The sequence below is a fragment of the Leopardus geoffroyi genome, chromosome C3 (assembly GCF_018350155.1).
Source record: "Leopardus geoffroyi isolate Oge1 chromosome C3, O.geoffroyi_Oge1_pat1.0, whole genome shotgun sequence".
Taxonomy (NCBI): domain Eukaryota; kingdom Metazoa; phylum Chordata; class Mammalia; order Carnivora; family Felidae; genus Leopardus; species Leopardus geoffroyi.
Genome location: NC_059338.1, coordinates 88,584,718 through 88,656,806, shown reverse-complemented (window position 1 = coordinate 88,656,806; position 72,089 = coordinate 88,584,718).

Below are 72,089 nucleotides of genomic sequence, written 5' to 3'. Positions count from 1 at the left end.
GACGCTTGCCCTACTCCTTGATGTCTCCTTGTCCTCCCTAAGATAATGTGACAGCGTTACCTTACACAAAGTGCTCTGTTAAAAATGCTGAGGTAAAGCCCAGGTGTAGACAGGACACAATTATAAAGCAGATGTCATTTAGGTTGGCTACTATCATTTTACTTTCAGGAATTTCCCCCTTAGTGATTTCTCTTGTCTGAAAACACTCAGGATTTCCTGATGCCCTCACGCTGTCACCTTCCCCTCCTGTGCCTCCCACCCGCATACACAGAGCCCTGGAACCACACTGATGCTGAAGTACAAGTGAAGGCTAAAGCGTATTTCTTCTTCTAGAGTCGTCTGCAATTCTCAGGTGGAGAATGCAAACAAAAGACACGATTTTTGATCGGTAAAAGTTCAGAGAAACACCGGAGAATGTGGGGGTGTCAAAAAGCATCCCCTGCCAGTTATCTTCCCTCACAAAGAGCCACAAGATAAAAATAAATATCTGGGAGGAGCACACTGTCCCCGAGGCAGATTTCCAAAATCATGTCCTGGTTTTCTAGGTCTCTGGATCATTCTGCCACAGCAGTAGTCTGTGCAAAGGACTACACGGTAATCCAATCTACGGGTTCAGAGTAAACCAGGTTAGTGTCCCCAGGTGGGTATAATCCAAAGTCCAGATGCTCCCCTCAGAGCAACTCTATGGTAACAGTGAAACAAACAGGTGCAGGGCAGGTGTGGTGGGATAAAGACGGCCTCAGCTAGGGAGCCGTATGGAGGTATTAAAAGATACAAATGAAAATAACAACTCACATCATGGCAGTCTTTTCTACGTTCCTTATGAGGCCATTTTACTTAGGACTAAAAGCAAAGTAAATCCATCAACACTTTCTGATTGAGCATTGTACCCAACTTCAGAAAATCCTTTGTTAGTTTTTCAGTTGGCTACTCAACTTAGATTATCTTTCCTCACTTCCATGTTCCCCCAAACGCATTCGCCTCCACAGCATCTACTCCACCCCTTGTGTGCTCAGGGGGATCAGGATTAGGATAGGATTAATTCACTCCTACCTTCAGGGGTGAGTCCTGGTCAACATGACTTTGAATATGTCCACTCCTTCCTTCTGTAATGATTGCCTCAGAGATAAGTATCTGACTCAGGCTTATTTCAGTTTCTGTCTAGGCTTAGGATCTAAGTAGGTCTAGTTGTCCCTTTACTTTTGTTTATTGGTTGATGGTAGAGAATCATCCTCTTTTTCTGGGCAGTGTGCAGATATAAGGCCTGGGATGGCTATAGCCATTTTGCTACAATAAAAAGTGTCAACTTGGAAACAAAGTCTACTTTTATATAAGAAGGATAGCAAAGAAGAGGTAATTACAGAACAGTGGAACTAGAGCCTTGATCAAACCATACCTGCAGCTATAATTGGTCTTTTTATTAAAAAAAAAAAAACCAATGGATCCTCTTTATTGTTTAAATCTATTTAAGTCAGATCCTTTTACTTCTTACTACAAAAATCATGCTAAATGATAAGCCATATATCATAATATATTGATAATTCCACCACAAAGGTCCATATGTATTGTTTTCTTTTTCCTTTAAGATAAATCTTACATACAGTAAAACATACTGGTTTTGAGTATACATTTGGACAATGTGTATACACCCATGTAAATAACATTTAAATCAAGATTGACATAGATTGAAAGAATGGCTGCAAACTCCTGAAATTCCAAGATGGCCATGTGAGTAGACCTGAGCTATCCCCCAGGATGATAAGAGGACACCTGGAGGGAAACCAAGGTAACGCAGCTTGGAACTGGCCAACAACCAGACACACGGATGGGGGGCCCTCCTATATGATGCAGGTTATTAGAAGTATGTATGAGAGATGTAGATCGGCTGAGCTCATCCAGAGGACAAAAACTATGCAGCTGACCAACAAAATCGTGAGCTAAATAAAGTGAGGTTTGCTTTAAGCTACGAGGTGTTGCAGTGGTTTGTTACACAGTGAAAATAAATTGATAGAAAAATACAGAACATTTCCCTCACCTTGAAAAGTTTCCTCATACCCCTCTTCTGTCAGGTCTTACCTCGTCATAAGCCACTCTTCTGATTTCTGTCACTGCACTTCATATCTGTCTTAGACTTCATGTACATAAATTCACATACATTTCTTTCGGTCTGACTTCTCTCGCTCAACATAATGTTTTTGAAATCTACATTTTTGTGTATCTGTTCCTTTCATTGCTGAGTAATGCATCATTGTGTGGCTAAATGATAATAATGTTTATCCATTCTCCTAGAGATAAACTTTTGGGTTGTTTTCACTTATTCAATTCTATGTGTCTCTCAATCCAGCAAAGATTGTGGTTTGTCTTTTTGTTTATTTTTATTTTTATTTATTAGTTTTTTTTAACGTTTATTTTTGAGAGAGACAGACAGAACATGAGTACGGGGAGGGGCAGAGCGAGAAGGACACAGAATCCAAAGCAGGCTCCAGGCTCTGAGCTGTCAGCACAGAGCCTGACGCAGGGCTGGAACCCACAAACCATGAGACCATGACCTGAGCCAAAGTCGGACACTCAACCGACTGAGCCATCCAGGCGCCCCTTTGTTTGTTTGTTTGTTGCCTGCTTGGTCAAAAGCTACTACAGCTCACTATCAGAATCTCTTTCTGGATTTATTTTAGCAACTCCCTAGCAACAGGTTTCTTTGTAGGGACATTACCCTTTAAACCAGAGCAGTAAACCACACAAATAACAAGTGGTTTCATTATCTAACTCTTAGTCAGACTTTCAGCCGATTTTTCTTCCAACACTATAATCTGAAGACTAGGAAGATAACCCTGATGACAAAGCAAGCTAGAGGGAGAAGGGGCATTGAGATCTTTTTTGTATGTTGTGTGATGTGTTAATGCTGAAAAATCTCTATTTTACTGGGTCATCATTCCTACTTCTCTCCCCTATGCCACTCTCAAGTTACTGTCCCCAGAGAGCTTTGTAATTCAAGCCTCTGTTGCTGTTTCGAACCAAAAAATATTTTTCTTTTTGTTGTGAGCAGGTAGTAGTTAATTTCTAAAACATGTATTGTTCAGATTCTTGACCTTGCTACCTCTTCAAAATGCTTTAGTCTAGAAAGAACACTTTACGTGTAAAAACACTAGCCTGGTGCCTAGCCCTTGGTTGGTACTTGGTCAATATTACTTTGCTTTCTTTTTTCCTTCTGCGAAATGCAAAGGCAGAGTTCAGGACCAGGGGACATGCACATAGGACATGCATGCAGTGCGAATCGAGATATTTCTCACTATGCTCAGGTTGAAGAAGTAACGCGCAGAGCTGACAAAACAGGTGGTCAGTTCTACAAAAGGGAGGTGAATCGAGCTTATTTACTGCACAACAAAAGGCTTGGATTTACAACCCACAAGCAATGTGACTCATTTTCTTTGCCTGTGAATCCCAGTTCTGAGGAACATATTTGAATGCCAGTTTGATGAAAGGCTTCTATGTGGATGGCAAGAAAACAAGAACATACAGGCAATCAGATTTCTTGGGGGGATGATAACAGATATGAATGTTGAGTTTTGGGGTTATTACACTCTGTCATTTTTTGAGGGACTAAAACATTTCCTACCCTTATGTCCACAAATTCTTCATTGATAGGAAAGGAAATTCTATCTTAGTGTTTGATTTTTCATCAATCTAGAAAATAGACATCATTTCTCCACTGCTGAAAACAAAAGAAATTTTCAGGATTTATTCTACTAGATTTTTTTTTTTTTACGTTTATTTATTTTTGGGACAGAGAGAAACAGAGCATGAACGGGGGAGGGGCAGAGAGAGAGGGAGACACAGAATCGGAAACAGGCTCCAGGCTCTGAGCCATCAGCCCAGAGCCCGACGCGGGGCTCGAACTCACAGACCGCGAGATCGTGACCTGGCTGAAGTCGGACGCTTAACCGACTGCGCCACCCAGGCGCCCCTCTACTAGATTTTAAATGTGTATAAATACAGAAAGGATTTGGTGGGTTGACCAGTAGTGTCCCCAGATGTCTGTGTCTAGTGATACCCTGCCATGTATTTGCCTGCAGAATGGCCACACGACCTGGTTAACCCACAAATGAGGGCATGGGGCCTGGGAAGACTCACTTGGGACCACTCTGTCAGGCCTTTGATTTGAATGGGAATAATTCTTTGTGTTTTGTTTTGTTTTGTTTTGTTTTGTTTGTTGTTGTTGTTGTATGTGTGTAAGAGTCCTTGTGCAACTTGACAAATGGGGATTTGAAATGAAAAGTGGAAAGAAGTATAGAAATAAGACATCTCTCTGATTGGCTGTGTCATGCCATCAATGAGATGAATGCCCAAAGACGCACATTTTCAGGAAAGCCTCCATCTTGCAGAGCTGCTTCTGTCTTGTTGGCTGCTAAGACCTACATGATTTTTTTGTATGCCTAGGAACTTTTTTCTCTGTGTAAAATCAAATATGCTGAGGTGTATTTATGTCATAGAAGAGTGATCTAAAGAAACATGGTATCTTTTTGCCAATTAATTTAAGAACTTGTTCTACACTAAAACGGTAGACATGTTCTTAATTAATATCTTCTTAGTAGAGCTGCTAGATTAAATATTTCCTTCTATTAGTCATATGGCTGAAGCCTCCATGTACTGAAAGCTCATGACTGGCAGGTTCTTCCCTAGATGTCTATACATTTCTATGCCTATCAAATGAACCGAATGCTTACCAACTGTCAAGCATGGTGGTTCCCAAACTAGTTTATGCCAACCCTTTATAGTCATTATGTAATTTAATTAAACATCAATAAAACCAATTAAATATGAGTGCAAAAGAAGAGATTGTTCCTAAGAAAAATAAGCTCTGTGCTTTGCAAGGCATGAATATTCTGCATCATTAAGAAAATGCTGCAGCATATCGAGGGGCAAGACAACTGTGAAAAAGGAGGGGGGAGAAACTGTAATGGTCTATAATGTCTCTGCATTTAGGTTGCTTTACAATGTCTTCCCTCAGATTCTGATCCCACTTGAAGAAAGCAAATGTGGAAATCTCAGATGCATTTTGGTGTGGTTTTCATAAGAGAGGTGATGCAGATTTCAAATCAGTGGACATGTATTCAAAGAAATGTCTCGGCCTTACATCAGAAGTTTGGCTAAAAAAATATAGTTTTAAAAAGTTACTTTTATTTATTTTTGATTAAAAAAAAATGTTTATTTTTGAGAGAGAGTGCAAGAGTGGGAGGGGAAGAGAGAGAAAAAGACCAAGGATCCAAAATGGGATCCGTGCTGACAGCAGAGAGCCTAATGCGGGGCTTGAACTCACAAACCGGGAGATCATGTCCTGAGTAGAAGTCGGAGGCTTAACCAACTGAGCCACCCAGGTACCCCTAAAAAGTTTTTTTTGGATTAAATATTCATGTATCTTCTGTATTGTTTTTCTCTTTAACTGGTTTTATTTCAAAATATTTAATATTTTATTTTTTATTTTTTAAAATGTTTATTTGTTTTTGAGAGAGAGACAGAGAAACAGGGAGCGTGAGTGGGGGAGGGGCAGAGAGAGAGGGAGACAGAATCTGAAGGAAGCTCCAGACTCTGAGCTGTCAGCACAGAGCCTGACATGGGGCTTGAACCCACAAACATGAGATCATGATCTGAGCTGAAGTTGGACGCTTAATGGACTGAGCCACCCAGGTGCCCCCCAAATATTTTATTTTTAAGTAAACTCTACACCCAAGACGGGGCTCAAACTCACAACCCCGAGATCAAGAGTGCACCACTGACTTGAGCCGGCCAGGCACCCCTCTAACTGACTTAATTAATTGGCTTATGCATTTTAAGGAGTCTTCTATCATGTAGTACTCCTAACTTCTATCCTAACAACAATGCTGTGAGGAACGCACAATACAATACAATAACAATCTCTTTGCTCATAAATTTAATTAAAATTTGTCTTCAGTCCCACCTTCTGTAATCTATTAAAAACTCAAAGGTGTTCATGTTATTTCTTATAATTAATAGCTTTTGTTGGCAGTTTCTGTTTGGGGCCCTGAACCCACAGGAATCTGGTGTGATAACCACTCTTCATTCATTATCCTGGAGAAGTTGAGAGGAGTAAATACAATATGGATGCAAAGACATTAGCACAGCGCCTGACACTCATTCAAGGGTAGTAGTTGATGCTATTAACATTTTTATTATTTTTAATCATGACAATGACTGTGCAAACTGGTATCTTTCCCAGTTTACTTGTTAAAAGCTGGGATTCAGAAACGTTAAATCTTATTATTATTATTATTATTATTATTATTATTATTATTATTTTTCTCTAGGTTGCACAAAAGTAAGTAGGAAGACCAGGATTTTGATGCAGATCGTTAAATCCAAGCTCTTCCAAGTCTGAAGTTGCTGCTGTGTATCTGTGATGCACTGAAAGAAACCGAGGTTTCCTTGAGCACTGACAGAAGGGCCAGGTAGGGGGGAAAATGTGTTTCTAGTCTTCTTTCTAACATTAATAAGATTCGTGTTTTCCCATTCCAGCTTCAATGGATTAGTTATTGCATTAGTTATTTTCTAGCCACCATGCCTCTGCTGGTGTTGTTTCTTTTTTTCTTTTGTTCAACACCTCCTCCTCCTCAAAACAATCCCTTTTCCATTGTGGAAATCCTATCCATTCTTTGTGGGTAATGTAACTTATCCAAATCTTCTTATTAAAAAAACCCTCCACATTTGATCATTTTTGATACTAAGGATAGCCGTGATAATACACATTTATTTTTATTTTTATTTAAAAAAAATTTTTTTAACGTTTATTTATTTTTGAGACAGAGAGAGACAGAGCATGAACAGGGGAGGAGCAGAGAGAGAGGGAGACACAGAATCGGAAGCAGGCTCCAGGCTCTGAGCTGTCAGCACAGAGCCCGACGCGGGGCTCGAACTCACGGACCGTGAGATCATGACTTGAGCCGAAGTCGGACGCTTAACCGACCAAGCCACCCAGGTGCCCCAATACACATTTATTAACATTTCTCCTGTACTAGGCAATGTGTTAAGTGGAATATTTGATGCACAGGGTACCCCATGAGGTCGGCATACAGATGAGTGTATTAAGGATTAGGCATGTTAAATAAAGCCCAAGGTCATCCAGTTATTAAATAACAGCTTTGGTCTGCATGTTCATGTCCCCTCCAAATTCATATGTTGACAACTTAATGTCCAATGGGATGGTACTAGGAAGTGGGGCTTTGGGGATGTGATTAGAACATGAGGGCAGAGCCCTAACGAGATTAGTGTTTTTATGAAACAACTTCCTCTGCCGTGTGAAGATACAGCAAGAAGTTGGGAGTCTGCCACAGGAGAGAAGAGGGCTTTCACCAGATTCCGACCATGCTGGCACCCTAATCTTGGACTTTCCAGCCTCCAGAACTGGGAGAAATAAATTTCTGGTTTTAATAAGCCACTTAATCTGCATAGTTTTGTTATAGCAGACAGAAGTGACTATGACAGTAAGATAGTGGGGTTGAACCCAGGAGTCTGTCTTTGGAGTCCACATTCTTACCTACCACAGGCCAATGGGTGAATCGATACACTCAGTGCATGCAACATTTATTTGTAGGAAGCTTGGGGAGATTTATATTTCCCTAGGGTTGCTATATATATTAAAGCTAGGGTAAGGGTTTTACCTTGAGCTTTCCATGAAGCAGAAGAAATAATTTTTGAGCCATCAGACTCATAGAGGTTGGATTACAAAACTAAGATGTATTCAGCATGAAAACAGAAACATGAAAATGATAATGAAATTGTTACTCAACTTTGAAAGAAAATGCCCTTGGTCAGAACATAGCCTAGACTTCAGGGACAGAAGAAAGTCAAAGGAAATCGACAGTGAAATTAATCTCAATGAAATTTCCCTCCCTTCCTCCCTTATGCCCCACCCCCACCCCCATCCCAAATTTGCCATATACACATATACAGGTACACTTCTCAAATACTTAAATCACAGAAAACTATTTTTGCTGCTTCGGTCTTTACCAGTTAGTATTTCCCTTTGGTCTATCTGATTTCTTGTTTTAAAAATAATGGATTAAATACATGTAAAGAAATTTCTATAAATCAGTTGCTGACAAGTCCAAGATAAAGGAAAATGCATACAGTATGAATTAGAAATTTCAGTGCTATTTAGTTGTTCAGAAGATATTTGTGAAATCTTTCTACTCTTTATTTTCTACACTGTATGAGTAGACACTTAACCACAAACACAGAAACTCAGAGAATTGTTTAATAATGCCTAATAAAAATGCCTGCCAATCTCTATTGAGTAACTGATGGATGGATATTTAACAGCTTGAAGTGTTAACATATTTTGGCATCCAATATTTTATCTGGCACAAATATGAATTCTTTGTTACTGCTACTAATTCTCTTCTTTCCCATTCAGCAGTCATAAAATAAGGTATAGTTATTATTTTAATATTTAGTATTAGATATTTAATAAAAAAGTTCATAGAACTATATAAATATTAAATTTGAATAAGAAATGTGTGCCAGACAAACTCAAGAATGAAATGTAAGTATCAATTGCAAACCCAAATATCCTGAGTGTGTAGTATAATGCCCGGCACGTGCTAGATGCTCAATAATCATGTCACTCAAAATCAGAAGGACTATTACAAAGAGTAACAATAAACTATATTCGAAAAAGTCCATGGTAAGCTCTCACACTGAATATTTTGTCAAAGTGTGTGATATTGTATGGATTTGAATCACCATTCTCTTACATTGTTAAATTGTGCAATAATTGAGTCTCATTGGGAAATTGCTCTGGGCCTCACATCATCTTCACTATAAAGTGGAGATTGTCATAATACTTCTTCATAGAGTTGTTAGGATATGTTCCAATGGCTGGCGCATAGGCAACAATATATAGATACTAACCTATTTAATTTTATAATGTTTCTACCTTCCTGTTTGATATCAGTTTTTTTGAACATTAAACTTTTTGAAAACTCTAGGTAAACTACGCTTTTAAGGATATCTACTCCATGCATTGAATTATTTGAGGCTGCTTAGCTCCAAATAATAACTGAAGCTTAGCTGAACTTTCGTGTTCTTATGCTTGCATTATCTATCTACCTATCTATCTATCTACCATCCATTATCATCATCTATCATCTATTTTTAAATGGTTATTCATTTATTTTGAGAGAGAGCGAGAGCACATGCATGCACGTGCAAGTGGAGGGAGTGGCAGAGGGAGAGAGAGGGAGAAAATCCCAAGCAGATTCCACGCTGTCAGCACAGAACCGGAGGTGGAGCTCGATCCCACGAACCGTGAGATGGTGCCCTGAACTGAAATCGAGAGTTGGACACCCAACCGACTGACCCACCCGGGCACCTCTAAGTTTGCGTTTTTAAAGTACATTTGTCTGTCTTCACCTGTAGTTTTCTTTTTTTATTTCCTTCTCAGCACCAATTATTCATTTCTTCTTTTGTGACACCATGAAGTTTTTAAAGAAGCCAATTCTTTTGCAACCTCTATCTGTACATATCAAGTAAGGATCCATCCTGCCTGACTCCAAACTTCCTTTCCCTTTGGCCACCGTGTTTGTTTCGTATCTGTGCCCAGGGCCAACTAGAATTAAGAACAATCGTCTGTGCTATTTGGGGGAGAGGGGCTTGTAGGAGCAAAGTGTGTACTTTTTCTTTCTGCTTTTATTGAAATTGAAAAAAAATGTGATTCCAGAGGTGTTGGAGGTACGTGGAAGCAGAAGATGGATGGGAGAAACTGAGTCCTGGTCTCATATTTGAGCCCCCAGAGTCCCTATGACTCAGGTCCACAAGTAGGTGAGTCATAAACCAATAGGTTCTCTTCGCTTAAGGGAATTTAATAAATTTTTCTGTCACTTGGAACCAAGAGAAAGTAAAGTGATAATCTACCTATAATTAGTTTACCATTATTCTTTCTTATTTTATCAGTGTCCTGGTGTCTCCCTAACAGTCCTCGAAACACCCCACTAATTTGCTATTATTAATCAGCTCTAGGCTTAGAAATGAAATAATCTATTTGTTAATATTTTATCCTAACATAAATCAATATGCTCTGAGAAGTCTTGACAGAGTTTTGCAGCATGTATATTTAATTTCTTAGAAACATTCTTTTTTTTTTTTTTTTTTTTCAGAATCTTGGCTTTATTTTTGGATAGTTCATGCTGCTTGATCATAACATACTGCTGTAGAACGTCTGTAGCTCTGTAGAGCCTAGCATCAAATCTCTCAGACTTATCCCTGAAGAGTGCTATATATTCGAGAAAGTTACCTGCTATTTCTATCGGTTTCTTATTTTGCAGAGTGGAGATAGTAATACCTCACTTGGTTGAAATGAGGAGTACAGGGAAAGCACTTAGAACAGGGCATGGCATATGGTGGCTGCTTGATAAATTTGCTACAAACTTTTAAGTTAATTTCTAAGTTGATGGGATACTTCCAGCTATTCAAATGATGATTATTGACCCAGGCATTCTGTACATAGATTTTTTTTTCCTTACTAAATGTTTATTTTAGGTTATTTCACTTTCTTTGTTTACTTCACAGCAGAGAGGGTCAGAAAGAGGAAAAGTGTAAATAAATATTACTCTTTGTTGCCTAGTTTGGTATTAGACATGCATGTCAAAAAAGGCTAAAGCCTTTTGTTTCGATGAGGCTTAAGAGTTTGGATTTTCAGTAGTATATTCCTTTGTTCTTGTGCTTCCTCTGTGTTTAAAACTTTATTCTCCTGCAAATACCAAAGATGATCATTTTACTGGACATTTAAATTTTCTAGAATGATAGTGACTGAGATAACTCCTGATTTCATATCCATTTAGACATTACCTATAATTTCAGAGAAGTTATTATATATTTCTCAGCATTCTAATCGTTTAAATATGCCTCAAATGCATAAGCTTTCCTTGTCAATCTTCCTGCTTTTCAGTCTTTCCAATTCAGTCCTGCCTTCCCCACATGGAAGACGGCTAAGAAATCTGCTCAGATTTCCTTTCTTCAACCTCCCTGCTGCCAGTTTCCCTACTCGCCTCTATCCCAGAGGAAGCCAAGAGACTGCTCAAATTTCCTTTTTGGGGGATGTGTCCCACCTGGCTTCTTCCTCTCCTGTTGGGCAACAGGTGGTTATTTTTGTACCGTCAGCGCTCCCTACCCTTGGCTGTCGGAATTCATTCCCAGTGGAAATGTAGACATTTGAGTTTCTTCCAGACTTCAATGGGTAAATTGCCAATTTCCATTTTATGAAAATAATTTTCTTTTGATGGAATAATCTTTTTCCTAAACCATTTCATTAAGCCAAAAAAACTGGATTTTAGTCATACTTAAAGGCTGAATTAGTGATTGATCTGTTTGCTGCCTCTTTTAAGAATTTCTTTCAAAAGGTCTCCACACATGTGGATTATATCAAATTAACCAATGAGCAATGGAATCAGAATTCTGGCAACCCCATTTTTTAGCCACGTTGCATCATGGATTTCAGTGTCCTTCTCTTTACCACTATTTCTGAGTTTGAAAAAATCTAATAAACAGAATATCGAAGGCTAGAAAACAGGATTATATACTTAAAAAATATTCACCCCAGGCAACAGTGAACCTTAGTTAGGTATGGGAGCCACTGGACAAAAATCAGCATCTTAGCAATGGAAAACAACAATGTTTAAGATGTGATACTAAGGAAGGGAGTAAGAAAGGAATGCCTTTTTTTCCCCAAAAAAGAGAAAATGAAGGCTAAGGGACCATATGATCAAAATGACAAATGACCAAAATACCAGGTATGAATTTTTGCCGGCAGTCTTAGGAATGTGAGAAATGACACATGTTTTTTAAAGATTGATCAAACTGGATTTTACTTTGAGCTCTTATCTTGTCAGTCTGCCCAAAACATCAGTTTCTGTTATTGGGAATTATTTCCTGCCTCTTCCTCAAGAGTTATACAAAGCCTCATATGATCTGATACAGAGTAGAATATTCTGGATGGCCCCTCCATTCTTGGTCCTTGTGGGTCATCAGTAACGGGTTCTCCATTCTAGTCCTCATAGTGACTGTGCATCAGAAAGCACTCTGGCTCCCTCTGCACTTTTGAGCATTGGATTCTCGGCTTTGCCTGGAAGTTCCATGCCTAATGTGCACCAAGCCCCTCTCTGAGGGTATGTCTCCTTATCAAGCTCTAAGCCTCAGCCAGAGAACAGGCCTTGGAGCGGCTGCCCAGCTTCTGCCAACGACTCTCCTTCCACAATTTCAGGTAATCTCCCTGTCCTTATTCTCTGACCATTCATCCTTCCACCCATTCATCTGCCATCCTTGGACATTTCTTACCTTCATGATGTGGTATGAAATCTGTGTACAAATAAGATTAAAACGGCTTTCGTCTGCCTTTTCATTGTTAAGGAAAAGGAAACAAAGGACAGAGCAGTGTAATGGAAAGAACATCGGCTTGAGAGCTATACACAATGGGGCTTAAAATTGGAAATGGCCACTCACAAGCAAGGGTATGTCTGAGTATAATTCTCTCATTTCTAAAGTTAGAACACTAATACTCACCTGCTCTAGAGGTAATGTTGTGACAGAGGTAATGTATGTAATACACCTGGCCTAGAACAATTGCTCTCTCATTATTAGGTTACTAATGGTTGACATGAAGCTGGGTGGACCATTATGAACAAGAAATAAGCTTATATGAGTCTTTAGATGATACTCTCAACCAACAGAGCTCCATGCTTTTGAGTGTATGAATCTAATTCCCCCACCTCATGAGATATCATTTTTCTATTCTTTTATTCAACAAATGTCTATTACTTAAGATAAACCATATCCTTTGCTATATTCTAGATTTTAATAATATAAGCTAATACAACCCATCACAGACTTTACATTGAGGTGTGTGTGTGTGTGGCAGGGGACAGCAGCCAGTAACAATGAAGTATGTTGACTGCTAAGACAGATGTTGTAGAGGGAACCTTGTGTGCACAGGGACAGCAGTCCAAGCCTGAGTGATGGAGAGATGTGATATCTAGACCAAGAGATCACCACCTTCTACCTTATGAATTAATAGACTATTTTTTACTTAGCTTTCTTTCAAGGGGCAAAATGTCTCACAGTTACTTGGGTCACACTTCAGAATGAATAATTGCCTTTGTCAAAATTGTATCCTTTGATTAATTTACATTTAGTTGTTCAGGTAGAAAAGAAAAGAAAAAAGAAAAGAAAAGAAAAAGGCTCTGATATCCACATTGATAGTGTCTCATAGCCTTCCTTCTCTTAACTTGCCTATTAAAAAGATTAAAGAAGTGATTTTTTTTCTTGCTTACAAAATACCCAGATTATAATATACTCAGTTTAAACTGGGTATATTTTCTTCAAACAAAAGCCTTACTGGGGTATTACATATTTAAAAACAAAAAAACCCCAGATGTGTTCCTGTTAATCAGGAGCTTCTCAGATTTTCTCCACCCTCGTCCTACTATTCTTACCTAACACTCCAGAAATCCCCAGACAGAGCCCTAGTTTAGCCAGGATAAAGTATGACAGGTCTAGGGAGACATCAGGCTTTCTGCAAGGGAATTATGGTGAAGAAGTGATTCAGAATTTGCCATACCTGAAATTCAGGAAGATGGTCAGGATGACGTTTGAAATGATTTCTAATAGTAAGAGTTTACAGATAAATGATGCTTTACTGAGATATGAACACCTTTTATTCAGATCAATTTTTCTTGTATTTCAGTGATGTTTCCTAGGTCATGGAGACTGAAAACATGCCAATGCCACTGGAAAATGATATAAAATGCTTCCCAACGAAAGGGTACGATGGCATGGTCTCACCAATCTTATTCTTGGGGAAGAACATGTTAACTGCCTTTCTTCTTGCCGTTCTTTCAAGATTTGAAGTTTCTCGTTTCATATTTAGGGATTTGAAAAGGTCAGTATTCAGTAAGAGGGGAAAGATTTGGCCATATTTTATGGAACTCGCGGGTGAGAGAGAGAGCAAGCAAGCAAGTTTCCAAGTGGTTGCACGGGTGAGCTATTATTGTGTGGTGCACACTCTTACAGCTGGTAGTAATCACCCCTCAACATCATACAGTTATTTTCCGGTATCAAATGCGAACACATGTGAGCCTTTCCCTTCAAGGGTACTTTTTATTCATGTTCTTGAATATAGGTTATCACTGTGATCCCAACCCACTTTTATTAGAGTCTGTTTTCAATCAAATGAAAGGTCTTTACCGGAGCCTATTTCTTGTGGGTAAGAAAGTGAACCCATTGAAAAATTAATAACAGAAACTTCTTTGATAATTCACTTAGTTTTCCTTCATTTTGAAAACATGGCTTTGGTAATGTACGTTTAGAGGCTGTTTATTCATAAGTGCCCTACATACCTGTTCATAGCAATGCAGCTCAGAAAAAGCAGTTCTCTTGGAAAAGACTATCATCTATCTTATATTAAAATGATCTCAATTAGCTCAAAGGTAAAGGGTAATTTGGGCTCACTTCCATTTATTTTCAGGACATTCACAAGCAATTCTTTAGGATATACTTCAGTACGATGTCAAAATGGTCCTCGAGAGACATATTTACTTCCTCACCTCTGGAATCTGTGACTATCCACTTTGTATGGAAAGAAGAGCAAATATTCCCTTTTGTAGCAAAAGATGTGATTAAGTTAAGGATCTTCGAGAAGAAGCACATAGGTAGGATTATCTGGCAAACGATCAAGGCCATCACTCCTGTCTTTATAAGAAAGAAGTGGAGGGATATTAGATAAAGATCCACAGAGGAGAAAGTGATCTCAAGACGCAGCGGACAGAGATGCATCCCCAAGCCAAGGAAAGCTAACAGGCAGCAGAAGCTGAAGGGGCAAGGAAAGGATTCTCTCCCAGGGCTTCTGGAGGGAGGGGAGTCCTACCAAACTCCTGATTTCAGGCTTCTGGCCTTCACAGTTGTGAGAGAATGAATTTCTTCTGTTCTAAAACACCAAGTTTGTGCTCATCGTTATATCAGTCACAGGGAAGAAATATAGTTACTTAAAAAAAAAAAAAAAAAAGAAAAAAGAAATGAAGCTACCCAAGGGAAGTTTTATGTGAAATGCAAAAGCACCTTCTAGCCTCTAAGAATTGTTGATTGGTCTTTATTTTTAGGGCTTTCTCTAGGTTAAATTCACCCTTAATCCATTTTGGTCCCCAATCCCATGTTGCATTATTCTTGAAGCATTTCTTCCAGTTATGGCCATAAATGAGGTATAGGTCTGAGTTACTTGGATGAATCTGAGCCTGTGGCTCAAATTCAAAATTTCTCTGGTCATCGGAGTTCCTGGATATTCTCTTTCTCTATTTCCATTCATCATATATATGTTTATGCTTCAGAAATAATATTAAGCCTTGCAAGAAACATGATTAATTAATAAATTAGGCATGTCCCTTGCCTTTGTGGAGTGTGCAGACCAGTGAAAGAGAAAAATAAAAAGAAAATTTGCAATCCAGTGAGAAAATGTTTATCCACTGTATATGAAGCTGTGTTATTCTGATCAAGTTTTATAATAGTAATTATTTTACAGAATTCTTTCAAAAGTTTAATGCAAAGAGGGTATTGACTGGAATCCATGCATATAACCCTCGTGTGTGTGTGTGTGTGTGTGTGTGTGTGTGTGTGTATGTGTGTGTATACATATAGACACAAACATGTAGCTTGGATTCTTAATATAATTTTTTTTTGTTCTTTCACTGAAAAGAAGAAAAAGAAACTTGGTTACAGGACTATAAATTCACATTTCTAGTGCTCCGGCATTAAAAGTGCTAGCAATTGTACAATTTGAAGGCAAAAATTAAAATTCCATTCCCTCATGCCAAACTTGTCAAGTCTTTCCAGAGTAACATAGCAAGTGCTAAGGGACGCCTTAGAATTTACTTCTTGCTTTAAGTAAGTTTCATTACCAGCATCCTTTCTTTGTAACACTATTCGTAGTGTAGAATGTTTAGAAAGAACTTTAATTTACTGTTTCATTACGAGGCTGTCAACAGACATGTACTAGCCATTTGTTAAGCGTTGGAAAATAAAGCAAAATCAGGTGCAAAGCCTGACAAAGGAAGCCTGATGAAGAAGATGGATATTAAAACAGACTCCTTTCTTTGTAGAGCATCTTATGAAATCACATGAACCATAAGAAATAGCGAATATTGAATTATTTTTGACCTACAAAAACTGTGATTTCATATTGTTCAGTACAATAATTAGTGGAGACTTGGCAGCTCACAGGTGAATTCATTTGGACTTAGTGTAGTGTGCCAAATCTGGTAAGTTTATTTGGGCCAGTTTTCAGTTTGTTTCAATCATACTCACCAGAAACGAGTGGTTCTCTTTTTTTCTCAGAGGTACATAGAGACTACACTGGATTTTTGCAAACACCTCTAAGAAATATTCAACTTCTATTAGCCTGCAGTTTTAGCAAAAGAAGACATCCTTCTCACTTAATTAAGTTCCCTAATACTCTAGATCAGTATTTCTAATACTCTATACCAGATAGTATATATTTTAGATTTACAGGTCATATTTTCTCTGTAGTGATTACTCAACTCTGCCGTTATAGCACAAATAAACCATAGACGACATGTGAGTGAGCATGGTGGGTTCCAATAAAACTATTTATTCACACTGAAATTTGAATGAAAATATTTTGGTATTTTATATTTTGATAATTTTTTCAATTGTTAAAAAATGTAAAATCCACCCATTAGTTAATGCACCATATAACAGCACACAGAGAGTCAAAATTAGCCTGTGGTTGTTTTGTTCCTGCTGCCTCAGGAAGCACAGGTGCCAAAATGTTTAGGAAAACTCTTCGTAATATTCTTTGGGGTCCGTGAAGCATTAGGCTCAATGGAAGAGTCGAGAGAATATTTCAAGTTTAAACTTCCCAGAATCCTACAACTTTAAATGCCTATTTGGGAAGGCTGCCACAATATCAGAATACCAATATTCTAATATTCAGCAGGTTCTGTTCTTAGAAAGAAGATGCCCTTTATTCTCCAGGAGATATTCTCAGCAGTGCTGCACACTAACTTACTGGAGAAAAAGGTAACCAAATCAGAGAAGAAACTAAACCAAGGGAAATTTCATTTCCTCTCTAGCAGAGAAATACCAGGCAGGGTCAGGTTTTTCACCTCCATTCATCAACACCTGTTCCAGATGAAGGTAGTGCTTTGAGGGTCAAATAGAACAGAGCACTGGGCATCCCCATTGATATCCAAAGACTTCCCCATGAGCTGGTTTCCTCGTTTTGGAAATCCGAAAAGAGATTAACTTGCTTCTTTCTTTTCCTCTGTCGTTTTAACTATTAATATCTACTGAACGATCTTTCATTTTGCCAGCTATAATCACAAACAGCCACAAGGTTGGACAGTTTATGCCTCTAACTTACAAAGGTTTCATTGAGTGATTGATTTCATGTCTGAAAAAAAAAGAAAAAGAAAAAGAGATCCCACAAGGTGTAAGTAATTGGGTGTGAGCAATCCCTGTTCTTCAGGAAAACGAGTACTTCATTCTGAACTGGAGATTGGCCAACCAAACAGTGATTTGAGGACATTTTTTCATCCTCTCCTTCCGTAGCTAACTGCTCTTTCCACACTAGATAACTGAAGTTCTCCCATGCATCCCTGTCTGAAAATTGAGCCGTCTGCAAATCTATGCTGCTTTATAAGGGCTGGTTGGGAAGAGAAGGGAATAGGGTTATTTTATCCTACTTCAAACAGAATAAGGTGATTTCAGCAAACAAGGAACTCTAATGCACAGTTGAATCTTTTTTCTTTAATGTGGAAAAAGCCCAGGTATAAATTATTGGTTTGAAAATAGTTAAAAATTGTAAAATCCATTCTTAGTTAATGGGCCATAAAAATAAGCAGAAGGCCATAATTAGCCTGTGGACTATAGTTTACTGACCCCTGCTCTATTCCATGTAGAGTCATTTGCTTTTCGCTGAAGTGGAGGGTTGTAGATTTCTATATAATATGGACGTCAGAGCTACAGTGCCTGGTTTGATTCAAAAAAGGTTTCTTCTTCTCCCTGTGTGCCTCAGTTTCCTCATCTGTAGAATGGGGTATTAATAGCAGGCTATTCTGAAAACAAATGAATGCACATTTCTTTGCATGGCTTCCCTCATTTCTTATTACTGTCCCAAATATCAATGTGTGTATTACCTGAATTCTACCCACTGAGTACATTCTGCTGGGATGCATATTAGCCCTTGGAAAATCAGCTTCTGCTTAACTCTTACTGCTTTTTTACTCAAATCCTATAGTCTAAATCACAGAGATGATTAACTTTGATCTCAAAAGGCTACAATCTCCCATTTCTGTGCCTTTATACATATAGAATTCCATCCGCTTGGAAACCCACTTCTCTCTCTTCGACTTGCCTGAAAACCAAATTCCTAGATGCTTAGATAGCTTCTCTTTGAGGAAGGCATCCCAGCCTTCACTCTTTGCTCCCCATTCATCAGATTCCCCAAGTCTGATGTCTCTGGGCTGTGTGCTGACTTCTTCTTGAGCACTTATGTTGTGTTGCCTGTTTATCTGCTCTCAAGGTTTCCATGCTGCTACCTCTTCACAGCAAAGGGCTGTTTTTCCTTAGCTTGAATCCCTTAGCTTAATGTTAGGTCAGCAGTAAGAAGTGAACCTTTTTAACATAATTGACCAGTAAAAAAAAAAATTAAAAATGACAGATCAAATTAGAATTGTAGAGAAAGCTTGGAGAGACTTTCTTTTTCTCGCTTAGTCTTAATACACTTAATCGAGGGCAAAAGAAACGCCCCAGCCAGGAGGAGACTGGCAGTTTACCATGTGCTGGCTGTACAACCTGTTCAGGATTCCTGTACTTAGATTCTTGCCTCACTACATTTGGTCCTGTTCTTGCCCTGATGATTGCATTCAGTTATGTCACATGCCTGGGTTTATGTCACAAGATACTCAAGAGGAGCCGAGGAAATGTAGGCATAAGATAGCTTCTGGGTACAACTGCTTCTTGGGATGCCTCGATCATTTTATCGGGAGACAGCCAAGAGACAGCAAGAGTTACAAATGAGGTGATACGAATATAACATTAAACCAGCAAACACACACTTGTTCCTGTAACACCGCCAGGTCAAATTTGTAACTGGTGTGACCTGCATGAAAGCAGGAACATCTGTGCGTTAGAATGAAGCGTAACTGGACCAAGAGCTATAACACTGGGTTCTTGTCTTGATGTGCCCATTTCCCGGCTGTTTCAGCTGCGCAACGTCATCCTTTTATACCCAGGTTTTGCATTTGTACAGGAGAGTTGGTTATGCTGAGATCTGATATGCTTTCCCAAGCTAAGTCCCATGTTCCTACCCTGCATCTGTGGGGGACCATTCCCCTTGGGAAGTCTGTGGAGTAGTGACTTGGAGGGAGAGCACTTCAGCAAACAGGATTGTTTCTAGTTTTAAAAAGCCCATAAGAGGGGCATCTGGGTGGCTCAATCGGTTAAGCATCGGACTCTTGGTTTTGGCTCTGGTCTTGATCTCACGGTCTGAGGGTTCAAGCCCCGCGTTGGGCTCTGTGCTGACACTCTGTCAGCCCAGAGCCCGCTTGGGATTCTCTCTCTCCTTCTCTCTCTCCTCCTTCTCTGCTTGTGCTCTTTCAAAATAAATAGATAGCATTTAAAAAAAAAAAGCCCAAAAGAAGCATAAAGAAGGCCCTGGGAACTGGGCAGGCATTCTCCAGAACACACACTTTCTAAAATTTTACTTTGGATATGTTTCATTCCCTTAAACAACTACAGGACAGGATCTGTTGTAATCACTCCTCAGAAGAATGTCTCCTAGACCTTGTTTCTGGCTCTTTTGGAACAACTCGTTCATTGCAAATTAGCCCGCGGGGCTTCTGTAACTGGGAGACTGCTATAAAGCAGTTGTCCAAGGATGATCTATATAATGACAAGCCACTGGTAGGAATCAGTTCCAGAAAATGGGCTCAAATGAGTTTAATAGAGATCCCCTTTTTCATGCTGAATACAGTGTTCCTTGCTCCTCACCCCTTAATCGTGGGCCCCAGAAGCCAATGCATGGTAGAAAAGTATTCATAAATTAAAGGAGATGACATTTGTGTCCTTATTTAATTGAACTCTTATAATCAGCCCATTTCTTCTTTTACTTAGGGGATGCTGTTCCTGCCCTTTCTCTGATTTTACACTTCCTGTCTCCTTCCAAAGTCCCAGAAGTGGTCCCAGAAGTGACCATTACACCTACCACCCCCACCCCCTGCGAGACTCTCATCAAGTTCCAGCTTTGAACTCTACTCTGTCTGTACTCTGCTATATGAATAAGCTAGTTGAGGTTAAATTATCAATAGCAGATATGACTATAAGCATCACATTTCTTAAATATCAACAGCATGTTTTCCAATTTTTTTAAATTTATTTTTGAGAGAGAGAGAGAAAGTACAAGCAGGGGAGGGGCAGAGAGAGAGAGAGAGAGAGAGAGAGAGAGAAAGAATCTGAAGCAGCTCTGTGCTGACAGCAGACAGCCCAACATGGGGCTTGAACTCACACACCGAGAGATCATGGACTGAGCCGAAGTCAGATGCTTAACCGACTCAGCCACACAGGTACCCGTCGACAGCATTTTAAGGAGAAAAAATCATGGTTATAATCTGTGGGGTAATATTTCGTAACATCAAACAATACAATTCGTGGGTCTACATTCTGTCTTCAGTAAACTTGGCCCTGTCCCTATGTTCTGTACTGTGACCTGAGGCCTTCATTGTTTTGGATCTCCATCTACCTTTGTAGACATTTACTACCATGCCAAGGAAGGGATTTTTTTCTGGAAAAAAAAAAAGAGTATATCATGTAAGATCACTTATACTGATGTACATTAGCCCAAGTCAAGATCTTAAATCTTTGCACCTCATCCTTGCTTTCTTCTCTGCCCTTGCCCTTCCATTTTTGCAATTTTTTGGCACTATGTTTTATAAAAACATTCTTTGTGCTGAATGTGTTGAGAGGGATGAAGACTTATTCCAATCAGGCTCCTGATATTGTCAAGAAATAAACTGTCCCTACACCCTAACTTCTCTGCTCTGTAATCATCAAAATTATTAACAAATGTCAGCAGAGAGCACCCTCATTCAGTTGGATAGAATCTGAGAGGTAAACAAAAATAAAACTTACTGCATTTGGATGATTCAAACTTATTTTGAAATGTTCCAAATGAATTAATTTGTGTAGGATTTTTCTTTTAAAAATACTTAATATGTTCTGTTCACCCTAAATGGTATCAAACTTATTACTCTTGTAGAGGAAATGAGAGATAACATTTCAAGCTCCAATTTATTCTTAAGAGATTTGAATCACCAGACAGATAGTAAAGGAGTTGATTCAAATATATTTGGCAGAAAAGAAAGGCTTTGTAACCCACCCCCCTCCATGTGCTTGCAGTTGCGAAACCACGGAACGAATGAATGGGAGGGTACCTCTTCTCGGGATGAGACACCATCATGGTGACGTCTGGATTGGATGAACTATCCCAACTGAATGTTCACTCCCTGACTGAAGCAGAAGCAGGGGCATGGTCAGATTGTAAACACTTAGCACAGAAGAAAAGGCCAGAGAAACCTTAGGGTCCCTAGCTACCCTTTGAGAATTCACTGTCAGGCACAATGGGATTGATAGGCAAAGTGGGGAAGTGTTTCTAAGTTTCCTTATAGAACAGAGTCCTCTTCCCCTTGCTGGCTGACTCTTGTAGAAAGAAAGAAAAAAAAAAAAAAACAACAAAAAAACGTGTAACAACAGCAAAGGGACCACACCCTGACATTTTATTTCACCAGAATTTCATAGCCAACTTGGGACTGGTGAAAAATAAAATTTCAAGTCAAGTCACATTCTGGGTCGTTTTGTGGCAGTTTGTTCTTAGGCGGCAAATAAATAATATGGAAGTGAGAGGCAACATGTCTGTTGTTCTTGATTTTTAAGATGACACATACAAAATAAACCAACATTTTGGTCAGCATGAACTTTATCAGGGTCAATAACTTTCGTTTCCCAGGGGAAGCTTGAATAACACATTCACAGCTAGACCTTTAGCCTTTGATACAGACTGTCAGGATTTCCCTAGCCTTTGAGAAAATACATGTTTCTCTACCAGTCTACCTTATTTTCCTTAACATATTGATGGGTCTAGGTCATTTCTGTGTAGGCCCCAGACAGTACATTACAACATGTTTAAGCAGCACATGTATAAATTTCTCACTCTAATTAATAATATAAAAGATAACTCCCATTTACACTTTCCTTGGTCTGGTCTGAATAAAAATTATAGCCAAATTAATATTCATTTATACATATATTTCTTCAGCATCCATTCATTCAGTGTCTGCTATGTGTTAAGAATGTTTTAGACACTAGGGCTATAGTGAGTGGTGAAATTTAAATTCTGGATGCATAAACTTGAAATGGTGATGTGAGGTAGACAACAAGCTTACACTGAGTGGTCAAGGAACACCTCTCTGAGATCGGAATGCCAAGAGTCAGAGTCATGGGAAGAACATTCTTGCTGTAACAAATAACTTAAAGCAGAAGTGGACTTGACATGGTGGCCTAAATGAAAGAAGACCAATGGTTGGGAGCGCACTGGAGAAGGGGAGGGGTGTGACATGAAGGCAGAAGCAGGGGCCAGGTCACTTAGACCCTTGTGAGGATAGTGATATGCATTTATCTTGAAAAGCCTGGAAGGTTTTCAATTTCTAAATAATGATGCTGTGTTGTCATCATCATGAGGAGTCTCATAGGACATTACTCTGAAATGTAGTCCTCCGTTGATATATAAGGGAACAGATTAAGTATGTAAGTAAGGTTCATGACTTTGAACTAAGAACTTTAAAATGGAAGACAAAGGTCTATTTTTATGTGTATACATAAGTACTGAATGAAAGGAAAAGAATTAGAAAAAAACTGATGCATGGGGATTACAGCACATAAATGGTGACTCTTCATGGAATCACAGTTATATGACAGAATTGGAAGTAACAACCTTAAAAAGCAATGAGCAGCCATATTAAGACAACGCTGTCATTGACAAAGGGATTGTCCCGAAATGACAAGATGAGTGGGTTTATCATGATATTGGGCCAAATAATTGGTCATTATGGTTGAATGACCTCTACAGAGCAAGTCAAATAAGTGGTCCCTGAGTTAAGGACAAATAGTTGGATGGAAAAAGAAAAATTTGGCTCAATGTACAGACGTTTAATCAATGTAACACCAATCAAGCAGATACTGTGAAATAAGCTGTATACACTCCATAACTTTTATAGAGTTAAAGACCCTGGATTTCCAGGACAAGAAATATTTTAAATGAATAGGCATATATACAGAGTAGAATAAGCTGTGGGAGCTTCAGATATAAAGTGATCTCGCCTCTGATTCCTCTTAAGTAATTTCAGATTTTAAAAATTTAAGTGGTTCCTGTTAAGTAGTTTTTTTGGCCTACATTTACATTGCCACTATCATCATCCATTTCATTATTAACTACGAGAAGTCTGTGAAAGTTCGTGGTAAATGACACACATGTAGCAAATGTCAGCTTCCCTCCTTTCTTGTGTAATCATTTGGAAAACCATTGAGTATGATGTACACAGATCGGCCTGAACTTGTATTTTAGCACTTAGATTCAAAAGGATTATTGATACACGGGCACTGTTTGGTAACTCTGCCTGCTCACAAGCTACCTACCACATATTATCTTTGTCTGCCTGGAATTTTTTTTTTTTCTTTTGAATCAAGTAGTCCATCCAAGTTTTCTCATTACTTGTGGTTTATTTGTGAGCAAAACTTGAGAAATTTATTCATTTACAACTTATTTTCTAATTTCTTGTAGCAATTACTTTCAAGACAGACATCTTATAACTAAGTAGAAGCTGAAAACTATGTAAAGAAAAAGAAATTGAAAACAATGTCATCAGACTTCAGTATAGTAAAATTAAATGAAGTCTTCTTCCTAACTGGTTTCTCTGTAGCAAATTGATGTTTTATGTTTTAACTTAGTTGATTTCTATTTCTCATATAGTTTGTTTTTCCAATTAAAAGGTACATAAAAAACTTTGTCTCTTTTTACTGAACAATGTTGGTCTAAATTATAAAGAAATTGCTTTGGTTCTTAAGTTCACTTTTCTAATTTGAATATTCTAATATATGAACAAACATATTTAAAAAAAATTTTTTAATGTTTATTTATTTGTGAGAGAGAGAGAGAGAGACAGAGTGTGAGCGGGGTAGGGGCAGAGAGAGAGGGAGACACAGAATCTGAAACAGGCTCCAGGCTCTGAGCCATCAGCACAGAGCCCGACACAGGGCTCGAACCCACAAACTGTGAGATCATGACCTGAGCCAAAGTCAAACGCTTAACCAACTGAGCCACCCGGGTGACCCTGAACAAACATATTTTTAAAAATATCCTTTGCTATCTATCATGATGGTTCCCAACCATAAGGCCATGAATTTTTCAAAACTGTACTACTAAGTGTTCATCACTTGATGGGTTTATTTTTGGTGTAAATAAGAATATAGCCCATTAGAACAATATTGGTTAGATGTAATGCGGAGCTGAAGATCAGATGGTAGATCACATTTTTATTAGAATATGCAATAATTTGAGTTCATGAGCTTGGAAGAGTATCATCTGCCAAATCAGCACAAATTTTGCCCAAGCCGTGAGGTATATTGAACAGTGATCAAGTGAACGAATGAATACTTTTATAGATACTGGTTTTTTGTTGTTGCTGATTTTCAGCTTTAAATCTCTCTATGTATGCTACTCAAACCCCAGTATTTGAAAACAATCCAGGAACATACAAAAAGTGTGGTCCTTTTCTCCATTATACCTTCAGGGACCTACCAAAAGCTTTGATATTTAACTCAAAAGAACATGTAGCAATATAGCGTTTCTTTGAAGGTAGACAGTGATTTTATCACTTCAATAAATAATTTTATTATTAAAATCATACATTATTATAGTTAAATGCAGACCTGTTACATTTATTAACAAATTATAGTCATTTTCCTGATACACTCCTTTATTATTATTATTATTATTATTATTATTATTATTTTTAGAGAGAGATGGTTTTTATACTTTTTCTGTACACAAAGAAACAGCCCAAAGTGGTCCTCCCTTATTTCTTGTGCTCTTCCTTTTTCCTAGATATTTCTCTTTAATAAACTTTATACCTAGTTTATTTTAAGAAATACACCTATTCCAGGGTATCATTTTTTTCTTAAAATAAAACATTTATGTTCCAACCAGGACAACAAAGTTTTCTCTTCATTACATTTATCTGCTGGGAAAATGGATTTCCTAGCTTAATTTTCAGGTGACGATTAGCTTTTTCACTAACAAAACCACTGACCCAAATTGTCACTATTTATGGAGCACCTTTGTACAGGACCATGTGTTAGGCTTCTTACATACATCCTCACAACTCTTACAATACATATCTTTCCCTCTACTTTACATAGGAGGGACCTTTGCTCCAAGAAGGGAAGTGGACTCAGCTGAGGTTAGAAAGTTGGTAAGTGGAATTGGAATCAAGGTCCATCTTGCTTCATGGCCTATACTTTTTACAGTATAATATACTGTTTACCTGTAACCTAAAAGACTAGATAACAAATAATTACCCACTGTGTGTGTGCTCCAGCATATCCTTCGTTGGATTACAGGATAATATTTGATCCTACTGAGTAGATTCCAGCTAGGCATTTTAGGAAAGATGGCTGATGCTGCCATAAGTCTCTTAGTTATAAATTTTGTAGTAACATAAACCAAGAAAAATTTCACAACATGTAATCCCATGATAAAGTTTGCTATATTTTGCCCAAATATTTAAGTATGTCTCTTAATTTTTTTTTTTTTTTTTTACTTATCATCTATTTGTTACATATTCTGGCCAACAGAATTTTTAAAAGAAATATTTAAAACATAACCACCACAGGGTTGCTTGGGTGGCTCAGTCACTTGAGCACCTGACTCTTGATTCTGGCTCAGGTCATGATCCCAGGGTCATGGGATCGAGCCCCGTGTCAGGATCTGTGCTGAATGTGAAGGCTGCTTGGGATTCTCTCTCTTTCTCTCCCTCTGACCCTCTCTCCAGCTTGGACTTGCTCTCTCTCTCTCTCTCTCAAAAAAAAGAATCCAAAAAAGAAAACAAACAAACAAAACATAACTACCACAAAGGTGGTTGTCTCCCACTGAATATTATTCTTATTTTTACTGAAGAGACAGGTGGCACAGGAACATTTCGAGGCTGAGCTCTAAAACAGAGCCAGGGCGCCTGGGTGGCTCAGTCAGTTAAGCATACAACTTCAGCTCAGGTCATGATCTCGTGGTTTGTGAGTTCAAGCCCTGCATCGGGCTCTGTGCTGACAGCTCAGAGCCTGGAGCCTGCTTCAGATTCTGTGTCTCCCCCTCTCTCTGCTCCCCCACCCCCGACTCGCCTTCTGTCTCTCTCTCTCTCAAAAAAGAAATAAATGTTAATATATCTATATCTGTATCTATCTACCTATATATATATATAGAATATATATAGAATATATATAGAATATATATAGAATATATATAGAATATATATATATAATATATATAATATATATATATATGGAATATATCTGATTTTCTTCAATTTCAAGCATTTTACCCATTGTGAAATAAACTTAACCATTCTGCACTTTTTAATCTAAAGTCAAATGGAAGTCCTCCCTTAAACTTGATTGATTAGGTTTCAAATACTTTCATACACAATTCTACATATTTCTAAAATCAAACAAGAAGTGTTAGCTAATTTCCCTTAGCGTACATACAGAATATGTAATTTACAGCATACACTTAAGAAAGTTAAAACAAATATATAATATATAATTATTTAGTCCAAGTAAAAACATATATGTGTGTGTGTATGTGTGTGTGTGTGTATATATATATATCTATATCTATATATATAGATATATATATAGATATATATATATACTATTACTGTAGTGAAAATATATATATAATATACAGTCACTCTAGTAAGAATTTAAAAAGTTAAATTTTAAGTTTGAGTCTGGTACTTTTCTCATAGATGCTTCTTTTTACCGACTACTACTAAATGTTTCCTTTTATCTAAATTGGAGATTAAATAAAAATAAATGTAACCACTTTGCTAACTAAGATATTATTTTTTAGGTTCAAAAGCTTCTAATACTTATACATAACCCTTGAACTATATGATCCTTGGGTTATCTCTGTGGCTGTATGGCAGCTTTGTACAAACAATTTTTGCATAGCCAGGTCTTCTGCCTTTAGTTACTCAAAATTTAGAGAAGTGTCCTTCTGTTCATAATCTAATAATAGGCCCAGTCAAGCCACTTGGCATGATAGTGGTCTGGGGCTGATAGTGACCGGAGCTATAAGCTATGTGGTATGTTCTCTCTTTCCTAAGGAAGTAAATAATTAAATTATTTAAATAATTTTTTTTCTAGGCACACAATTATTTTTAGGTGACAGACACACATTTTTCTTGAATAATTATAAGAACAACTAAAAATACAAAAAGGAAAGTTATGCGATAATCCTACCACTTCTACAAAATGAATTTATAAATAAATTTTTAAATGAGAATTTTCTTGATTCAATAAGTGATAAATAGCATAAGCCCATGGCTTCTAGCCAAGCTAAGGATGCATTTATGTAATAAATAAGACAAGAATCACCATGAACTCCTCTTATAGGTCTTGTCTTAGGTCATGGCCTTTTTCTGTATAAAGCTCTCTGTGTGTACTTTGTTAAATGAAATAAGTCAGTCAGAGAAAGACAAATATCATACGATTTCACTCATATGTGGAATTTAAAAAACAAAACAGATGAACATATGGGTAGGGAAGGAAAAATAAGATAAAAACAGAGAGGGAGGCAACCTGTAAGAGACTCTTAAATACAGAGAACAAACTGAGGGTTGATGGAGGGGTAATGGGTGGGGGGATGGGCTAAGTGGGCGATGGGCATTAAGGAGGACACTTGGTGGGATGAGCATTGGGTGTTCTATGTAAGTGAGGAATCTCTAAATTCTACTCCTGAAAGCATTTCTACACTATAGTTAACTAACTTGGATTTAAATAAATAAATTAAAAAAAAAAAACCCGACACCTCTCTCTGTGTTTCATTTTCTGGGTTCAGAACTTCCCCCAAAATAGAATTAAAATTATTCCAACTTACAATTCTCTCCAGTCTTCTAACTAGAGTAGATGTAATAAAGGAGAAAATTACTGAACACATGGTTCTAATAATGAAAAACTTAAAAGACATCATACAATAGCAAGAAAACATATGAATATCTCATTTTGCTAATTAACTAGATTTCAGAAAGATTCACTACTAGGTCTTTAAATATAGGTTTAGGACATGACATCTGACCTGTTCATAAAAAGTATCCAGATCAGATTTTTAAAAAGTAACTTTAAAACATTACTTTAGGAACTTTAGAAGACAACTTAGTTGGGGGGAGTGGATAAAAAGAAAGCAATCATACGTTGATTTAATAAGTTATAGTGTAAACATGCAAAAGACTACTAGGAAATTGTGAAAAATGAGGTAGTTCCACATACTTTGACATGGAATGATGTTCATAATATATTGTGTATAAGAAACAATTAAGTTTCAGAAATGCATGCTTAATGGGAATGCCCCTCCATCTATGTCCTAGACTAAAACCTTGAAAACGTCCTTGACGCTTCTCTTTATCTCACACTCTGCTTCCAGTTCTTCAGGACATCTTTTTGGTTCCACTTTCAGAATATGACACCATCTCTCCCATGCAACAGGCTCACAGTAGCTCTCCAGCCTCTTCCCTGTGCCTTCCTTCAGTCTATTCTCAACATAGCAGAGTAATTTCTTTACAAGGGAAGTCAGATCATACTTCCGGTGTTGTTCAAACCCTCCAGGGGCTCCCGCCTCATGCAGAATGAAAGCCAAACTCCTTACAATGGACTTAGGGGGCTTCGGTGATCTCCTCTCCTATCACCTCCCTGTCCTCATCAACGCCTCCTCTACTGTTTACTTCCCACCTACTCTGCTCCATTAACTTCCTTGCCGGTCCTGGAACACACCAGGCTTTCCATCTTAAAAGTCTTTCTCACACCCCTGGAATGACTTCCTCCAGATATCCACATGCCTGACTTACTTTGAGTCTTTTCTCAAATGTCATCTTCTCAATGAGACCTACTGCAACCACCCTGTTTAAAATTGCAAAGCACATTCCCAGCTTCATCTCTAGCATTCTCCAGTCCCCTTGCCTTATGCTCTCTATTCTATGTATTCTTTTTCTCATAGCCTTTAATACTTCCTAATATTTACTTGTTACCTATTCATTATAGTTATTATTTATTATTTGTTTCTCTCCAAAGAAAATAAGCTCTATAAGAGGATGTGTCTCTGCCCATCTCCTTTACTACATTCCAAGTATCTACAGCACTGCCTGGCATATAGAATATACTTAAATATTTGTGGAAGAAAGTTTATTTTATTTTTAAATAACATAGAACCTACTCTCAAGAAATACACGTCAACTGTTAGTGAAGATTACGACTGAAAAATATGGAGGGTGGGTAGAATTTTTTACCTTTTACCTTCCATATATCCTAATGTTAGAATTTTTTTAGACAGCACCCCTTTTTTAATAATAATCCATATCTACAAACGAAAAAGGGGGAAAAGTCATCTTTTTAAAAAATGTTTATGGGGCGCCTGGGTGGCGCAGTCGGTTAAGCGTCCGACTTCAGCCAGGTCACGATCTCGCGGTCCGTAAGTTCGAGCCCCGCGTCAGGCTCTGGGCTGATGGCTCAGAGCCTGGAGCCTGTTTCCGATTCTGTGTCTCCCTCTCTGTCTGCCCCTCCCCCGTTCATGCTCTGTCTCTCTCTGTCCCAAAAATAAATAAACATTGAAAAAAAAATAAAAAAAAAATGTTTATTTACTTTTCAAAAATAAAATTTTTCTTTAACGTTTATTTTATTTTTGGGACAGAGAGAGACAGAGCATGAACGGGGGTGGGGTAGAGAGAGAGGGAGAGACAGAATTGGAAGCAGGCTCCAGGCTCTGAGCCATCAGCCCAGAGCCCGACGCGGGGCTCTAACTCAGGAACCGCGAGATCATGACCTGAGGTGAAGTCGGACGCTCAACCGACTGAGCCACCCAGGCGCCCCTAAAATGTTTATTTACTTTTGAGAGAGAGACAGACAGACAGAACATGAGTGAGGAAGGGGCAGAGAGAGAGAGGGAGACACAGAATCCGAAGCAGCCTCCAGGCTCTGAGCTGTCAGCACATGGCCCAACTCAGGGCTTGAACCCACGAACCCTGAGATCATGACCTGAGCCAAAGTCAGACGTTTAACCAACTGAGCCACCCAGACGCCCCAGAAAAAGTGATCTTTTAATCTACTAACACATTCAGTACTGATTTTTTCCGTTCAATAAAATGGACTTGTAAATAAACTGGGATTAAAATACCTTTGCAGCTACATCCTTTTGGGAACTTGATTCTAATATACTGTTCCAAATTTCATTTTACTACGAAGAAAAGACTCTTTCTTTTTTTGAAGAAAAGTCTTAACGTATGTTTAACCATGAGTTAAGCAGAGCAGTTAAAATGCAGACTGGAAGTTTTAGGGCCACCCACCATTAAGACTGCCTTTACTCATAATTTCTGATGACGCTATACTGTATCCTATAGGAAAAACCCGCAAAACTATACTTCAACGTGGTATGACTCAAAAGGCTTGGAGGTCCGTGTGGACTTTTGCACATGATGTATTTATATTTGTAAAGCCCATCAGACTGTGGGTTTATCCATGATTCTTTTTCTAAAAGAGTCAGCTTTAAATGTAGGAATTAAAAAAAAAAATAGATTGAAGATTTCCTAAGAGTCAACCTTTGGCAAAGTATGTTTTTACTGGCGGGTCATGGTTGTAGTATCTCAAATAAGTAGAACTAAGACATTGTCTGCAAGACTACCGTTAGCATTAATCCATGTGTTCTGGGAAGACGAATACTGGAAAAAATGAAATGAACTACATTTCATTCTGATCAAAGAGTAGCTATTTTCCAGCATGGTCTTGAAACAATGAATGAAAAAGAGGTTAATTGTACAGGGTGAGGAGGGGATTTAAAAGGGAATTGAAGAGGGAGGGTGGAGTGGTGGCAGAGCAGGTGAGGGGCTGTTCAAAGTGGCAGTTACGGTTGCAAGGAGCTTGTTAAAGGACCCAAAACACATCTCAGATTTTCTTATTGCCCCTACCGACAGCAAACGGAATTGCGCCTTTTTCGTGCAATCGTCCATTCACTCAGCAAAAATTTCATTGAGCACATACAGTGTGTCAAGCACCGTGCTTGGCAAAAGCTTACACTGGTAGAGGATTAAGACTCAGCATGTGCCTTTGAAAGGAACTGCATTGGAAATTCAACCAGGTCAAGTGTCTGTTGCTTCCTGCCCCAGAACAGCCCTTGTCAAGCTCACTTGGAGCTTTCCCTTCATTTCCTGAAGGGACTCAGCCAGTCCCAAAGCTGCCAGCAGCATACGGCAGTTTACACAATCAGACTCCAGGCTGCTGGAGCAGCTCACGTGCCCAGCTGCTTGGACGAGGACATGGAAGGCAGCTGTGCAAGCCCACAGGCCTCGTCTGGCCACCCAGGAGCTCTCCCCAGAGGGAGAAGCCGGAGCTACGGCCCACCTGCCGACCACAGGACGCCGAGAGGTCAAGCTGGGAAGGGCCTGGAGACAAACCACCACCTTCACCGCTGAACAGTGCAGAATGGGGCTCTCGGGGGGCATCCTGGAGCCCAAACAAACTGTTATGAGCTAAGGCTGGCATTTAGCTTCCTGATTTCCGCTGTTGGGCACGGGAGGAGAGTAAGAGATGGGTCTGGACAAACATAAAGCTTAGTTCAAATAGAAGCTATAGCCGTAGCTTAACATCTGTGTGACTATAAGTAGGCTTAATTTCTCTGGAGCTCAGTGGCCTCATCTGTAAAGTAGGGAAAATAACAAAACCAACCTCAGGGCTATCACAAAGTGTAAAGGAGAAAATGCATGTCAAGTAATTATAACATTTCCTGGAATATAGTAAAGTTCAGTGCTCTTTATTTTTACTTGGCTCTCATTTTTATTCCTTTTTTAATTTTTTTTTTTTATTTTGCCAGTTTCTATACCTACTTTCCTCATTCTCCTGGTTGGTCCTCATATTTATTAAGCATGTTCTTCTTCCCAGACATTTTACAGGACACTGAAGATTTTGGAGGTGAGAGGAATATGCTCCTTCACTCTAAGAGCTCTGAGACCTTCAAGGAAAGAGGAATGGCACCTGACACTTATGTGTACCTACTATGTGTCAGGATCTGAAAAGACATCATATACAGCCTTACCCAATGCTCACGGGAACATCATAAGTGGCTAAATATTATTGCCAGTTTATAGATCAGGAACCAGAGCCTGGTCCTCAGCTGGTATGTGATGAAGCAGTGTAAAAAACAGGTTTACAAGCCAGAATGACCTAGAATAAAATCCCATGTCTCCTATCACTAATAAGTATGTTAACTAGTGTGACCTCTCGAGGTACTCTAAGCGTCTCACTATTTTACTATAAAATGGGAATAATAGCTAGTCCATTGGGTTTTTCTGAAGACTAAATGGAATCAAATATCCAGTACTAAACCCAGTTTCCAACACACAAATGGCACTAAATAATATTATCATTATGTCATGAGAATTGACATTTGAATGTAGGTCTGTCTGACTCCAAAACTCTAAAACATACTCTCCTATGATAGTAACTTGTAAGGAAGTGAGCTGATGGAACATTTACTTAGAAAAGCTTTAAAAGTCGGTTTTACATATGGGTTTTCTGCAATGTAAGTGTGTGTGTGTGTGTGTGTGTGTGTGTGTGTGTGTGTGTATGTGTGTTTGTGTTTAACACTCCCCTCTAATGATTCTACCGTGTGTTTTTGCTTTTGAAACTCAACTTTCAATTCTGGCAAGGGGGAAAAGAAATGTCTGTATGAATTAGGATACAGGCAATATTACTCTAACAGGTCCAAAGCACACTGGCTTAAATGAGATAGAAACTTACCCCTCTCTCTCTCCTGTAATAGTGTAGAAATGAATGTCCTGGTTGGGGAAGCCACTGCTCCACAGGCCATTTAGAAAACCCAGGCCAAAGCTGGACCCTGCTGTAGATTTCATCCTATAGGAAGGCCAAGAAGAGGGTAAGTAGAGGGGCGGCAACATGCTTTCAGCAATCAACGTGGAATCTGCAAACAACACGTCCACCTGCATTCCATGGCAAAGGAGGCTGATGGTTGTAGTTTCTACCTGAATGCTCATGCCCTGATAAAACTCTTATCTACACAGGACAATTTGAGGAGAGAGGAAAAGTAATTACGATTGGGGAAATGTAATGCTGTTTTTAAGTTCCAGAAAATGTATCATTCACTTCCATATAATTTGGTTGGTTTTCCTCTTATGAGATTGAGTGAATTGACTAGCAAGGTTACATACAGACTTGGCAATATTTGAAGTCTACAGCAGGCACCACTTTAAGACACAGCCTGAATAGAATCTCCTAGAACACCTCTTCTACTATTGCCAATATAACTATTTTGTCTCTCCTCTATTCTTATGAGTCATTAATAATTTATTTCATAAAATATTTATATGCTTGTCTTCTTTCCTAGATGCTCTCCTTCACATAGGTAGAAATACTGTCTTACATGCCTTAATATCTCAAGGGTGTAGCAATGAGTCTGTATAGATTAGAAGATTAATATTGAGTATGTGAATAAATACGCTGTAATACATATATATATATTTCTTAAATGGTTGAGTTGGTTCATTCATTGAGTACATTTTATGGGATGCTGTTAGATGGCAATGAGTGATGACAGAAACATAGATGTCCCCTCCTTTCCATATGTACTTCACATGTATTCAAATGTATTTATTCCCATACTAGGTATATTCTTGATTCCCTGGGAAATATAAAAGCACTGAGTTATTTAAATAGCAAATAGCAATGCTTTGGAAACTTTAAGGTCAAGATACATAGTTGTTTATGATATAAAAGGTTTTTAATAAAAGATATTTTAATAATATCTGCTGCATTTGTCCTCATTTCCGGCCGAATCTTAGCAAGGTTGCAACTCAAGTAAAGTTTACAGGAAGCGTCTTACCTTCCTGAAGCAGTTTATGAGAACTTAAACGAGGCTGCTCTCCACTCCCAACCAAATAAGCTTGTCTGTTGATTTATTGTACTTTCCTCTCTTTTTCTGAAATTTCAATCTCTTAAAAAAAAAAACCCAAAACAAAACACAGCTTTGTCTGTTTTTAATTTTCGTTTCTCTGGCAAGCTGTCTTACTTTTTCTTTCCTTTCATTTTTCAGAAATGGTATCTTTCTCTCATTTCTCCTCCCCCTCCCCAGTCACCACTGGTTTGCGTTTTTTGTCCCAAAGTTCTGCCTTTGTTTTCTCAGCTACAGTGCAATGAAATGTATTTCTCTAAATATTCTGACCTCAAACCAAATGACTTTCAGGATGAGCTCCCATGTTCCTTACCCTTTTGTGTATTATCATGTTATATATAGGTCCAGAGAAATTGATATATTGCAGCTTGTTTATAATAATTCTATTTAACAAGTAGAGCTAAAAGTACTTAGAATGTCTTTAACAGTTTCAGGGCACCTGAGTGGCTCAGTCGGTGAAGTGTCTGACGCTTGATTTTGGCTCAGGTCATGATCTCATGTTTGTGGGATTGAACCGGTGTTGGGATCCACGATGACAGTGCCGGGCCTGCTTGGAATTCTCTCTCTCCGTCTCTCTGTCCCATCCCCATGTGTGTGTGTGTGTGTGCACACTCTCTCTTTCAAAATAATAAACATTTTTTCAAAAGGTTAGAATGTCTTTAACAGTTTCAAAGGGGACATATAGAACCTCTAAAAATTGTTGTCTCTTTGTAAATCTAGCAACATTATTAGATTTGGCGAGCGCTACTGGTATCTATCTTAAAATGAATTTAGTTGTATTAATTCTTTTTTTTTTAAGTTTATTTATTTATTTTGAGAGATAGAGAGCATGAGCAGGAAAGGGGCAGAGAGAGATGGAGAAAGAGAATCCCAAGCAGGCTCCTCACCATTGGAACAGAGCCCGACACGACACTCGAACTCACAAACCTTGAGATCATGACCTGAGCTGAAATCAAGAGTTGGACACAACCTATTGAGCCACCCAGGCACCCATTAGCTATATTAATCTGAACTAAATTACTTTTCAATCAAATATATGCCATTCAGCAAATAGCCTTCCCCAAATAAGACTGCCATATCAATGAAGTTCAGTAAGATATTCTATGTGTCTATATGCATATAAATTTTGTTATGTATGTATATTCAGACATTACATGTGTTTGAATTTTCAGCTGTTTGTTGTCCCTCATTGTCTATTTATCTGTCACTAGAACCTGAAAGTACTCTGAACAACATATATCCTGGATAACTGTTCATTGAAAAAAAATACTTCTTCACTCCCTACATTAGGCATCTGCTATGTGTCCACCATTATACCAAGCACTGGCAAACAAAAATGAATAAAACACAGTCTTTGCTCTCAAGATGTTCACAATCTAAGTGAGGGGAGAGAGACAATTGGAATCATTGTGATAAAGTGCCTAATATATGTGTTGAACTAATGATACCCTAGACTTAATTGAGGTAGGTGTGCATCTAGGTCTGGGTAGTAAATGTTTTAAAAGATAAATAGTAGTTTCCCAGGCAAAGAAAACGAGGAGAGAGTTGTAGATAGAGCACATATCTGGGAGTCTAAACACTGTACAAAAATGTAAACAACATATTTTTCAACAGTCATTAAAAATCATTATAAACATTAAATAATCATACCATTGTGATAATTTGCTTTATTGAAGTGACTAGCACGTTGAAGGTGTTGTGACTCACTGGGCAGCCAATTAAGGCCCAGGGCTGATGTCATAGCTTTTGCTGCAGAAATAAAGTCTTCAGTACCTTAGATATTCCTCAAAAGTTATGACCTTCCTGGAGTTGATGTGTGAATGTATAGAATTCACATGGCTTGGTACTACAGACTTAAAGATGCTTATAAAAATCTCTGCCTGGTTATCTCCCTGTGTGCAAAGGGTGTGGACACTGAAGGCAGACAATCCTCAGCAAAGATAGTGGGTGTTTATCATGGGAGTAATCGTAGGTAAGTACTTCAGAGTCACTGAGCTCTGGGGTCTCCAAAGCTGGGAGAAGGCCAAGAATAACTATCTTAGAGTGAGGATGAAATGAGATAAACTATCTGCATCGGTCAGAGTTCTCCAGAGGAACAGAGCCAATAGGACGTACGTGTATATACACAGAGATTTATTATGAGTAATTGGCTCATGAGACCATGGAAGCTAGCAAGTTCCAAGATCTGCAGGGTGAGTCTGCAAGGTGAGGACGCAGGGAAGCCAACGATACAGTCCATTCTAAGTCAGAAGGCCTGAGAGCCAGAAAACCAATGGTGTAGTTCCGATTCAAGGGCTAGTAGTTTGAGACCAAGCAGGAGCGAATGTTTCGATTCAAATCTGAAGGTAGTTAAAAAATAAGCTCCAGTTTGAAGGTAGTCAGGCAGGAGGAATTTGCTCTTACTCAGGGAGGGTCAGCCATTTTGTCCTGTTCATGCCTTCAACTCATTGAATGGGCCCAGCCACATTAGTGGGGGGCAATCTGCTTTACTCAGTCTACAGATTTAATTGTTAATCTCATCCTAACACACACTCACCCAGACACCCAGAATAATGTTTGACCAACATTATTCTGGGCACCCCGTGGCCCAATAAAGTTGGCACATACAATTAACCATCACGATATATAAAGTTCCTTGCACAATGATTGAAACAGGTCCCATAAAAGTGTTAAATAAATGAAGGAGTAAGTAAAACCATGAGAAAGACAAAGGCAAATGGCTTTCTTAATCATTGTTTAATAGGGAACAGGAAAAAATTGGCAACACAGAAATAATTATGTCTATAGATGTTAAGGATCACTTTGGGAGAGTGAGATAGGAGAGTGAGGAGGAAGCAATCTCAGGAATTTACTGTGAAATACAGAGCACTGACATAGTTTTCACAGGAGTGAATATGGCACACAGTCAACCACAGCAAACCACAGAATGAGAAAATCAGCTTGCGGCCAGCCCAAAGGACAACTTTCTAACCACAAGCTGGGATGCCTGATGAGCCATAATTCTAGTGGTAATCCAACATGGAAATGAAAGGAAAAATCTTGTGTTTGATGCTGTATCTATCAGTGGAGTCTATATTCAACAACTCCTGTAGGACAACAGATAAAGGCACTGAAACAAACCACAAAGGATTGTTATGACTTAATTTTCTCCCACAGAAATAAAGGAACTCCTAATGGAAAAGATGCAATAGATATGAATGCAGCATGGGGTATGTTTTTCAACAGATCCTATTATTTTGACTTGAACACTTCTGAATACTTTATACTTACTCGGTGGCTACTAGTGCCAGGCATTAGGGTGTCACTTATGTTACATTCATATAAAGCTACTGTAAGATACATACAGGTATCCATCTAACAAATGGGGATACTGGACCTCACATTAACCTTGGGAAGGTTAACGTCATATATCTGGAGAACACTGGGTCTGGGAGTCCAACCCAAGTCCTCCATATCCAAAGTCAGAATATTTTAAATCCTAGGCGTGATTTATAGTTGACCCATTTGCTCTGGCATGAAGCATGACAAATTGAGATGTACATTTTAGAAATTCTTTGAAGGCTGGATAAGCTACAGGAAATCTGGCCTCCTAATCCTTGGGTGGAATAAAATCTATGCCCATATTTTATCATCTGAATGCATTTCTATAGTGAAGTAGAAAAATCTTGCATAAAGAAGGTAACACTATGCCCATTTGTACCATCTATCATGACGAGAGGGGAAATTTTAGTATTTGTTCAGTCATGATAGGAAGAGATGAAAAATATCTCCTTACAATGTCTTAAGGTTCACCATTGAAGTCATGCTACAGGTGCATGGCAATACTCTTCAGTGGCTAAGGACATGGTCTTTGAGTACTATTCCAGAACAAAGAGACATGAAAACTAAATCTTTAGATCATGGATTGAGGAAATATGTCTACAAAGACTATTACTGTAGGGGTGCCTGGGTGGCTCAGGAGGTTGAGCGTCCGACTTCAGCTCGGGTCATGATCTCACAGTCCGTGAGTTCGAGCCCCACGTCAGGCTCTGTGCTGACAGCTCAGAGCCTGGAGCCTGTTTCAGATTCTGTGTCTCCCTCTCTCTCTGACCCTCCCCCGTTCATGCTCTCTCTGTCTCAAAAATCAATAAAGGTTAAAAAAAATTTTTTTAAAGAAAAAAAAACAAAGACTATTACTAGAATAATTATTTTCAGCAAAAACCAAAGTCAGCACATTTGTAACAATCGATGAGCCTCAGCAAATGGTATATTGGTGTTTCTTGTCCCATTCTTGCAATCTTTCTGTTAGTTTAAATTTCATCAAAATAAAAATTCAGGAGATAAAAGCAAAAATAAAGTAGAGTAAAATACCTTCTTTTCAAAAAAGAGCCTGGGCTTTGTAGCTGGATAGACTTGGTTTGGATGTCAGCTTGCCATTCACCAGATATGGGATTTGAGAGGGTCATTTAATCTTTCCAAGTTTTGATATTTTCATCAATAAAATAGGACAACCAACTAATCATGAAAACATGTGAAAATTAAATAAAATATTTAATGTAACATAAATATCATAATTGTAATTCAGTATATGCTTAAAATAAACTATAATTAGTCTAATAATTACAATTTGTTTGATGAGCTTAATTTGCCTGTATTATCAGAACAATTGTTGTAATCTTTTTTTTCCCCCTTAGGGAGTCCTGTTTCATGATTACTGCAAAAAGATTTTGCTGCATCTGGTCTTAAAACCTTAACTTTGATCTCAGAGACTGTCAAGGTATATTGTATATCACATTTTAGATAACTGTATATCTCTTTGGGAAAAACCACCGGGTTATTTTTATAAGGCTAATAATAAAAACTTCTAGAAAGAGTGAAAAGCCCTGTTTTATAGATTCCAGTCTTTTCCCTAGCAGTGTTTTGTCAAAACAAGGTCTTTTCCCACAGGAAAATCTGTCAGAAAACCCAATCTCGCCCCAGCTACTGTTTAATACCATTTTCATTTTAGTGGGGCCACCAAATAAGCCAGAAAACCTACTGTTAACAGGAAATTATAACTGCCAAAGAAATACGGTTGGTGCAAAGAACAGCATATAATTGTTAGTACAATTACTACTACCTAATAATAGTAATATTAGTAATAATAATAATAATAATAATAATAATAATAATAGCTGACACTTCTTTATAGTTTCAGACAACTCAAAGTTACTGTATGATTGCATTTGTGTAGCATTCTTTCAATGAGAAAATTACGAAGATGGAGGAGAATATATCAGTAGTTGCCAGGGGTTAGTGCCAGATAGAGGTGAAGGATCCATGTGATGATGGTAATGGCATTGTTTTATACCTTCAGCGTGGTGCTAGATACATGAACCCACACCTGTGAGTGAAGGTAAAACTGATACAATCTAAATACATTTGGTAGGTTTTATCAATTTCACTCTTCTGGTCGTAATAATGTGCTACAGTTTTGTAAGGTGTTACCATTGGAGGAAACCAGGTAAAGGGTATTTCAGCTCTCTTTGCATTATTACTTTCAACGGAGTGTGGCTTTATAATTTTCTCAAAATAAAAAAGGTTAATTGGGTAAATTACTTAATATCTTTTATCCACCTTGATGTTGACTGTAACCTTTTGACTTGGAGGAGAGATATTTTTCGAGGCCACTTACATACATTTTAATAACATTTTGATCTCTGACTTCCAGATACAATCTTCTGCCTTTTAAAAGGTCAGTTATTAATACAGAACTGCTGACTCCAGCATCCTGAGATAAACAAGTTAGGCAAATGTGGTTGTATGAGATTTGTCATTTGATAAATGAGGAAAAACTTCTCCAGGAAGAATAGGAACAGCTTGAGTGAGTACGGCGTCTTGAGCACGCCCGGGGGAAAATGAAGTCATTGTTATCTGATGTGACACCTTGAGCTGCCTGCCTACCAAGCCTGCCACCAACGACGACTGTCCATAATGAGAGTCTGGGATCAATTAAGGAAAAGTGAACTTCTAACCTATGTGAACTGTCACGGTTGAGTCCTGGCCTAGCTGATCCCTGAGTTTCCAGAGGTTAATCACGGCACTCCACAGCTGACAAGGACCTCCCCTCTTCCCTTACCTCTATTGACGAAACATGTGCCCTCTGAAACCCAGAGGGGAGAAAAGTTCCCTTTCTTCTTATTTCTAGTGTAGGGAAATAGCGAGAGAGAGAGAAAGAGAGAACGAGAGAGAGAAAGCACTAAGTATCGTCTCGTCCAAGAATAAACCTCCTTTACCGGGAGCAGTAGCTGGCAGGTAATAGGGGCTCAATATATTTTGAACAAATATTAATTTGAAATTAACCTTGAGAGGAGCTCGAATTCACAGCTCCTATCTGTTACACTAGGAAAAAAATTAATCATTTATCTGTTAAATGCTATGTATCAGATATTGTCTTTACATACGTAAATACTAATCATTCCTTTAAAAGTACTTTTACACAATGGATGGTATTTTTAACATCCATTTAACTGGTGAGGCCATTGAGGCATAGGAAAATTGAACAACTTCCTAGGTCACATAGCTGCTAGGGGCAGCTGAGCTGGACAGCCAGAGCAATCCCAGTGCCTGTGGCTAGATCACCAGCTTATCTTGCCTCTGATAATTTACGGGGATTCATTAGAGGTATGTATTCAAAAGTGAAGACATCCATTTTGGTTTAGAGTTTAACCAAAATTCTCACTTAAAATTTCTAAAAACATTCCAATGGGTTTTAGTATTTATAATAATCCTATGAAGTGGATATTATCAACCTTATTTTGTTAAATAAGAAAATGGGGTCAATGCCATTTGTGGGTTAACATGATAACCCATTGTATAAGTGTTGCACTCTGTCTCCTGAGTTTTATCTTCTAAACCAGAATCTTGGGTTTGCCACACGCTATCGAGTCTTGCATTTCACGTTTGACCTTGCATCTACAAGAATTTTAATTCAGTTTTAAGTTCTGACTCTGGCTAACTAGGTTAACTGAGCTTGTTGAGGTACAATTTGCTCATCTATAATATGGCACTAGTAATAATACCTGAACTTTCTGTCTCAGTCAGTTGACATGGAGAAGAGATGAGATAATGCAATGAAAATTATTTGTCAGCTGTAAACTCGTAGGCACATTTAAACTGCCACTATGGTTATTTTTCAGGATCATTTTTAATTCCAGGAAACTATGGCAAATGGGAAGCTCATTGGATTATAATTTTGGGGTGTTACACATTCAAGTCTGAATTCAGCCATTCATTTGCTCCACAAGTGGGTTTGGGGTTTTGAGTATCTATTATATGAGATGCACTATGTTAGACCCTATAGGAAATACAAGTAGTAGTACCTTACATAAATATCATCTGTCAAATCACAGTCGTACAGAAACCACGTCTTACTTACCACTATTCTATCCCACCCTCATGTCTAATCATAGCCAGTGCCCAAAAAATGTAGATTAAATGTGGGGAAAATATGAGGTTCAGTCCTTTTCCTTTATAAGTTTATGATGCTGTTAGAAGATTATGATAAAGGAAATAAGTCTCTAGACTCCAAAAAGACACACAGGCTATAGATATATCATTAAAGAATTGAATGGACGGAAACTTCATTGGATTGTAATTATCCAGTTACCTCTATGGAAGAAGTAGGAATTACCCTAGATAATAAACCATATATCCTTGGTTAGTCAGAAATTATTTAGAAGAGCGATTTGCAATCTTAGATCTATCAGTAGACCCCTCTGCCCAGAGACTATGTTCTGATTCCTTAGGTCAGGCTGATGCCAGAGAAGCTGTGTTTTTACGAAGTAATGCAAATAAGTCTTATGGTCAGGTAAGTCTGAGGAACACCGAAGCAGAAAGATGAAGACTTTTAAGTTGGGTAAAATCATTGAAAAAGACGAGAGAGAAGGCTTAGAGAATTTTGTTCTTCCCTCCCTTTCATTCAGTAAAAGTAATCTAGAAACGAGAGACATTCGGCAAAGACTCTTTCAAAATGTGTGTAGGTTTAAGTATGTAGGGTTAGTATTAGCACTCATCCATTTATGTTCTGAGTCATTAATGAATACCTCGTGTAAGTGATTATAAACTTAGGACAGTGCTCACCCTTACCGCCATCCATGTCTTCTGCCCTCACCCCACGCCCAGACACCCTAACTAGCAGTGTGCCAGGCTGTGGGTATTCAGAGTCTCAGGGATCTCACAGTCTATGTGAAGTAAGACACGTAGATCAATTACTGTCACTAGGAGGACTGTAATGAGGTTATGCAGAAAAATCTGTGACTTTACAGTTTCCTACTAATGCATGGCCTTATAAAATCATCTTGCCTTTGTTTTAACCACATTGAACTAGAAGAACAAATGGATTTAAAAACTAGATAACTCTAAGTCGTGAGGCTGTAAAACTGCTAACAGGAAGAGCTTATCTGTAAACAAACCTAAATGTTTTCTATTCAGTGCAACAGGTGTTATTTTATACCCTCTTTATGGTAAGCACGGAATTTCTTGGCATCTTTGAGAATAACCACCAATTCTCTGTAGGCAGAAATGTATTCTCTAGAGCTGTTTTTCCAATAACATTTATTTTAACAATAATATGCTTAGTCTGCTGTGAAAATACAACTTCACTGATTAGGCAGCCAGCCCAGTCAAACATTGTTTGGGGTTATAATTGTAGCTATTTAATTGTTGAACAATCTCATAATCGCTGCAAAAGAATCCCAGTTTGTTTACACGGAGCGACTTAAAACTTGTTTTCTTCTCTTCATCCCTTTTCCTCTTTAAAAGAGAACTCAGAAAAAGTCTAGCCTGAAGCCCCAGAGTACAATTAAGCCCCCTACAAAACGAATCGGGGCGAGGAGGCTCCCTTTTGGTTAAAGCAAGGAGCTGTTGCCATGATTTGTTTTAATTTGATAAACAGAGAGAGCTGTTCTGTTCTGAGACCTCTTTCCCCCCACTCAGAAAAGGGGTGTTTATGTACAGCTGTGGGGAATTACTCACAAGAGGTTTAAACAGTGGAAAAAGAAAACATCCTCTTTTCTCTTTGGACCCACCCGGCCCACCAAGGTTTACAGGCTTAGCCAATGAAAAGATAGATTACGGTTCACTGAAAACTCCCCTTGGAAAATGGAGACTCCGGACTCTGTTAGGAGAGTTACCAGACCGACAGGGCTGACAGTGGAGTCAGTGGCAGCAAGGGGATGGCATCCTTGGGAGAGGCTTTGCTTCAGAGATGGTGCGTAGATTAGATAGTGACACAGACACAGCCACAGGGACCAGGGTTGTACAAAAATGTGTGATAGAGTGAAAATGTTGCACTATGGTTCCTGCAGGGTCATTAAACTCCCTCTTAGCCAACAATGAACAAATCTAGATATTCTTACTCTTATTTTGTACAAGTGTCAGATAAAGGATAGAACGGCCTCTTTCCAATTTTCCCTCAAGTAATCTCTTTCTATGCATTTTATTTAATTCCTTTAATCTGTGCAAAATAGAAGCAGATAACTTAACTAAGGAATTTGATCAAAATACCTTAGAGTAATTTGCTCAGCAACACCTCGAAATGAGTGGTTAAGATGGTAATAAGTTAATCACTAGCTTGCTATATATATATATATATATTTTTTTTTTTTTTCAAATTAAACATCAAGAGTTATGTTTTATGGGTTATTCTTAAAGATAGTAAGTATTGACCTACTTGCTAAGACTTACAGGCAACATTTAATGTTATGAGCAGGATGAATTTTGAGCTTTACAAGTATGCAGTATATGCTATTTCTTTCTCTTCTCAGTTCTCAGGACTTTGAGAAGTGAGTCATGAAGTAGAGTCTGACTAATAAATGATAAATATATTTTTGAAGGCACAGAATCAAACTATAATGTTTTGTAGCTTACATTTTACCTACTGTAGTTAAAAAAAAAAAAAGAAAGAAAAGAGAAAAAAGAATATTTTATGTTTGTGTCTTAGAGTGGAATTCACAAAATAACATCTATAAAAATACTCTTATGTAGGGGCACCTGGGTGGCTCAGTCAGTTAAGCGTCAGACTTCAGCTCAGGTCATGATCTCGTGGTTCGTGAGTTCAAGCCCCCCATCGGGCTCTGTGCTGACAGCTCTGAGCCTGGAGCCTGCTTCAGATTCTGTGTTTCCCTCTCTCTCTGCCCCTCCCCTGCTCGTGCTCTGTTTCTCTCTCTCTCTCTCTCTCTCTCTGAAAAATAAACACTTAAAAATTAAAAAAAAAAAATCCTTATGTAGAACTGTAATGGCTATATATTTCTGGAAAAGAAAAAGCACTTAAAGAAAATGTCCCTATGTTGATGGCCTAGTGAAATTGAGTTTTATTAAATCTTCCTTGAACTGTTGAATATAACAGTTCAATAAATGACATAACTGAGAACTCCTTAAAATATTCATATGCCAGTTTTAAGTGTTTCTCCAAATTGCTGTGAAGATGTCAACGTAAGGATATCTTTAAACAATTTTTTTTAATGTTTATTTTTCAGAGAGAGAGAGAGAGAGTGCGTGCGAGCGAGTGTGAGTGGGGGGAGGGGCAGAGAGAGAGGGAGACATAGAATCTGAAGCAGGCTCCAGGCTCTCAACTGTCAGCACAGAGCCTGACACGGGGCTCGAACTCATGAACTGTGTGATCATGACGTGAGCCGAAGTCGGACAGTCAACCAACTGAGCCACCCAGGCACCCCAAGGATGGTATTCTTAATTTGTCTCAGTATTTCTGCCACATTGGACTCTTAAAATATTCTTAAAATCTTGCTACCTCTCACTTGCATATTTTTGTAGAGTGACATGAAAATACGCTCAAAATGAAGAACTCAAAATTAATTTCATTCATGATTTCTAAATTTATTTTGAATATTGCACTCAAATATGGTGACCCAATTTATTCATGATAAACTCAGGCACTAGGTCATATATACATGCTTTTGCCATTTGGGCTCTAAAACGATACAAACAGAAGACTGTCAGACTGAACAGCTTCCTCGTTTGAAAAGTCTTTCATGATTAACGGATTTTTTCCTTTAAACTATAACTTTCAAGAATATCATCATGCCTATTTCACACAGATAGGTTTTCTTCCTTAGAGTATATGCAGTCGTTAGGTAGAGATGGACTGACATCAAACATAATCAGCAATACTAACGGTAAAGACTCCATAAACTAGTTAGCATTTTCCAGTCTTCCGTTTATAATGATAACAAACACTATTCATTTAATTCACTTAAAAAAACAAAACAAAAGATATCATGCACTGAGAAGCATGTACTGGGGAAACCCAAAAGTAATCATGGCCATGAGATTATCCCAGAGAAAATGTTTGGTTTATGTGGATTAGCCAGTAGTTGAAATACACAGACGCAGGTTCAGTTTTTGTAAAAAAATCAAAACCTTAAGTTTCAATATTTTGAGTCTTTTGTACTAAGAGCTAAATGATTTAAGAGACTATTCTCCCTGCCTCCTTCTCTCCCTTCTTCCCTTTCTTCTTCCTTTCATGATAAGCTTGCTTTTTATACTTTTAAGTGTTATTGTTAAATTCATTTTTATTCCTCTTTCCAAAATATAAGGTCTTATTTTTGTTTTTATTTCACCGTGGTATTTCTGCGGTGTTGGGAGGTCCAGCCTACCTGGTGCACGTAGCTGCTCAAGAATACTTGTTGAGTGAAAATGAGTAAATTAAATCATGCACACCAATTGTGGAAAATGTGAGAAATACCCCCCACCCTCCAGACGAAGGATATGGAAGAAGAAAAGCCAGATGTTTGATGCACTGGACCTTCCACTGGCTTCTCAATATCTGTGCAAACCCTGCCCTTGGGTTTGTGAGTACCCTGAAGCCGTTTTTAATCTAGTTGTGTCCCTCTTTGAAGTCCACTAAGGAGCTGGGCAGAGCTAGAGAGGATAACAGAAGCTGGCCAAATAGAGGTAGCCTTTAAAACATAATTACCCTGGACTCCATGGGCTTAAAAACAGTCCATTCATGGCTAGAAAATGAACATTATTTATCCAAAAGTTTGCAGCTGTTACAGTCTCTTGAGAAAACACAAAGACCTATCCATGCCAGGTTTCTCGCATTGCCTAACTTCAATGATTCAGAGATAAAATCCCAAAATAGGCATTTATAAAGGCAAGGATGAGAGGAAGAAAAGACTCAGAACTGGGGTTGGTACTCACTGCGGCTGGTTCACAAGCTACAAACCCATAAGCTATTTTTCTCCTAATTTTGCCAGTTTGCCTAGGGGATAGTCTTGTGCCAGTCAAAACAGTCACAGGCATTTTCTGTACAATATAGTCTGCTCCATCTACACTGGTGGCTATTTCTGAAACACAGAGTAACGGAAACACTGAATCAAATAACGAAACCAGCAAAGTTAAGCCCTCAGATAAAAGAAGAAAACAAGAAAGAGGAGAAAACGTATTTTCCCAGGAATGTCCACATTTCTGCAGACTCAGTTTTCAAAGTGGATTTTCTTTGAATAGGGCTTGAATTTGCCAACGGGCTATTAGGATATAATACGCCACTCACAATTCTCCAAGAAAGGATCTCAATTTTGTTGTCATTTCCCCCACTTTCCCAGAGATGGGTAGAGCCAAGAGGAAGGGGTGAAGGAAAGTGGGCAAAAGATTGTGAGAGCAGAAGAAAGCTTGCTGGATCCCATCCAGTGATCTTCAAAGGATAACCTCTTCCAAACAGAGCAAACCTTCAGGGGGAGATTATGCAAAGCCCCTGCCTTCCAGCACCCCTGAAAACCTGCCACCCCCTCCATTCAGATTTGAGGATTAAGAAAACTGGAGGAAAAAAAGCATCTATTTAGCTCTGGTCCATGTCAAGAATTGTTCTGGGCTGGATCCTATAGCTTTATTGGTGGTGTGGTCGTCTCTCTTGCCTTTTATTTTTTTTTTTAAAGGGGGGGGTGAGCATCTGCATTATTTGATAGTTCTGTGTTTATTTTTTCAGCAGGGATGCTTAATTGTGTAACTCCTGACTTGGTTTTGTCTTGCCAAGTGATAGAAATCAGAGCTGGAAAAGACCTATTAGGTCATTTTATCCTAACTCCTGCCAGCGAGAGTTTCGCCTCTCATATGCAAGATGAGCGTCCACCCCTTCCCTTGGGAGATTAGCTTCTACAATCCAATTAGTCCATGCTGCCAACACATTTTCCCTGACATTCAATTTCCAATTAATATCATTGTTTTTCTTAAGTCCATTCTCACAAATTAAGTGTTTACCTTCTCTGTTTTCAAATTTTAATCCACTGATAAGTCTATTTCCTTCTTTCTCCCAAAACACACTCATTTGTTTCATTTCTTTTTTCCTAGAATCTTTCGTTTATTTTGCTCACATTTGTTATTCTTTGCACAGCTCTGGATGTCTTTGATACAAAGATAATGAAGGCTTTTGTTTTCCCAACTTGGCACATCTCATTAAGAAGTGTGTATGCAGTGGAAGTAAGCAGAGAGTTCAGACACTTCAATTTTTTCATGAAATCCAGCCTTCCTCAAAATTTTGCTCCTATTTTCCAGAAGTTTCTGGAAGAGCAGTTAGTGGTTTGAGATATGAGCAATTTCTAATGTCTCAGCTTTTCAGTTTGTGTGTGTGTTTGTGTGTGTATGTGTGTGTGATATTTTCTGCTGTGGAAACCTTGGCTCAGATGATCAGCTGAGATAAGGCAGGCAGAGATAAGAAGCAGGAGGAGAGGAATGCCACAGTAATGAACTTACGCACCGAAGAAACCCAGCCACCCACCGGGAAACCTCAGTCCCTGAAGAGATGGACCCTTTTCAGGCTGCAGTGAACCACTGTGGGTCAGAGTTGCCCAGTGCCTGAGTGTGGCAGGCCTCGCTCTGAAGGGGGCTTTGCCCTACTGGGATTTCATTTCCTCATTGCCTAAGGACCTGGCTTTGCTCCTGCCTTTCCTCTTCTCCCTCTTCTGATTCTCTGGCCTTATTTTGGCCAGCAGATTGCATTTGCCTGTCCAGTTTACCAAAGAAATGCATTCTCCTCCTCATGACCTCTTCTCAGACTGCCGGTCTAAGGGAGGAACCCCTTTTTCTTGATCCTGCCCTCTGACTAAGTTCTCTCTTGCTGCCCCTCCCTTTCCTGATGATCCAGTACAGACACCTGCCCAAACTCCAATTTTTCTCTACATCTCCAATTATTTCGTTGTCAAGACTGTCCGCTCAAATGTACACCTGGCTTGATCACAGGCCATGACCCTGATCAAAGTACCTGGCTAGCACCATAATCCAATTTCATGCCATCCACCTTCTTCTCGCTCTGCTCCAGCCATGCTGGCTTTTCCTTAGTTCCTTTCCTGTGCTAGCACTGACATCTTTTTCACTTAGGGGTCATCTGCACGTCTTACTCATCAAGTCACAGCTTACATGGGACTTAGAGAGACTGTCCCTAAGTACCTTTCCCTGGACTGAGTTGGGTCCGCTGCTGTACTCCATCATTTAGCGCTATATTTGCATGGATAGCCCTTCCCAAAAATCGTGAGCAGATTTTTACTTAACTGCTAAATTATTCGACCTTTGTAAAACCCTATGACATGAAGACAGGCCCATGATTATTGTTCATTTCTGCTTGTGCCTAGTACATTATGAGTGCTCAGTTAGGTAAACACTTCAACCGTGGCAGCAAAAATTAAGAGAGTAGAACAAAAGTTAGCAAAGTCAGTCAGCCCATTATTGATAATTAATTAATTGTTTCAATCTATATAATTCTGTTATTTTTACTTATACTTATAAACATATAGGTTTGGCTTGCATAAAAAAATTGGCATTGGGTGGGGGGCGCCTTGGTGGCTCAGTCGGTTTAGCATCTGACTTCCGCTCAGGTCACCATCTCATGGTTCCTGAGTTTGAGACCTGTGTTGGGCTCTGTGCTGACAGCTCGCAGCCTAGAGACCTTGAATTCTGTGTCTCCCAATCTCTCTCTGCCCCTCCCCTCCTCGCACTCTGTGTCTCTCTCTCCCTCAAAATAAACATTAAATTTTTTTTTTTTTAAAAATTGACATTGTGCAAAACTATATGTCAGGTATTGTGTCAGTGAGGTTTTGTGTTGTTTTTGTTTTTGTTTTTTAATTTCAGGCAAGAGAGAGACACTGTACTATTTTTACTTGAAAAGGGAGTTTTGGGGGAAAATAGGGAGCTTGTATAATTAATGAAAAAATGGAGGAGTATGCATGGTACACAGAAACTAAAAGAGCATAGAATCTAGGTAGTAGGAGCGATGATTTCTGATACCTGATCCCACTATATCATTGCTCCCAGACACTGCTGGAACTCCCAGGCACTGTCTTTGGCTCCCACTGTGGGCCACCGCATTAGCTGTCATGAATGAAGTCAACCATTCATTTGTTAGCAACTGTTTTAAGCTTCAAAGCCCAAGATTATAAGGCTGCTTGACCAAGTACTGATTAGCTAAACGAGCCCCATTCTCTGGATCAGACAAAGGATGTCCCACCTTGGGCACAGGCATTTTGAGATAGAGAACATGACATCTGCAACTCCTCACGTAATGAGTTATTCCCTCCCCCCCAAAAGGAGAGAAGGTGAATAACGGACATTTCTCCGGCAGCAAATCTACCAAACCAGCCAACAGAGGAACCAAAGAAAACCAACTGCTAAACCTTAGTTATCGTGCTCAGGATATGCTGTTCCTAATGGTTGAAGCATTATCTTGTTTTATGATCATCTCCTATGTTGCTCTCCATATTATTAATTACGTGTTTGTTTGTTTAGGAATCTGTATTTCTGAAATCTCAGAGGTATTAGGCTGATAACTTTGAATTATTCTGTAGGTTCCTTTCTTTAGCAGCACAGGTTGTTGTGATATTGTCTTAGGCTAGGTTCCCTGGATTCTGAATCAGAGACCCTAATTCTGGTGGAGGAGATGCATTGGAAGAAAAGCCCATAAAGAATGGATTGAACTGGGGTGGCAGCTGGGTGGCTCAGTTGGTTGAGCCTCTGACTTTGGCTCAGCTCATGATCTCACAGTTTGTGAGTTCGAGCCCCACATAGGCCTCTCTGCTGTCAGTGCAAAACCCACTTCAGACCCTCTGTGCCCCCCCTCTTTCTGCCCCTCCCCTGCTTGCTCTCGCTCTTTCTCAAAAATAAGTAAACATTAAAAAAAAAGAGAATGGATTGAAGTAGGACAGAGAAAGGGAAAGTACTGACAAAGAAAGAAAGTGGTATCAGATAAAATCTAGCCTTGCCTTGATCCATAGAGGAAGGTCTTTGAATCCTTACCCACTTAGCTGTGTTGTCATTCTGGAGGCAAGGGGGTGACCCTTTAGATACAACACTGGTCAGTCATTGGCTTTGAGTTGCCCCCAGGGGGTGGGCATAACTCTCTAGCTGGAGCATAGGGGCATACTCTCAAGAAAAGGGGGCATTTATGAGTCATTAGCAGTTGACTCTCAGAGAAGTTGGGATTGGGGTATGCCAACAGATGAAAGGGGGGTCTGAGAGAGACATCACAGTATTTACTATAGATCTCTTCTATCTAACCTTTGTGGGGTTTATTCATTCATTGTTTATGTTTTCAAACACATCAACAAAGAAGGATCATTGTAAAACTAACAATTTTGCTTTTGTTCTTGACTTTGCCAAGGGGTAGAAAGGGTTGTGGCAACACTATGCCAAACCTCTGGATATAACAGACACAATTAAAATAGCTGAACATTTTGCTTAAACAACCCCAAACATATGGACACTTAGAAGGACACAGATCAATAATGAACTTATGATTTTATTTTCTCATCCAGATGCGGACTGTTACTTTAAGACAGGAAAATGAAGAATAATGAACTGTGGTGATTTTCTGCAGAATCAGTTAGTCCTTGCACATGAAATACTGGAATTGAGATTTATTATTCAGAAAAAAATCTGTGAGGTTAATATTTTTCATAATAACAATCTCAACGTTTTCTTTTAAGTCCTCTGTATACATTTACTCATTTAATTGCCCAAAAATAGTCTCTGAAAATCTAGGCATTATTATTATCCCTATGTAACCCTTGGGGAAACTGAGGCACAGATAGGTTTATAACTTCGTTAAGGGCACACAGCTAGTAAGTGACAAAACAGGAATGGTTTTTTTCATTACTGCTGGGTGTGTCAAAATGACATCAGCATTTCCCAGCATATTGCAGTTCACTTTGACTCTGAATTAGAGGGTGGATAATGGAGTCACTTTCCTTTGTAAACGCCTCGTTTTCAAATCCATGCGTTGGAATCTCAAAGAGAAGTAACCCTCTGCCGTTTGTAGGTTAAGTATGACCTATCATCAGTAGGGTGAGCTCTAACCTAGCGGCAGTGGCTCCTGCACTGACCCATTGAGGGTCCCTCTCAGCTTACTACCGTGAACAATGAGTGGCTCATAGACCAAAATTAAGCTAATTAATTGGCCAATCCAGGAAATGAACATTAATCTCATGAATATTAGTAGCTATCATTTTTGAGAACTTAGCTGATACTAAGTCAGATACTCTAATGATGAAGAAGCCATTTTGCTACTCGGTTTTGGTGTTTGCCTCATTCGTTTTCCTCTCTTGTTTTGGTAGAAGATCACGTTTTCTATGTCAGAGGTCTGGACCCATCACAGAAATTGGGTCAATCACATGATGGATCTCATTCACCAGGCAACAGCTGAGTGGTCCAAAAATGGGCATGTGACATAAGTGGGACAAATCAATTTCTCCCCCAGATTTTCTAACTGAATTTGGTTGGAGCAAACTTCTTTTTCATTCATTAAATTCGCGAGAATGTAAACTCGTGCCTGGCTGTAGTTTTGTTTTTAACCCCATGGGGATGGTTAGCTGAAAGAACACAGCTCCTTGTAAAAAGAGGCAAATACAGAAGTCAGAATGATAATCTCATGGTTTGAATCCAGAGATTCTATTGTGGCATCTTGTTTGTTTTGTTTTGTTTTCGTGGTTTGATGAACTGAAATCAATTTTTCTTGTCTTACTTAAACCTCCTGCATCTTGCAATCAAAGTGTTGGGAATAATACACACATATTATTACTAGTTCACGCAGAAACCTCCTGAGTTAGGTATTCTTATTATTTTACAAATATGAGAATCAAGGCCCAGAGAACTGATGTCATTGGGCCAAGGTTGCACAATTAGCCAATAAGATACAGATGTTGGATTCTAAATTTTCTCAGTTCAAAAACATTAGCTAGTTGCTATAACTCTTAGTGAAAACCTTTAATAATGATAATAAAACACAATTGTTTGTCAACACCTAAGAGGTCCTGACATGAATCACAATAGGGATTTTACCCATATGACAATGTGTATATTGTAGCTCATGGTTCGTTGTTTGCTCCTTGTGGTACATCCAGGACTTCTGGCTAGCTGTTCTTTCGTTCGGAATGGTTAGTGTAAATACAAAGTTCAGAGAATGGAATAAAATGAAGTAATCATAAAAATTTTAAAAGTTTTGAAGGGTTTTTTTTTAGCACGTATGTAATATCATACAATTTGGATTTGGAGCAAAGAAATAAAAATGCTGGCTGAAATGCATTCTTTCTCATACTGTTGTTTACATATCAGAAAGACCTGTAAAGTTTATGATGATCTATTGATTTTAATGATGTAGTTAGACAGAAATATAGGTTTTCAAACCCTAAGAAACATCACACGTTTTGTCATATGACAAAACTGGCTGATGGATATTTTTCATTCTTTGATTATATGTAGAAATGAAGAAATCCCTTTTTTAAATTATAGGATGAGAAAGTAAGACATTCTCAGTTTCAGGATGACTTCATACAAATAGAATAAGAATTTTTAAATGTATTTTATCTTCCATTTGTATCATTTATTAGAGTTTATCTGAAGAGCCCTTATGAATACTCTAAGACTGGGTATAAGTTTCACTGCCTCCCCCCCCCCCCAAATCCTAGGTATTAGGTTTCAAGAGTTAGGGACACTTGAAGAAGTAGAAAATCAGGGAAAATTACTGTATATGGGGAAATGTGTAGTGCGGAAATTGTACTCTATTTCTGATCTTATTGATTTCTTTTGTAATTGACACTTCTCCCATTCACTTTACTATTTATTGAGCATTTAACACATGCCAGGTTTCCTGCTAAACCCTGGAGATATAACAGTGATATATCCAGGATGACAAAACAGGAGTGACATGTATTGATGAGAGAAGGTAATTTTTAAAATTTAAGGTAGCTTCCATATCTGTCTCTGTATATATGGAGACACACAGTTGTGCATCTGGTGGTAACACTCCTTGTCCTCTGAATGTCCCAGAGTGGCCTTTTAGTTATGTGAATGAATGACAGTGTGTACTGGGGGCCTCAAAATGTCTGCAAAAGGACCATTTGTTTGCGGTTCATAGAGCTAATCTGAAACTGTCTCTGTGATTCAATATTAGAGAAACTTATCATGGTGGATGAAGTGGGATCCCTTGATTAAAAGGACCTCATGATGTGGAGGGAATTCCCCACGAAGCAAGGGCTATGTGTCCTGGTGGCCTAAATTCAGCATGAGGCCAAGGGCCAGGAAGCATGTGATTATATTTTGAGGAAATTGTGGCTGAGTAAGTGAGTATGAAAGAAAAGAGTGCTCATGATAGAGATCTAGGACAACAACTGCAACATGGCATCTGTGGGCAAATATCCATTAGACTGGACAGAACTGGTATTTAGTAGTTACATCATGGGGCAGTGAAGAAATCACGGATGTTAGTGAACTTACTGGAGTTTTTCCGTATTTTTTTTCCCTCTCTGCTTAGAGGACCAGTTGGTTCTCTTTGTACCGAGCAGACTATACTGCCCAGGATTTTCCTGTAATTTAGAGAATAAAGATGGGGTTAGGATGGAAGTCTCAAGAGGAAGAGACTAGGCATCTTATCATTAATGGCAGAGTGACCAAAGGATTCACTAAAAGTGAAATAAAATAGGAATGATGATGGGTGGAGCCAGAGAGTATAATGTTAAGCAAAATACGTCAGTATGTTCCCACCATGGAGAGTTCGTGCAGGTCTCATGGCAAGAGAAGAGGAGGCATAGACTTCTTAAAAGGAAGGAGGCAAATGGTGGGAGCAATGATAAAACCTTCTACATGTGGTTCAAAAGCAACAAATACAAACCTATCTCTATGGTACAGTTGGATGACCTCCCAGCCATCATGCATGAGCAGTCGATGATGTCGTCCCAGACATTCCAAATCTCCACTTGTGGTTGCCAGTGTCCATAGTGGTAAGAGAGAATGCCTATCAGTGTGCTTGCCAATGAAGATGAGGTTTAGTGGAATGAGGATTCTTTACCACTGATGGATAATAGTGATTCACAAAGGAAATACTGTGGCCTATCTTCTCTGTAATGGATCAACCCCAATCGTTCCAACTAGATAATTTTTTAGAATATTGCCCATAAAGGGACATAAAAAAATTCACTGCATAAAAAAATCCCCAGCACCTAGCAAAGTACTTGGTACATTGGTGGTGGCAAATACATTTTTGTTAAAATATATTGAATTGCTCCTAACTCTGACCATCAGAAAAAACAAGGACTGTGGAAATTCAGTAACTGACATAAATGAGTATTTTGTGTTTGGTGAGTAAATTAAAAATAGTGAATGAAGATAAAATACCCTTAATTAACTAGCCTAAATTTGTTCTGATTACCTTGGTAGATATTCTCCTTATATTTGTAAACTTTTCAGAGACTAATAGCACTATCCAAAGGTGTGACAATCATGAAGGGATACTGACAAGGCTTGAAAATCTCTAAATTCTCAAAAAAACTTAGCAAAAATTTTTGTCTACAAAATGCAGCATATGGAAAAAAATTAAAAGAGCTCTTTGTACTCTTAATACTTATATATGATAATTATATTTAACCATTTACAAACATGTTAAATTCTATTTCTTTTAAATCATATTTTCATTTAAAGTCCTCATAATCCAAGGTAATTCGATTTTTACCTGTTGCTAATATTTTATCGCTCCCTGAATAAGAAGTTTTTTGCATTGGATAGAGCATTTACAAATAATTTCACAAATGTATTTTTTTAATTTTGGAAAGAGCATATAGTAGACATGTTAGGTATGCTAGCTACCATTATCTTTGACATCACTCTCTTTAATTTATATAATATGTCTACTTTTCTCACAAGGAAACCTGATTAAATCATATTCACTTATTCTTCATGTCTGTAGAAATTTTGCTTTGTTTTTTCTTGTTTACTTTCAGAGTCAATTTTTTTTACAGTTTTTTTGTTTACACAGAAAATGATATTTTCCCAACTTCAGCAGACCTGTGGCATTAGAAATGAGAATGGAGGAAATAAGACCATATTCAGAAGTGAGGACCCCCGGCTTAGCGAGACTCACTCTCTAGCGAAGTGACTCATGCTTGCACATCTGCCTCCCTCCTGACTCACAGTTACTTCACAGGACACCTCATTCAAATTTGTACCCCAGTAAAATACCCAATAGTTCATGACATATGAGTTACTAGGTAGTAACCATAATCTTCAGTGTTCACTCTAGCCAAGGCCACCCACTATATAGGTCTCCTAAAATAACACTAATAATGTGATATTTTGCTTAAAGAACTCCTAAACAAGATTTTGGCATGAATTTACAAACCCACACACACATACATGAAGCTGTGGATCACATGGACTCTAACATTCACCTACTTATTCATTCATTTATTCACTATTTATCCTTCAGACCTTAACTATTAGCATAAGATCTTAAAATTCCCAGAATGCCTGAAATTCCCTCATAGAGCACTTCTATGTGTCTGGTCTAACGTAAAGGTATTTCTTCCTAATCTCACAAAAATTATATCATAGGAGTTTGTTTTGAGTGCCCAAACTGCCCTCACTACATCTCCTCTTACCTTTTTGATAGTCTAATTAAGACCCCCGATTCCATACAAAGAGGACCCAGTCTGATTGCTCTCCTCCTCATGCCTTCCTGCCACTTGTGCATTTGTAGTGTATCATTTGGGATTTCATTGATATTAAGAAAAGATTAAATCACATACTCTTTGTCTCAACGGTATTTGAGCCATCTCTTTTGTCCTCACATATCTTAAGTTAAAGATCTTGGAATATTGTCAAAGAGGTGGGAAAGGTAGTTTGGTATTAAGTTCTAAAAGAGAAACTAGGGGAACCTGGGTGACTCAGTTGATTACACAAGTGACTCTTGATTTCAGCTCAGGTCATGATCACACAGTTGTGGGATTGAGCCCCATGTTGGGTTTCATGCTGGGCATGGAGTCTGCTTAAGATATTCTCTCTCTCTCTCTCTCTCTCTCTCTCTCTCAAAAAGTAAATAAAAAAGAGAAACTAATCTTCAGTTAGATTTGAACATAAACCCAGGCTTGTAGGTTTAACGTTCTGGGAGGTTTCTAGGAGATGGGAAGTAAAATAAGATTGCCTAGAGAAGGAACCCAAGACTAGGCTACAATAGACTTATTTGAACAGTTGAGCTTATTTGAAGATGATTGACTTCTCAACAACATTCTTCTTCCCCCTTACCACAGGCTCTAAGTCCTAGCTGCATGCTTATTGGGCCCAAGATACTGGTGTGTCTGTCTTCATAGTGATATCCCTCTTCTTTTGTATTACCTTGCCTTGAGTTGGATGACCTATACCCTCCACACTCTGCCCTTGCCTCCGCTGAAAATCATAATTTCACCTATGGGACAGGCAATTTATGCTTTGTGACTGTCCCAAGTCCTCCAGAAGCTGGGGAATCCCAGAGGGAAAAACATACAGACTGCTCAGGCAAGGGGTATGCATCACAAGGCAGTGACCTTTCTCTGTTCCTCTAGATAGAATTCTCAGGGAAAATCCTGAGATTTTGCAGAAGAGAGTGTTAATGAGATTAAGAGTCCATAAGTAGAACTCAGTAACTTTAGACATGGAGATGAGCTGGCTGATGTTTGAGATGTTGCTTGCAGGGAAAGGGTTAGTAGGGAATGAGGTTCTACTCTTGAGAGACAGTCTGGGATCTTAGCTTAAAAATGATTATTCTAGAATGTTCTCAATGTGAATGTGATATCTTTATGTGTCCATGCCGACAGTGTTTCAAGAGTCAAATCAGATAATCTTCTATTGGCAGTTCCCTCAGAGCCCATCTAGTTCAATTTCTGATCAATGCAGAAATCAACACCCGTAAGGGAACCCTGACACACTGTCCTTCCTCCCTTCTTCAGCGTCTCTAGTGACAGACAACTTTTTGGGGTAGCATTTCCCATCTCAGGCTACACCTGGTATGAAAATTGTCTTTTTAATGTTGTACTGAAAATTACGAGTTGGAAAGCATCCGGCACAGGGACTGCCATATAGAAGACTTTCTATATTTCAGTCTTGCCAATTTCAAATCTGAATTCTTGAAACTTTGATTTTTATATTTTGTGCCTTTCATCCTAAAACTAAATGATGTAATGAGAAATTTGGACCATTATTATAGATCTTGAAGACGCAACACATTAAAAGGAATGAAAATAAAGACTTTGGTTCATTTGTTTTACATTCATTACAACAGTTAATGTGAAGAGCTTACCAGTTTTATTGACTATACGTAGCACCATAACTAGTGCATAATTCATTTAAAACATTTAAAAGTTCTGGTTTAGGGGCTCCTATGTGACTCAGTTGGTTAAGCGTCCAATTCTTGATTTTGGTTCAGGACATGATCCCAGGGTCTTGGGATTGAGCCCCACATTGGGCTCCGTGCTGAGCACGGAAACTGCTTAACATTCTCCCTCTCTTTCTCTCTGTCTCTGTCTCTCTCTCTCTCTCTCATAAAAAGTAAATAAAAGTTCTGGTTTCACTGGATTGTGGTTGTATTTGATTATAGTCACCATACTTTGCTCACCTATAAATCAGAGTTATTGATTCGCACATAGTTTTATACAATTAAAATAGCCATTGTGTTGGAGTATTTTCTAAATTGTTGAAAGGAAGGAAGGAAGGAAGGAAGGAAGGAAGGAAGGAAGGAAGGAAGAAAAAGAAAGAAAGAAAGAAAGAAAGAAAGAAAGAAAGAAAGAAAGAAAGAAAGAAAGAAAGAGAAAAAGAGAAAAAAGAAAAAAGAAAAAAAGGAAATAAAGGAAAGGAAAGGAAAGAAAAGAAAAGAGAAGAAAAGAAAAGAAAAGAAATTACATTATATCATGCTCAATTTGGGATCTAGCTGCATTGGATTTTTAAAAATACTGGAAAGTTCTGGGTAATATGTAGGGCAGTTCTCTCTAAGCAGATGGTTCAAATATTCAAAAGCCCCCTATGTTTCAGAATAAAATAGCTGTTAGCATTTTTTTAAAATCTCTGTTCTTTCTTTTAACCAGAGATCAACTACTGAGCATCTTTGGAAGTGAGCTCTTTTCTGGTAACGGGTAGGCTGAAAACAATTTGTATTTTCATTTCCAGATTGCTTGGCATCAGACCTCTGGTTGCCTTGTATTGATCACTAGGACAAATCTGGGAGAGTCCTGGATGTGTCCAGCCCATCGTCACCAATCCTCTGTGGGTTTGCTCTGACAGCTTCCATGTGGGCTCCGGAGAAGGGCTGGATTGTCAAAGGACTGTAAATATGAGCCTTGGGTGGGGCCCAAGTCCTCCAGATGTGACTGCTTTCATATTTTTGATGTGAATTCAGGGACCTACCCTCCTTCCTGATGGAGATAACAAGTGTCTTTGGCCTACTGCATAGTCAGAAAAATGTGGTCATTTGAGCAGGAGTGTCTACAAACTGCTTTGTCCACCTACCTTATGGCTAACAAGTATGATAAGCCTGGGTTTCCCTTCTCTCTGGTTAAGTGGGCATTGTGGGCCATATCTGACCACTTTTGCAACATCAAGGATTTTGGTTCCATCTTTATCTATCTTTTCATTAAGACAAATGAGAGACTCTGACTGGACAAGAAAATGATCTGAGGAAGTAAGTTATCAAATGAGTCAATGTGTGTCTGAGTGGAATTTCCTCTTCCTGTTGGCTTCCCCTGAATCTGACATGACTTAGTGGTAGTAGCAAGTAGCTCAAACTAAATTCCTGTGGTCACTCTTTCCATTTTTCAGGCAATGGGTCACTCATTGTGCGTGGCGATTAGCCAGGCATTTTGCTTCTCTTTCTACATCATTTAAACGTACTTCTTCCAAGGTACATTTCCTACCCAAATGGGAACACAGACAATGTATAAAGGAATCCTTAGCCACTTGCTGATTGCCGTGGTACTAAATTCAGTGGGGGACTTGGCGGAATGAAGGAAAACTTACTAGAGGTCAGTAGAATTCTACCTAGTCCTTTCTATAACTAGCTCTTACTTCCTTTGAAATATGATGTATAAAAACTCCAAAAAAAAAAAAAAAAAAAAAAAAAACCAAACCCATATAGCCCCGATGAGTAGAAACAGTAGATAAAATGAAATCTTCACATTATTTCATGTTTAATGTTTTAAATATTTTGAAATATTTTAGTGTCTTCAGTCTTTGAATCCAGAGGAATAAATCTGATTTTATTTCAAACTTTTAATATATACGCCTCAACGATGAGATACTTTTTCAAAGGCTATAAGTTAGTTTTAACTATATTTCCATTGCTTAAGAAACAGGATGGGGCACCTGGGTTAAGTGTCCAACTTTGGCTCAGGTCATGATCTCACAGTTTGTGGGTTTGAGCCCCATGTCAGGTTCTGCACTGACACCTTGGAGCCTGAAGCCTGCTTCAGATTCTGTGTCTACTTCTCTGTCTTTGCCCCTCCCCTGTTTGTGCTCCTTCTCTCAAAAATAAAACATTAAAAAAAAAAGGCACTGTTAGGGCTCCTCATTTTGAAGAGATCAGTAGATTTCATCTTTTCTCCTAATCAAATACATCTGACATATATCATGTAATTCCCCTTCCTTCCCCCACCAGCCTATGGCTCATCATGGCAGTGAGTCTCCAATGGAGTCAGCAAAGCAGATAATCCTTAGAAGGATGTATCAGAACTTTGGGTGACACAGAAAAGTCTGTTGGAGTTAGGGAAAGATGTTTATTGCCATATTTTGTATTATTTAGAATGTTTGGAGATGAAAAAATGTTCATTACTAAGAATGAAAAAATGTTCATTACTAAGCACCTGGGGGGCTCAGTCAGTTAAGCATCTGACTCTTGATCTCAGCTCAGGTCATGATCTCATGGGTTTGCGAGTTCGAGCCCTGCAGCTATGCACTGTCAGTGAGGAGCCAACTTGGGATTCTTTCTCTCCCTCTCTCTCTCTGTCCCTCCCCTGCTTACATGCTCTCTCTCAGAATAAATAATAAAAATTAAAAAATAATAAAAATAAATGTAAAAAAAGGATGTGACTAAGCAAATTACAGAACATCTACATAATTCTATCAATTGTTTGTACTATTTTTCTACTACTGAAATGATGCTTATAAAGGTGCTTTTAGTGTTATGAAAGAAGGGCTAATAAGATAAAAAAGGATGTAGAAATAAATAGAAAATAAAGGGAAAATAAAGGAACTTTCATATTGTCAGACTGATGTCACCTAGAGAAACATAAAAGAATAGGAATAGAACTGGAAAGAAATGTGCCAGAAATGATCATTCCCTGCATTCACTGGGATTATAGATGGATTTCCTCTTCTTTATACTTTCCTTTATTTGTCTAATTATCTGCAATGAGCTACAATTGTTTTGATAGTGGAAAAACACTAAATATGGAATAAAATGAAACAAAAGAGCGCTTGAGGAAGAACTGGAGCTCACGTATTCTTTCTAAGTTAAAAAGCTATATGTCAGGAGCCCTCTCCTCACTTTGAGTAAAAACTGGACCATTCACTGATCACAGGCATCCTCGAGCCCTTATAGCTTCTTGAATTATTTCCACCACTCCTTTCTATTAAGCTTCTCCTTCAAAGTCAAGTAGACACAGCTCTGCTTTCAGTTTGATTTACTTTCATTCCTATATATGAGAAGAGCTCTCTTACTGGAAGGAGGTTTTCAGAAGTCTATGGGTCTCCTTCATGTTCTCACAGTCTCATCTTGAGCTGCTTTTTAGACATTGCCTATTCATTGCATGGGGCAGAATACTTAAAGATAGCTTTGTCTCTTTTTCCCGTTGGTTGGCAGATGCCTCTGAAAAAAGACAGAAAAGCCCATCCACTCTTGGACCGTAAGCTAGCCATTCATGTATTGAAGTCACTGGAGGCTGATGTAATGATAGCAACCATTCATGTTGGCAGACAAGAGAACTCTGTATGTAATACAGAAGACTGGCGTGATTTTAACTGGCCATTCCTCACATGGAATCATCGCAGTAGGGCTCTGATTGGCTGGGCATTGACAGATTTTGAAGGGCGTGTGAGCTGGTCTGAGCTAGCACAATGCTTCCAGAGGGTGTCTCCTTCCTCTTTCAATCTGATAAGTAAAACTTCCATTTCTAATTACATTGGTCTTTGGAATTAAGTGGCCAAAATAGGTGGAAAATTATGAAAATTAGTCATAATCAAAAATTTGTCAACTTGATAAACCATTTTGGTTTTTTTTAAAGCCCTGAAGTTAATACCCCCAAACTTGTCTTTTGCCCATGTAAAATTAAAACCAACATTAAAGAAGAGGCTACTGGCAAAAATGTGAGTACTGGGCACTGTTTTGTGCTTCAGGATTAAAGGCATACAATGCAGTGATTAAAAACATGCTGACTTTAGAAATGTGGGGCTTAATTAATGAGTTAATGATGGGAATAGAGCTTTTTTTCTTCAGAATTTAAAATTCCAATTATAAGCAGTTGTGATTTTGGAAGTTCATCCATAAAGGATCTCAAGTAGGTTGTTATTGAATGTCTGATTTATAATAGCACCTGAGTTCTCATGGCTGTCCAAAGAGGTAACAGGAACCTGTGATTTCATTAATATTTCTATGGCAGAGGTTGTGGGCAGATACTTTTTTTTTTTTTTTGAAGATAACTTTACAGAGTTTCATTTTAGCTAATCTGTCATCAACATACAAAGGAGATTTGAATACTTATTGGACAATGCATTCAGCATGTGAACCAAAGCATGAATACTCTCAAGCAGTACCTGTCTGAAAAATTCTTCTCTCAAAGATGGAGAAATTTCTCTTTTTTTGAGTTTTAATTCTAGTATAGTTAACATACAATGTTATATTGGCTTCAGGTGTATGACACTGTGACTCAACACTTCCATACATCACCTGTTGCTCATCATGACAAGTGTACTCCTTAATCCCCATCACCTATTCATGCCCGCCCCCTCGCCCCACATTCACCATCAGTTTTTTCTCTACAGTTGAAACTGTTTCTTGGTCTCTCTCTGTCTCTCTCTCTCTCCCTCCTTTTCCTTTGCTCATTTGTTTTTCTCTTAAATTACACATACGAGTGAAATCATATGGTATTTGTTTTTTCTGACTTGTTTCACTTAGCATTATACTCTCTAGCTCCATCCATGTCATTGCAAATGGCAAGATTTCATCTTTTTTTCTGGCTGAGTAATGTTCCATTCTTCTACCATTCTTTATCCATTCATCTACCAATAGACACTTGGGCTGCTTCCATAATTTAGCTATCATAAACACTGCTATAAACATAGGGCTACATGTATCCTTTTGAATTAGTGTTTTTGTATTTTGGGGATTAATCACACTACTGGATTGTAAGGTAGTTCTATTTTTAAATTTTGAGGAATCTCCATACTGTTCTCCACAGTGGCTGCACCAGTTTGCTTTCCCACCAACAGTGCACGAGGGTCCCTTTTTTTCCCCATCCTTGCTAACTCTTGTTGTTTCTCATGTTTTTGATTTTAGCCATTGTGACAGGTGTGAGGTGATATCTCATTATAATTTTTATTCGCATTTCTCTGATGATGAGTGATGTCGAGCATATTTTCATGTGTCCATTGGCCATCTGAATGTCTTAAAGATGGGGAAATTTTAATACAAATTGTCCAGATATTTTCTACTCTCCGTTTTGTATGCAGTATCTGAACTGACTTAGAACACAGTTTTTTCAGATTATGCTGATATTTTAAGCATCACTATTTTTTTTCATTTTCTTTCCTGAGAGTTGATTCTGTTGTCTTGCCTAAATGAAGGTGATGGTGTGGCTGGCCGATAACCAGCGTTGACTTAAATAACTATGGCCGTCACTTCAGCTGCCTCTGACTTCAAGTGACCTTTGAACTCCCATTTCAATCCCTCTGTGGTAAGAAGCAACAATCGAGGCCATTAAAACACAACCTGTAAGAACTATAGTTGAGGAAAAAAAAAGAGGAAGAAAACATCATTTCCCATCCATTCTTGAAATATGTGTGTGGGGTGGGGGATGTTCTATGTGTCAGGCATTGATGCTGGGTGCTAAGGTTAATGCAGTGTTTTCAACAAAGCTGGAGACCGCAGAATGCTTCTGATCAGGCAGTAGAAATGAGCATTCAGATATAAATATAATGATCTAATTACAGTTTGGATAAGATATAGTATCATGAGATGTATAATTGTGCATTGGTCAGGATGCTTTTAGCTGAAAATGACAGAAACCCAATTAAAACTGGTTTAAGGATAAAAGAAAATTCTTTGGCTCACAAACCTAAAAAATTTAAATGCAGACTGGCTAAAACCATGAGCTCAAATTACATGGCTGGAACTTAACCTGTGTTCATTCTCCACTGTGATTACCTCACGGAGTAGATCCTAAATTCTCCTTCCCCCATGCTAATCCCCCAGTTCATATCTTCACAATTCTTAAGTCCAGCAGAAAGAGAACTTCTTTGTTTCCCGTACTTCTAAACTAGTGAATTAAGAATCATTGGCTCTGATTGGCCAACTTCAGTCAAATACTCATACTGTGAGGTCAGGGTAGGGTCAGCCTTGCCCTAACTCTATAGGTTAAGAGTAGGTCTGTATTTTTCTTTGAAGAAAATCAGATGAATATTATCAGAAATGGGGGAAATGGTCATTGCATGGGAAAATGTAGTTGTCACCACACAGAAGACTCAGAGGCATCAACTGGGATTTTCATCCTGCTAACAAAAAAATGTAAGAAATCTTTGCTAACTGTACCTTCAAGAAGGCTGATGAAAGAAGGGGACTGTTACTTTGGGCTGAAACATTAGCTGTGAAGGAAGATCTGGTTGTGAGGGAATTGTGACCATTTCACTTTGGGAAAGATCTTCCAACTCGTCATTTATTATTTCTCTAGAACCCACGGTGTCAGGCATTGGACAAATCTCCTAGATTAGGAAGAAGTGAAGACAGAGTCAGATGTGCTGTAGATCTTAGATAGCTAGATTTTAAATTCCTCAGGGAAAAATTAAGAAGAGAATGATTCTAAGGAGAAGTATGTCTCTAGAGGAACGGATGGTAGGTAAAAAAAAGTAAGTTTCAGACTATCCAGTGCAAACAAGTTTAGTATTCATCAACCATAAATTTTATTTAAAATAAAATAAACAAGACTTCACAGGGAAACATAAGATGAGGTAAGATCTGATGGTAAGAGGACTGTGGAAAAGACAGAAATCCCCTAGCTTATGCAGTTAGTCTCATGTTCTCAGAGATAGACTCCATGATGTCTACCACTCATAGCTTTAATTCAGTTACCTTTCAGTTCAGGCACTAGTTATGACTAAAGCAAGCATATCATCCACACTGACATTACCATTTAGAACTTGTGATCCCTAGAAATAAAATCTGATGCATTCCTGCTGCCCTTTCTCTAACATCCTTTTCTGTCATTCGGACTGAAATTCCAAGCATCAGTGAAGATGAGCCTGTGTAACATCTTAATCTTAGGACCAAATTGGCCAAATCCATCATCCATAATCCTGAGCATCTGCCCAATTTCCCTCCTCTCAATTTCTGCCTTGTCTCTAGCTCTTTCTAAAACTAAAACACGTTCTAAACTCTGGCTGCTCCTTGAATATTTAGGACCCAGAATTGAATCTTGTCCCTTTAATCCATGATGGATAAATGTACAAAAGGGTAAGTGCATGGGAATGGATTTCCCAAAATGGTACGTGTGGTAGACAGAATAATGCTTTCCCTACCTTGACTAGCCAAAGATGTCCATATCCTAATTTCCAGAAACTGTGAATATCTTGCTTTACATGGTTAAGGAACTGTGTAGATGTAAATGAAGTTACAGACTGGGGGTGCCTGGGTGGTTCAGTCGGTTGAGCATCTGCCTCTCGATTTCGGCTTAGGTCATGATCCCAGGGTCATGAGATTGAGCCCTGCATTGGGCTCTGCAATGAGTGTGTAGTCTGCTTAAGATTCATTCTCTCTCTCTCTCTCTCTCTCTCTCTCCCCACCTTTGTCCCTCTCCCCTATTCACATGCGCATTCCCTCTCTCTCTCTAAAATAAAAAGTAAAAAAAAAAGTTACAGACCCTAAGATAGAGAGCATATCCCGGATTATCAAGGTGCATACTGTCCAGTAACACGAGACCTTAAAAGCAGACAAGTTTCTCTGGTTTGAGTAAAAAAGATGTGGCATAAGAGGAAGGAGGAAGAGCTGCAGAAAAAGAGGAAATTAGAGAGATTCCAAGTGTAAGAAGGCACTATTGCTGTTTCTAAGATATAGGGTCCCACGTGTAAGGACTGACAAGAGCCTTCTAGGAGCAAAAGGTGCTGCCCTCAGCCAACAGTGAGCATGGAAGTGATACCTCAGCCATACAACTGTAAGGAGCTGGATTCTGCTGGCAACATGAATGTGGAGGCAGATTCTTTCCAGAATTCCCAAACTGGAGCAAAATAGACTGGCGCTTTGATTTCAGTCTTGTGAAACCCAGAGCAGAGAGATCAGCCAAGCAAACATGGACTTCTGATCTACAGAAATGTGAAATAATAGATTTATGTAGCTTTAAGCACCAAATTAGTGAAATTTTTACAGCAGCGGCAATAGAAAACTAATACAATATACTTTTAGATAAAAAGTATGAATTAGAAGAAAGTAAAATCATGGAAGTTAAAAGAATGGATTAATTTCAAATGGAAGAGTTTTCTAGTGATGGTCTGCATAGCTCTGATTTCAGTTCTATCTTGTTAAAAAAAATGAATAATTGTTCATTAAGCTACGTAATGCTGAGCATAGTCTTTCTTACAAGGTCCAAGGCAGTATCTAAGTTACAGCCATAGTTTATGATGAGGCAAAGAGACAGTGAAAGGTAAGAAGTGGAAGATATAAAACCAGTCATATGAGTAATCATTGATCTTGATAGTATATGTCCAGTCTTTGAGTTATAAATAAACTTTTTATGATTTGAAAACAAGTCTCAGTTTTGGGAAGGCTCTCTTTTAGGTCAAACCTCATCAGATGTGTTGGGAAAAAGTTAAAAATAAGAATGGTTATATATTAAATAGAAATAAAGCAATTGACAGATTTTAAAATCTTTTTGGATCCAAAAAAGTGATTTTCTGTGATATTTCATGTGTCCTTATGATATGGTGGATGGCTCCATCGTTTGTACTGGGAAGGATTGCAGAATAGAATCTCCCGATTTTGTAAGCAGTTGTATCCCAGGATGATTATGAAATATGGCTGTCAAAAAAAGATTTGCTTTAACTGCCTTCATCATGCACTGGACGTTGCTATCTGCAAAGGATGTTTATGTTCACATTGGGCTGTTTCCAAGATTTAAGTTGGGGTATCTCTTGTGGATATAGGCCTTCACCTAGAGAACTCTTTCCTCTTTAAGAAGAAATAAAAATTCTTACAACACGGAGAGAAGAAAACCAAAGTGAGACTTCCTGCATTTTTTAAATTTTTATTATTTTTTTAAGTGCTTACTTATTTTTGAGACAGAGGGACCGAGGACAAGTCAGGGAGGGACACAGAGAGAAAGGGAGACACAGAATCTGAAACAGGCTCTAGGCTCTGAGCTGTCAGCAGGGCCTGATGCAGGGTCGAACTCAGGAAGAGTGAGATCATGACCTAAGACCTGAGCTGAAGTCAGATGCTTACCCAACTGAGCCACCCGGGTACCCTGAGACTTCCTGCATTTTTAATGATGCATTGCAATCACCAGCCAACCACCAGACCAAGGACTGGAAATGAAGAAAGTATGTCATGTCTATGATAAATCAAAGGGGAATGTTACCTTCTGGGGAATAATCAAAACATGTCCAAATTTTGGAAGTCAGGAAACCTCAGCTACTAAGTTTCAGAGATTTTTCAGATATGTAGATAGTACGAAAGGAGATGGAAAATTCCAGGTGTCTTTTGGAGTATCCTTGATCTGATAGGGATTTCCTCAAGAGGTTATGACTATGAAGGAGTGAAGAGAGGCTTTGCTTTTCTAGAACTATTGACAAATGCTCTTCCTCACAGACCAAACATCCACTGAAGCTGTGACCAAGTATCTAATCCTCTGGAAATGGCTGTTCTCTACCCTTCCCTTTCTTTTTCTGAGCCCATTTTACTCACAAGTCCCTTCATTCCAATTGATCATATTTTAATGAATGCTCTACAACATATTTGAGCCTCCACTCAAAAAATGTAAAAGAATCATTGAGAGAAGACAAGTGGGAGAAAAACTCCCAATCTCTGTGACTCTTAGATCAAGCCTGCATTTGACTTATCATCCTACTTTATAAACCATAGCAAATTAGATACTTGGCCAGCCTTCCTTCCTTCCTTCCATCCTTCCTTCCTTCCTTTCCTTCCTTCCTTCCTTCCTTCCTTCCTTCCTACCTTCCTTCCTTCCTTCCTTCCTTCTTTCCTTCCTTCTTTCCTTCCTTCCTTCCTCCCTCATTCATTCATTCATTCACTCATTCAAACAGAACCCAGTCATGCAAAAAACAGGTGTTATGTCTAGCCAATGAAATAAACAGAAAGAACAAAGTCCTAAGGCAGAAAAAGATTTTATGAACTCATTTTATCTAAGACCCTTTGGCCTTCATAATGCCAAACATCCAGAGTTTTTAAAATATGCAAATGCTTTAAAAATACTACAGAGTTTAAATACACAAATTATTCAATGAATTTAAACAAAGATTTTATTGTTACTTCTCCTTAGTATCACCTCCCTCTGAAATTGGAACTGGCATCACTTTGTCTATATGTGGAGTTCTAGATCTGGAGTTACACATTTTAGTTATGTAATTCAACTTCCTTTTGCAAAAAGAAAAAAAAATAAGGTATAGAAAGTCCGTGACTTCTCTGCTACTATCCACCCAATTGTTTGACGCATTAATTTAGGATTCCGTTTTGATTCCTTTTTTTCTTCACCTCCCTCCCCAATGCTTCATCTCTATCTATCCTGTATGCCTTGTTCATTTCTCTCCACCTCTGCTCTAGTACAAACCACCGTCTGCTCTCAATCCATCCACTACGTTAGCCACCCTTGTCTTCCTATGTGCAGTTCAATCTGGAAGCTTCAGGATGATTTTTAAAAAATGTGACCACAGCATGCTGATTTTATCGTTAAACTCCACCAAAAGTTTTTCCTTTAAAATCCAAAACTATAGGCCCTACAGGATCTGTCCCCTACCTCCTTCCTTGACATCATCTACTAATACTAATATTCTTGCTCACCACATTTCAATCACGCTATCCTTTTTGTTCCTCAATACCAATGTTTTATTCCAGACTTAGAGATTATTTACTCATGCCAAAAATGATTTCTGCTCCCAGATGCATCCTTAGTTGGTTCCTTGTCATTTACTCCTTGGTAGGTCTTCCCTGACCAATGGATCCAATGAACACTTCTTTCTCCAACTCTGGTGACTCGCTTTCATTTTCTCCTGCATTTAATAGAAATGTTAATTTATGTGTTGCATGCTTATTTTCTGTCTCTCCACACCAGAACGTCAGCTCTGTTAGAGCAGGGATCTTGTCTACAGTTAATCTTTATCACTTTGAGCGGTGCTGAGCAGATAGTGGTCACTCAGTGAAAAGTTACCCAGTTGATGCTCAAGAGATTACATTTTAATTCAGACGCACGGTCTCTTAGAGAGTACTCACTCTACTGGATTATGATTAGTAACTTGGCATTGCTGAATTATAACCATCTCTAAGACATATCTTATATCTTCTATGTAAGTCTTGCCCATTTTCATACTTCCTAACACTAGTGAAGTGAAAAAATAAGAACTATTCGGTGGCTGATTAACAGATATCTTGGCTAAGATGAACAAGGGCAGATTCAAATCTGCAATATCCAATATGCAAATGTCCAAGTATGCAGTATTTTAGTTGCAACTGTCTTCTTAGAGACGAGCTAGAAAATCAGCTTACTAGGTAGAAATGCCAGAGGCAGTGATCGGATGGTCTGATAGCAGCTTTTCCATTAGACCTCCATCAGGCTACCATGGAAGGTGGTCTCCTGTTGGGTTAGGCAGCCACAGCATCCGCGTGTCAGTGTGTTCCCTTTTACTTTACGCTTCTCTTACGTTGCTGTTAACTTTCAGCTGTTAAAATTCAACACACTTTTTATCCATGCACTCCAGCCTTTTTCCAAATATTATCCTTGCTTGTGGGCACTTTGAGAGCGCTGAAAAAGTCCACAGTTCTCTAACTCTGTCCACAGAAACAGGCCAGAATCAATGCATTCCTTTCCATAATGAGAAAAAATAAACGCACAGAATTTCCAGTTCAAATGAAAGATTATATAATTTTTAAGCTCTGCTTCTACATTTGTATCTCTTTTCTCTCCCACTGAAAATCTATTCTTGATACATTAACTCACTTTTTATGTCTATGTGTGTTTCAAAATAACATTATCTATGTTATTACTAACAATGAGACTACTGAGTACAATGTATGACTCCTTTGTTGTATTTTTCTGTCCTTTAGATATACCTCATCAGAGATGTGCAGTCACATTGTCTTTTTAAATCATTATGATTATTTTTTATTTGGATATATGAGTAATTAGACATAAAATAAGTGGGCTTGCCTTTGGGTTTTTTTCTTTCAGTTTTCAGAGATAGATTTTTTTAATGTAAACTGTCTTTATTTAACTAGTAAAATATACTCATGTTTTCACAGTGAACTATAAAACCAGATTAATTTAGAGAAGTGTATATTTCTTCCCTAGCCCTTCCTCTCTTTCCTATCGTCTCTAGTAGGTAACCATTTTTATAAAGTTTTGGTTTATTCTTCCATTGTTTCCTTTAAAAAATAAAAACAAATACATATGCATGTGTATTTATATGAATATATATTTGTGTTATATTTCCCCTTACATAAAAATTACTATATCATACATGCTCTTTGTGCCTTTTGTTTTCCCAAGAATGATATATGTTTGTGAAAATATAATAAAGGTATAATAAAAGGTACAATAAAATTTACCTTTTATTTCTTTATATAACAGAATATTATAGATGGTGGATATAACATAGTATATTCAGTTCGATTCATGATGAACATGTGGGTGATTTCCATTCTTTTGCAATTAGTGTTATAATTGCAACACGTATCCTTGGGCACACATCCTTTCATAGATTTGCCAAGGTATCTTTGGGATAGGTTCCAAGAAATGGAAATTCCCCATCAGAATTTAAATACATATGGAATATTCTTCTCAGCTGCTGGACTTGTGTCATTTTGCAATCCATCAGCAATGCATGAGTGTTCCTGTACTCTACTGCCTTGACAAATATTATATCTTCAAGATTTTAATTTTTTTTGCCAGTGTGATGAGAAACAAATGGTGTCTCTGTAGTTTTAACTGAATTTTTCTTTTTGTGAATAAAATAGAATTTTTTAAAATATTTGTGACCCACTTAGATGTCTTTCCTGTGAAATGTCTATTTATATCCTTTGCTCATTTTCTATCAGATTTTTGGGGTTTTTTTCTCCTCAATATTTAGAAATAGCCTTTTATGTATTAGTGAAATAGCATTTTCTGATATGTTGCATATATTTATTCCCCTATTGACATTTTAAAACTTTTTTTAATTCATTTCTTTTTTCATACAAAGTTAATTTTTAAATCTTATGACTCAAATTTATCAAATGTTTCTTTAGGGGAGCTAGATTTTGGTCATACTAGATCTTTTTTCTACCTCCCAGATTTAAAGGAAATGATCAATGTTTTATTTGAGTATTTATGTAGCTTTTAGTTTTACATTCAAATATCTAAACCATTTTGAATTTATTCTGTTATATGGTATGAAACATTTACACATTTTCATGTTTATACTTATGGGTAACCAGTTGTCTGCCAAAGTTTTTAAAAGTTCTTATTTTTCCTCACTGATTTGAAATCCTGTCTTTATCACATACTAAATTTCCACACGTATTTTTATTCATTTTTGATTTTACATTCCATTTCATTAGTCTCCCTCCTTTTGAAAAATTCTTTTTATTTTAGACAGGGAGCGCACAAGTGGGGAGAGGAGCAGAGAGAGAGAGAGAGAGAGAGAGAGAGAGAGAGGGAGAGAAGCCCAAGCAGGCTCTGTGCTCAGCACAGAGCGCGATGCGAGGCTCCATCCCACACCCCTGTGATCATGACCTGGGCCGAAATGAAGAGTTGGATGCTCAACTTGCTGAGCCACTCAGGGCTAGGGAACATTCAACCGATTGTTACAATCAATTTGTCTTTCTCCAGGGAGATAGGAGGGAACGTTATCATCAGGATCATATTACATTAAACAAGTAACATAAAGGGAATTGACATCTTTATTATACTGAGTCAGTCTAACAAAAAATATGGAATATTTTCCCATTTATTCAGCTTACCTCTATGTTTTTAAGCATGTGTGTAGGTGTTCTACTCTTTTTTTTTTTTAAGTTTCTGCATGT